Source organism: Salmo salar, chromosome ssa29 (assembly GCF_905237065.1).
Source record: "Salmo salar chromosome ssa29, Ssal_v3.1, whole genome shotgun sequence".
Taxonomy (NCBI): domain Eukaryota; kingdom Metazoa; phylum Chordata; class Actinopteri; order Salmoniformes; family Salmonidae; genus Salmo; species Salmo salar.
Window position 1 is genome coordinate 24,940,721 of NC_059470.1, and position 71,897 is coordinate 25,012,617.

At 43.4% G+C, this 71,897-nt stretch overlaps 3 protein-coding genes across 11 annotated transcripts in view; 2 read left to right on the forward strand and 1 right to left on the reverse strand.

Moving 5' to 3' along the window:
- Positions 1-5,532: 5,532 nt before the first annotated feature.
- On the reverse strand, positions 5,533-8,882 carry LOC106590409 (forkhead box protein H1). The gene is made up of 3 exons (XM_014181402.2): positions 8,070-8,882; positions 7,354-7,458; positions 5,533-6,930 (listed from the first exon to the last, which is right to left on the reverse strand). Exons 1-3 carry the CDS (start codon positions 8,301-8,303, stop codon positions 5,950-5,952), a joined length of 1,320 nt encoding a protein of 439 aa, XP_014036877.1. The 5' UTR covers positions 8,304-8,882; the 3' UTR covers positions 5,533-5,949.
- Positions 8,883-15,447: 6,565 nt separating this feature from the next.
- On the forward strand, positions 15,448-40,789 carry LOC106590404 (protein phosphatase 1 regulatory subunit 16A). 6 transcript variants are annotated; one of them, XM_045710685.1, is made up of 14 exons: positions 15,466-15,568; positions 30,301-30,370; positions 30,666-30,815; positions 30,893-30,962; positions 31,159-32,239; positions 33,167-33,237; positions 34,107-34,252; positions 35,722-35,825; positions 36,045-36,169; positions 36,538-36,663; positions 36,977-37,052; positions 37,256-37,385; positions 37,545-37,707; positions 37,848-40,789. In XM_045710685.1, exons 5-14 carry the CDS (start codon positions 31,999-32,001, stop codon positions 38,337-38,339), a joined length of 1,674 nt encoding a protein of 557 aa, XP_045566641.1. In that variant the 5' UTR covers positions 15,466-15,568; positions 30,301-30,370; positions 30,666-30,815; positions 30,893-30,962; positions 31,159-31,998; the 3' UTR covers positions 38,340-40,789. The 6 variants fall into 6 exon arrangements, with proteins under 6 accessions (XP_014036865.1, XP_045566641.1, XP_045566639.1 ...); XM_045710683.1 differs by having other exon boundaries at positions 30,301-30,815; XM_045710686.1 differs by lacking the exon at positions 15,466-15,568 and having other exon boundaries at positions 27,136-30,815; positions 31,159-31,740; positions 31,935-32,239.
- Positions 40,790-53,386: 12,597 nt separating this feature from the next.
- LOC106590406 (alanine aminotransferase 2-like) overlaps positions 53,387-71,897 on the forward strand; it is a 19,853-nt gene continuing 1,342 nt past the window's right edge. The window contains exons 1-10 of one of the 4 annotated variants that reach the window (XM_014181394.2): positions 53,387-53,761; positions 54,351-54,538; positions 70,081-70,170; positions 70,265-70,370; positions 70,467-70,600; positions 70,733-70,976; positions 71,080-71,159; positions 71,279-71,415; positions 71,582-71,756; positions 71,896-71,897. The exon at positions 71,896-71,897 is cut by the window's right edge and continues 154 nt beyond it. In XM_014181394.2, the coding sequence (XP_014036869.1) occupies positions 54,401-54,538; positions 70,081-70,170; positions 70,265-70,370; positions 70,467-70,600; positions 70,733-70,976; positions 71,080-71,159; positions 71,279-71,415; positions 71,582-71,756; positions 71,896-71,897 (1,106 nt within the window). In that variant the 5' untranslated portion in view covers positions 53,387-53,761; positions 54,351-54,400. Of the gene's footprint in view, positions 53,762-53,953; positions 54,086-54,141; positions 54,173-54,350; positions 54,539-60,255; positions 60,439-70,080; positions 70,171-70,264; positions 70,371-70,466; positions 70,601-70,732; positions 70,977-71,079; positions 71,160-71,278; positions 71,416-71,581; positions 71,757-71,895 lie in introns of those variants that run through there. The other 3 variants (XM_014181393.2, XM_014181395.2, XM_014181396.2) reach the window with 3 other exon arrangements.

A 71,897-nucleotide genomic window follows, 5' to 3' on the forward strand; every position in this document is an offset into this window, starting at 1 on the left:
CAAGGACTGATTTCGACCTGGGACACCAGGTGGGTGCAATTAATTATCAGGTAAAACAGAAAACCAGCAGGCTCCAGACCTCGTAGGGTCAGAGTTGAATACCCCTGCATTATTATACAACTGTAGTTTGGAGAATACATTTATAAAAACTTCCAGTGAACGCTTTCCGTTTATTTATATACAGTACCAGTCAAAAGTTTGGACACACCTACTCATTCCAGGGTTTTTATTTTTTACTATTTTCTACATTGTAGAATAATAGTGAAGACATCAAAACTATGAAATAACACAAATGGAATCATGTAGTAACCAAAAAAGTGTTAAACAAATCAAAATATATTTCATATTACAGATTCTTCAAAGTAGCCAACCCTTGCTATGACAGCTTTGCACACGCTTGGCCCTTGAATGAGGTGTGTCCAAACTTTTGACCGGTACTGTATATTAAAATAAATACTATTTAAAACAGTAATTTATTCCAGGGTTCTGTTACGTGAATTAAGTTATGTTCTTAAACCGAACTTCAATTTAAACTACTCAGCTTGTATATCAGAAGGTGTAAGGTTCCGGTTGAAATAAATAGACTGAGGCCCAGCTAACAATGGTCAGAACGTTTATTTATGAGAGCTCTGAAATCCTTACAATGTACAAAGCCTTTTATATTAACACACACACACACACACACACACACACACACACACACACACACACACACACACACACACACACACACACACACACACAAACTTACATCAGTAGAGAACTCCACCCCGCTCCACCCCGGCTGTATTTTTCCACAGTACACATACATTCCTTATCAACCTTGCCACCTGTCTTCTAATCTCCTGCCAACTAGCCGTTCCCAGGCCGTTGTTTCTCTCCCTAACTTAGGGAGGCATCTTCTCCTGTTCCTTTCCCAAGGTCGTCTTATCAACTCTGACCTGCTCATTTTGAAGTGGTAACAGTGTCTTACTCACACACAATATTGGAATATAGTTTTTAACCCATTATTATAGCCTTATTTCTAATACATTTCTACAGGTTATAGGGTTTCTGAGTGAAATCATTTAGTCAAACCTTTAATCATATAATTTCCATTACAGTTTCCCAAACTCGGTCCTGGGGCCTCCCCCTGAGTGCACATTTTGGTTTTTGCCCTAGCACTACACAGCTGATTCAATTCATTAAAGCTTGATGAGTTGGTTATTTGAATCAATCGTGTAGTGCTAGGGCAAAAAACAAAATGTGCACCCAGGGGACAGACCCAGGACCGAGCTGAATAATTCAAGAGGTTTTACAGTTGAAGTCGGAAGTTTACATACATCTTAGCCAAATACATTTAAACTCAGTTTCACAATTCCTGACATTTAATCCTAGTAATAAATCCCTGTTTTAGGTGAGTTAGGATCCCCACTTTATTTTAAGAATGTGAAATGTCAGAATAATAGTAGAGAGAATGATTTATTTCACCTTTTATTTCTTTCATCATATTCCCAGTGGGTCAGAAGTTTACATACACTCAATTACTATTTGCTAGCGTTGCCTTTAAATTCTTTAACTTGGGTCAAACATTTCGGATAGCCTTCCACAAGCTTCCCACAATAAGTTGGGTGAATTTTGTCCCATTCCTCGCGACAGCTGGTGTAACTGAGTCAGGTTTGTAGCCCTCCTTGTTCGCACACACTTTCTCAGTTCTGCCCAACAATTCTCTATAGGATTGAGCTCAGGGCTTTGTGATGGCCACTCAAATACCTTGACTTTGTTGTCCTTAAGCCATTTTGCCACAACTTTGGAAGTATGCTTGGGGTCATTGTCCATTTGGAAGACCCATTTGCGACCAAGCTTTAACTTCCTGACTGATGTCTTGAGAAGTTGCTTCAAAATAGCTACATAATTTTCCATCCTCATGATGCCATCTATTTTGTGAAGTGCACCAGTCCCTCCTGCAGCAAAGCACCCTGAAAACATGATGCTGCCACTCCCGTGCTTCAAGGTTGGGATGTTGTTCTTCGGCTTGCAAGCCTCCCCCTTTTTCCTCCAAACATAATGGTCATTATGGCCAAACAGTTCTATTTTTGTTTCATCAGACAAGAGGATATTTCTCTAAAAACTACGATCTTTGTCCCAATGTGCAGTTGCAAACCGTAGTCTGGCTTTTTTATGGTGGTTTTGGACCAGTGGCTTCTTCCTTGTTGAGCAGCCTTTCAGGTTATGTGGATATAGATACTTTTGTACCTGTTTCCTCCAGCATCTTCACAAGGTCCTTTGCTGTTGTTCTGGGATTGATTTTCACTTTTCGCACCAAAGTACATTCATCTCTAGGAGACAGAACGCGTCTCCTTCCTGAGCGGTATGACGGCTGCGTGGTCCCATGGTGTTTATACTTGCATACTATTGTTTGTACAGATGAACGTGGTACCTTCAGGCATTTGGAAATTGCTCCCAATGATGAACCAGACTTGTGGAGGTCTACAATTTATTTTCAGAGGTCTTGGCTGATTTCTTTTGATTTTCCCATGATGTCAAGCAAAGAGGCACTGAGTTTGAAGGTAGGCCTTGAAATACATCCAGAGGTACACCTCCAATTGACTCAAATGATGTCAATTAGCCTATCAGAAGCTTCTAAAGCCATGACATAATTTTCTGGAATTTTACAAGCTGTTTAAAGGCACAGTCAACTTAGTGTATGTAAACTTCTGACCCACTGGAATTGTGATACAGTCAATTATAAGTGAAATAATCTGTAAACAATTGTTGGAAAAATTATGACTCCAACCTAAGTCTATGTAAACTTCAACTGTAGCTGTGAGAGCACAGCCCTGACCACATAGACCCAGGGAAAGTAGTTCTCATCCAAACCAAGCAAAATGACCGACCCATCTATGTTTGCTGTTATTGCACTGCCACCCTGTGTTCAGAACACCACATGGGGGTTTCCCAACCCTCTCCTCTGCCTGCCCCCCCCAATATGTTTCACATTTTAGTTAACCCAACACTGCCACACCTGATTCAATTAGTCAAAGCCTTGATGATTAATTGAATCTTGTTTGCCAGTTTAGGGGTAAAACAAAAAGGTGAAATAACTGGGGGGGACCCTGCACCATGACACCCAAATGTTACACAACATAACCTGAGTCATGAAGGGGCCATGAGCTATGGGAATGATTACAATGATTTTCCTCTCAGGCCTCAGTTACACCACCAACCACTGCATGGTGTCTAGGTTTACAGTATCTGTCATTCTAACTCAATTCAAACTTCTAAAATAATAAATCCCAAACCAGCCTCCAATATGAATTCCAGGGAGTTACAGGGTGTTCTGGGAGAGATAAGGAGACCCAGCAGAAGGATTGGCATGTGGGGCTGAGAGGCAGGAGGGTTGGAGTGTGGTGGGGCTGAGCGGCAGGAGGGTTGGGAGTGTGGTGGGGCTGAGAGGCAGGAGGGTTGGGAGTGTGGTGGGGCTGAGCGGCAGGAGGGTTGGAAGTGTGGTGGGGCTGAGAGGCAGGAGGGTTGGGAGTGTGGTGGGGCTGAGCGGCAGGAGGGTTGGGAGTGTGGTGGGGCTGAGCGGCAGGAGGGTTGGGAGTGTGGTGGGTCTGAGAGGCAGGAGGGTTGGGAGTGTGGTGGGGCTGAGAGGCAGGAGGGTTGGGAGTGTGGTGGGGCTGAGCGGCAGGAGGGTTGGGAGTGTGGTGGGGCTGAGCGGCAGGAGGGTTGGGAGTGTGGTGGGGCTGAGAGGCAGGAGGGTTGGGAGTGTGGTGGGGCTGAGAGGCAGGAGGGTGGGAGGGTGGTGGGGCTGAGAGGCAGGAGGGTTGGAGTGTGGTGGGGCTGAGAGGCAGGAGGGTTGGAGTGTGGTGGGGCTGAGAGGTAGGAGGGTTGGAGTGTGGTGGGGCTGAGAGGTAGGAGGGTTGGACTGTGGTGGGGCTGAGAGGTAGGAGGGTTGGACTGTGGTGGGGCTGAGAGTTTTCAGTGTCTATGATGATAAGGGGAGAGGAGGGGGTGCAGGCCCAAGGCAGGCATGCATGGAGAATAGATTGGGAGATAGTGAGCATTGATGTTCCAGCAGCAGGACGTTGGTAGAGTGATGTAAATCAGATGTTAAGGAGTGACGTGGGACCTTACAGCTGGTGCTGTGGACCACGGATCCAAGACAAGAAAATCAAAAAATTCATGGATCACAATTCCTGTGGTAAAAATGTTAGTCACACCCAAAGAGATATCCTAAAACTCTGCCCCCTCCCAGTGAGAGGATATCTGCCTACGCACCAGGAAAGACAACTTGGAGACTCTCTACAAGTATTTCTTCAGTAATAGCCAGTATTGTACACTAATACAGGGATAAAGTCGATTAACATTTAGGGGTGAACCCACATGACATCAATCTTTAGCGGCACCGGACCACCAAGTCTAGGACCAAAAGTCTCCTTAACAGTTTCTACCCCCAAGCCATAAGAATGCTGAACAGCTAATCAAATGGCCACCTGGACTATTTACATTGACTCACCCTTTGTTTTTACACTGCTGCTACTCGCCGTTTATTATCTATGCATAGTCACTTTACAAATGACCTCGACTAACTTGTACATTGACTCGGTACCGGAACCCCCTGTATAGCCTCGTTATAGTTATGTACATTTCTTGTTACTTTATTTGTTTACTTTAGTTTATTTAGTAAATATTGTATTAACTCCATTTGTTGAACTGCATTGTGGGTTAAGGGCTTGTAAGTAAGCATTTCACAGTAAGGTCTACTACACCTGTTGTATTCGGCTCATGTGACAAATAAAATGTGATTTAGACTAGAATAACAGCTACCGTTAACAGTAACCCTTATATAAATAAGCCTTTTAGAGCTGGCTGGGGGGAGTCAAGCTTTTTGTCAGGCAGGCAGACAGTAAGATCACATTGTCTTGTGTTGTAACACTGGGACATCTCTATAGGACAAAGAATACAAGGCATCCGACACTGAACTTTAACTCTGAACCAATTACGCACAGCTCATCTCAAGTCAGGGACAAACACTCAATTTTGGTTGAACCATCTGAACAAACACACCTAACTGGAGTAAGAGGCAGTGATACACTGGGCTCTGATGAGACAAGACGACCAACACAGCACACACACAAAGACAAAGAGCTCCCTCTTCACTTAGGTGAGGCTTAGAAAACCCCACTTCTCTGTTTTCCTAAGGCTCTTGGCACTGGACTAGCACATGTGCAATATTGAAAAGCGCCATGTCTTTTCCTTAATGAATACTATCAAAGCCAACAGTTGAGTGAAAGAAAACATTTTATTTCATACCCTGTGAAGAAAAAGCTGACGTTCCAATAATTGCTTCATGTGCAGTTTTAAATCTTAAATACTGTACAAGCTTTTCAAAAGACAACCATAAAAACAAAAGGGAAGAAAATACTTTTCCTCTGGAAAAAATTCCACTGAAAAAAAACACATTCAATAGTCGAGGTAGGCAACATTGAAGAGAGATTTCTTAAAAGGAAAAATGATTCACATTGACAATACAATCGTGCAAATGCGGGCAGTGCAACATCCCTGTATTAACTGGTTTCATAAGAATGAGGTAGATATTAGTGGTTGTATATTTGAGGTAGATATTAGTGGTTTTATATTTGAGGTAGATATTAGTGGTTGTATATTTGAGGGAGATATTAGTGGTTGTATATTTGAGGGAGATATTAGTGGTTGTATATTTGAAGTAGATATTAGTGGTTGTACATTTGAGGTAGATATTAGTGGTTGTACATTTGAGGTAGATATTAGTGGTTGTACATTTGAGGTAGATATTAGTGGTTGAACATTTGAATTTACAATTTGGTCTTCTGTAAACATTTAATAAATGTATACGGTGGACACTGAGTTAAGTTTGTACTAATAGGGCATTCTTATCCCTGCATTGCACTTACAATATGTTTGGTGCTGGTTTGATTTGAGTCATAGTCAATAATGGGGATACCGTCTGAGAGGGGGTCCACTCTGCAGGGCATACTGACCAGCAGGCTGGTGAGACGACTGATTGGGTGGACCCAGCACATCAAACACACTCTTGTTGGGCGGTACTGACTGGAGCATAGTGTCCAGGTCCATAATGAGGGGAGGGCGCCCACTGGGTAAGAGGGGCCAGTAGGGATGACCTACAAAATGGCTGGATGTGACAGGAGGCCCTCCGTAACCATACAGAGGCATCCCCAGAGGCATCAGAGGGCTTCCGTTAAAACGCATGCTGGGCGGGGCCACAGCATTGGGCGGTGTGTACTTGGCATATGAGGTGGGAAGTTCCCAGGGAGCGGGGCAGCCTCGGCGGGCAGTCTTGTGTGGAGGGGGCCTGCAGTCCTCGTACCCGTCTGATCCCGCCTCGCCCACCTGCTTCCTGCCTTGCGACACACCCCTCCAGTCCTCATCGGATGAAGAGGCGGGGCTGACGGAGCTTGCTGAGGCGCTGCGGGCGGAGGAGGAGTAGCGAGCACATGGAGGAGGGGAGGGGCGAGTGTGAGGCTCAACCCCCCAGCAGTCCCTGCCCCTGTCGGGTTCTCCTGCGTCGCTGGCCGGCCTCAGGCTGTGGAGGAGGGAGTCAATGGCAAAGGACGAGTCCAGCTTGGGCCGGGACAGGTCCTCCTGAGAGGGGGAGAGTTGTCTGGTGGGCATGGGGGGTAGAGTGGTGAAAGAGGGGCCGGGAGGGGGGGTTGTGATGGGTCCTCGGGGTAGAACAATGATTGGTGGTGGTGGGGGGGCCGGGGACTCTGCATCTGGCTTATGTTGGTGCCCATGCAGGATGTAAGGAGCGAGATCCTGGGCGAAGATGGTCTCATCCTGGCGTGACACAGCAGTGTTCTGCCTCTTGAGGAGCTCCAGAGGCACCCGGCTCACCTCCACGGCCCAGAAGTTCCCCTTCCCCTGGGGCTTCCCAGGATCCTTCAGTACCTACAGGGACCAGGAGTGACAGACAGCGGTGAGATCAAAAGTATAGTACAACCTGAAAACCAGTCAGACAGGATCTCCCCAGTTTCACATCTCATAATTTGCTAGAATGATTTGCTTCATCTAATGTTTCATAAAGCACTGCAGTGGCTTTCGAAAGGCTACACAGGTAGTCTAGTGGTTAAGCGCGTTGGGCCAGTAACCGAAAGGTCGCTGGTTCGAATTCCCGAGCCAACTAGGTGAAAAATCTGCCAATATGCCACTGAGCAAGGCACTCAACCCTAATTGCTCCTGTAAGTCGCTCTGGAAAAGAGTGTCTGCTAAATGACTAACATGTAATACGTATACTTGCTTGTAGGTTGTTTGGATTCTAGAATCAAAGTGTATTTGAGCCCACTGATTGACATAACAATAAAGAAGACACACCTTAACAAAGCAGTCATAGGAAGAGAGGTTGTGTCGCACTGAGTCCCGCCAGCCTTTGTAGTTCCCATTAAAAAAAGGGAAAAGTGTACTGATCTCCTTTAGAATCTGGGGAGAGACAATAAGAAAGGAGTCAACTTGCATCAATGGGTGTCTGCATTAAACAGTCAAATTAACAGACTATATTAAAGAGATACTGTATATGAGTGAAAACATGATTGCAGCCTTTTCATAGGCCTATAATCCAAAACTGAACTGAACTGTAGGACTGTTAGCCTACACAGAGAGCTATCATCGACTGTTTCTTATCAACTCAACCAACTCCAGCTGATACATCTCAGTGTCTGGTTTCACTGTATGCTGCTATCCTTAACAAAACAAACCCAGAAAAGCATGGCAGTCACTTGAAGTGGGCCAAGAGGTTACTAGCTTACTCTGTTTAGCGTCAAATGATTGTACTATTCTGTCTGTTTAATGCAATCGAACTTCGTATACCTACCCCTACAAAGACCGTTTTTTAAAACTTGCGATAAGACAGAATCCCCGATTAGAAATTTTTAAAGTATATCAACTTTCTTTGCTGAAACTTAAATAATACATTAAAATAACAATGATTACCAGCCAAAATGTACACAAATAACCATGCGTAATTTGTCCTAAATTGACCAAAATTTACAATTTATTCTAAACTCGCATGTCCGCACACAAACTCACTTTACCTCAGACAACGTAAGCTTCTTCTCTGGAGAGTTTTGGATGACCATGGTAATCATTGCGAGGTAAGAGTAGGGTGGTTTGGGGTAGCGCTGATAGTTTTTTTTCTTTCCACCTTTGCCATTTTTCTTCTGGTCCCAAAATTCCTCCTTGATCGGCCCATCTTTGTTGAGCTCGGGCGACGGCTGGTAGGATGACCCGGGCGGTCCGTGGTGGTTTGGCAGCATCGCTTTATCCATGGGCGCTATGGCCCAGCTGAACTGGGCAGGGGCAAGCTTTTCCAGCCGTGGAGGCTGTTGGACTGGCACCTGGGTCGAGTAGGAAGGCCCGTGTTGGGCTGCAGAGCTCCGCGCTGTGGCAATCAGAGGATGGATCTCGAAGTCAAGTTGATGGTCGTGGTGGCCTCCCAGGCTAGGAGAGCGCAGGTAGGAGAGCGGATGGTGCCAGCAGGCTCTGACCCCCCCCAGTGCTTTGTCATGCTGATCATCCAGGGGGCTGCACTGTCGGGCAGGAGGGGGAGGGAGTCGGTTCGTAACCTCTGGCAGACTGTTGGCTCCAGGCCACCTCTATTTAAAGAGCAAACAATTAACAGCTTCATGTAAATCCCGCTGCGTAATCGAGGAGAGAATGAAGCGCTATCTGCGGGCAGAACGGGGGGGTCTGTGTGTGCGAGAGAGAAAGACAGTAAATCTGTAAATAACCCCTCGGACAAATCAACTGGCAATTTACCACAGCGTTCCTTTTGGCAATGGTGTCCCAAAACTTTTACGCAGCAGGTGCGCACGGGAGTGAGCTTCTTATACCCACACAGATTATCCAAATTGTGTTGCGTTGTATATCAGTCCACTTGAATGTTCCTTTTGAATCATTAGCCCCCCCCCCTTACACAAGGTATTGGGGGTCATACTGAGAAAGGTGTCCACCACAAACACCCATCTCATTTTCTTAATTGTTGAGACTTGCTTACAGTAAGCACAGATTGTGTAGAGGTGTTCCAATGTCACTAGTATATCAGTCGCCAACGTGACCCATATAAAAGAGGTAGGAGACTCCAGAGATTTGAGAATGAAAGTAGAACGTTGGAGTGGGGGGAGGGAACGAACGAGAGTGGCCCACAAGCAGAGAGGGAAAAACAAACCGAGGAATTTTGGGTGAGCCTTTCATTCAATCAACAATTTATGGCAAGCAATATACATAGCACAGCTAATATACAAACATTGAGGGATTAACACCCTCTGCCCACTAAACAGATACACTGAACGAAGATAGATAGATAAATATTAGGCGTACTTCTCAATAATTGTGTTGCTGATTTGTTGTGCCATTGTGACAAATTGTCAAAAGTAATAGATCACATTAGGCTATAGTAACTGCACGGAAAAAATAGGCAGTCCTGTACACCATATTTATTACAAAACAGTATATTATTGTAGCCTATTATAAAATATATATTTATTATCTAAATATATGGCTCTGCGTGTAAAATAGATGTTCTTATTCAAAAGCATATTAAAACTTCTGAGAGTACTCAAACGCAGGGACAGTGCAGGAGCGTACCAGTTTGGGTGTAGGCTATTTGCGCACAGTAGGAAGTCCCTTGAGAATATGCAGTGCGAGTCCAACGTGAAAGAATAGTTTCGGGAATGCGTATCTCTTTTGTGAAAGTTAATGTAGTGCTAATGCCCAAGCTCTTACTTCTCAGCAAGACCGTGAAAACAAGTTGGATTAGCCAGATTTTCATTGGCAGGAAGACTAACCGTCTCGTTTCAGGGATGGCCTACTATTTAGCGTGCGAGGACATGCAATCGACGATTCAATACCATCCATGATCGCCAAGTGGTGGGGATATCATCTCGTTCCGATTTATGCACATGTTTAATTTAAATATAGGCAACGCAGAAGCTGTTAAAGGCCACATTATGATGAAGGCTATCTAACCAAGTGAAAGTTTCAATTAATTAACTGGGCCCATTGAGACAATTAAGCAGACCAATATGGGGAGAAAATTGCACTTTCTAATAAATACATTTTGAATAAATGAATGTATGTATAATATATGAAAGTGTGAAAGGAGTTGTAGCCTAGGCCTGAAGTGGTTTTTTTAATGTCAACCATCATGTCTTCGATCTTACCGTGTAGAAATCGAAAGTCAAATGTTTCAAATTAGAGTGAAGATGATATGGAAAGGTACAGGAGACCATTGTGCATTCATGCTGTCCTCACCTGCCTGGCACATGTTCTAATTGCTCCAATGTGATCTCTCGTTTCCAATTGGTTGTAATCAACCAACGCTTCCTATTATGTTTTTGACACGTTTTCCATGACAAACACAATTTTGAAAGTATTATGAAACCAAAATGTCCTTGGTTCATTTGGTATTTATAGAATAATAATGTGATATAGTTACTAAAGAAGAACTAACATTTTATTCTCTGCTGTTCAGAAACTCGTTAGGACATTTGTGTAGAGACAATGTTCAGGCCAAAATAGATACTTTGGCATTGTGCCCTGATTACTGTTAAAATGAGAAAATGAAGGATAATAGGTGTGTCCAAACTATTACTGCTCTCTGTAGTAGGCCTAAAAGTCAATAAATGCTCAGTGTTTTTGCAGTTACACTGCAGTGCCATGGCAAGTATGAAGATCTCAACAAAATGACAGAAATTATACAGATATATAGTTTGTCCGAAATACTAAAGTTCACTTCATTGTATCTTTTAAGGGTTCATATCTGCAGTTTTTGTGAGGTTTGCTAACAAACATAGAAACTTACATTTTGACAAATATATTGAAGTTGCACACTATTCTTTATTCCAAAGTTGTGCAAAACAGGTAGATTTGAATACATGCTGCAATCACTTCCAGGATGTTGAAGTGACAAAAGGGGTTTTGGTTGGAAGGTGAAAACGGTGTGCCAATGAATAGAGTAGCTTACAGGATTGGAATGGGGTGTACAGATGTCAGGACTAAAGAGAGTAGGTTTAGTCCTGCTGGGAGAGAGGAGTCTCTGTCTTTGTCCCCCTGAAGCTTTCAAATAAGGGACAAATTCCATGTCTGAATCAACTGCAGACATTTTAAAGGTGTTCTCAGTCAGGATGCACAATCCTCTGGTTTGGATAAGACAAAGACAAAGCTTTTGGTGTGAGAAACAGAAATTGAGAGCATTGCACAGCATGGATGATCCACATGAACTAAAACCATGCAATCCCAATATCCTATTTAAGTGATCTTGAATCAGTACACTTCATGAAATAATTGTCATCTTTCTTTTCCCGAGCTTCCTATTACTGATCATATCTAAACAATGGTGCCTCAACAAGTACAATAAAATATAATTTCCCCACCGATCACAGAACAATTTAGAAAACACAGGGATTGCATGATTATATAATTCCCAACGCATCAGTCATTGAGTGAAATACTACAAGAGAAGCTTCACATTTCCTGTGTCCAGTCCTCTGCAGAATGTTACTCCAGTGTTGATCGGGGAGGTCAGTAGTTCAGCAGATTGTCCTCGCCTGGGACTTTTCCCAGGATGCTCTATCAGTCCAACCTACCTCAAGCAGAATAGGCCTACTACATTTTGATTAAGGGCCTACTATATATCAAATAAGTTTTGATTCAGGTCAAATTTACTAGACCATGTTAACTAAATCTCATCAGATGAACATCAGACAATGTTTTGATTCTTATGCAACTATCTGACCAGCGACCACCAAATCACTCCCTTCTCAGATGTATTATCATGCCCTTGCTATGTTCATTCTTACATTTACATTTTAGTCATTTAGCAGACGCTCTTATCCAGAGCAACTTACAGTAGTGAATGCATACATTTCATTTCATCATTTAAAAAAAAAAAAAAATCTGTGCTGGCCCCCCGTGGGAATCAAACCCACAACCCTGGTGTTGCAAACACCATGCTCTACCAACTGAGCTACAGGGAAGGCTGTATTCTCTGATAGGTACAACACCCTCCCTTTTTACAACTGAAAAAGATAACATACTGTACCTACCCCCACATTACCTGCTCACAGACTCTGTCTTACGTCAAGAACATATCTTATCTCTGATAGGGTAGGAGACTTTATATCACTGTATGGTATGTTTCAGGTTCTTTCCATATGATTTCAATCATGTTTAGGTGATAGAGAAGCTCAAAATTGAGACTTTTTGCATACCCCACCCTACCATGAGACATCCATGTCTTCATCACTTTAAAAAGATAAACGTTTTTTTAAATATTGTATTTCTAACCTTTAACATCTTATCTTAAAACGAGTAAACTCTGATTTGTTTCATGTTGCCTAGAAGGCCAGCATCCTGGAGTCACCTCTTCACTGTTGACAATGAGACTGGTGTATTGCAGGTACTATTTAATGAAGCTGCCAGTTGGGGACTTGTGAGGCGTCTGTTTCTCAAACTAGACACTAATGTACTTGTCCTCTTGCTCAGTTGTTCACCGGGGCCTCCCACTCTTTCTATTCTGGTTAGAGCCAGTTTGTGCTGTTCTGTGAAGGGAGTAGTACACAGCGTTGTACGAGATCTTCAGTTTCTTGGCAATTTCTCGCATGGAATAGCCTTAGTTTCTCAGAACAAGAATAGACTGACGAGTTTCAGAAGGAAGTTCTTTGTTTCTGGCCATTTTGAGCCTGTAATTGAACCCACAATGCTCCAGATACTCGACTAGACTAAAGAAGGCCAGTATTATTGCTTCTTTAATCAGAACAACAGTTTTCAGCTGTGTTAACATAATTGCAAAAGGGTTTTCTAATGATCAATTAGCCTTTTAAAATGATAAACTTGGATTAGCTAACACAACATGCCAACACAGGAGTGATGGTTGCTGATAATGGGCCAGTGTACACCTATGTAGATATTCCATAAAAGATCAGCCGATTCCAGCTACAATAGTCATTTACAACATTAACAAGGTCTACACTGTATTTCTGATCAATTTGATGTTATTTTAATGGGCCATAAAATGTGCTTTTCTTTCAAAAGCAAGGACATTTCTAAGTGACCCCAAACTTTTGAACGGTAGTGTATGTTGTAGCTTAGAGACCTTATTTTGCGTCATCAAACGTGTTTGTGTTGTGCCCACCATTGGTTGAAAAACAGCATGCTCTTGAATACACGGTGGGTGTCATGTTTTGGCTGATACATGAACCTAAATGTCAATGAAAACAGACATTTTGACTATCAAATGGTACCACAAAGATGGTTGGAGGTCCACACATCAGAGAATGTTGACTCGGAATATCCATTGTCTTAAAATAAACTGTAAATATTCCATAGAAAACCTATTGAAATTATAGAAATATAGATACTAGAATAGACATTCCCATTCAAGTTGACATTTGATGGTGGGTGGACTGATGGCCAATGGTGGAGAAGTACCCAATTCTCATACTTGAGTAAAAGTAAAGATACCTTAATAGAAAATGACTAAAGTGAAAGTCACCCAGTAAAATACTACTTGAGTAAAAGTCAAAAGGTATTTGATACTTAAGTATCAAAAGTAAATGTAATTGCTAAAATATACTTAAGTATCAAAAGAAAGTAAAAGTATTAATCATTTCACATGGCTTATTTTAAGCAAACCAGACGGCTCAATTTTCTTGGTTTTAACATTTATGGATAGCCAGGGGCACACTCCAACACTCATACATAATTTACAAACGATGCATTTGTGTTTAGTGAGTCCCCCAGAACAGAGGCAGTAGGGATGACCAGGGATGTTCTCTTGATAAGTGTGTGATTTGGACAATTTTCCAGTACTCTTAAGCATTTAAAATGTAACGAGTACTTTTGGGTGTCAGGAAAAGTGTATGGAGTAAAAGTACATTATTTTATTTAGAAATGTAGTGAAGTAAAAGTTTAAAGTTGTCAAATATAAATAGTAACGTACAGATACCCCAAAAAAACGACTTAAGTAGTACTTTAAAGTATTTTTACTTAAGTATTTTACACCTCTGCTGGCGGCCATCTATATGGCAGTAATTGAAACTTAAAAATCGAATTAAATGCCAATTTCAATAGTGTACCAGCTAAATTGCAGTGGTCTTAAGGGATAAGTCCATTCTATTAATTATTTTTCTGTGATTGAAATGACACCAACACTGTATTCAAGAGAATACTGTGTCTCAACCAAGGATTTATATATAATGGTTTATATACATCATTGTTCTCAACCGATGATGGGCATAACACAAACACTTCAGACAATGTAAAATAGGGTCTAATATACAACATCTGAAAATGACAAAATTCAGAGTTCACACTAATTTGATAATTGACGTTGAAAATTAAATAACAATGTTGTGTTTTTTTTCTCAAGAAATTATAAAATAGTTTGACAATCCTATTTCTAAGATTTCAAAATCTATTAAACTCAACCTTTAATCTTCCTCAGTGATTAAGACATGGATGTGTCGTGGTTGCCTGACGACAAAAGGAATTATTCTGCTGCCCTACAGTACATTCAGAAAGTCTTCAGACCCTTTGACTTTTTCCCCATTTTGTTTTGTTACAGCCTTATTCTAAAATTGATTAAATCGTTTTTTCCCCTCATCAATCTACACACAAACCTGTTTTTGCTTTGTTATTATGCGGTATTGTGTGTAGATTGATGAGGAAAATGTTTTATTTAATACATTTTAGAATAAGGTTGTAACGTAACAAAATGTGGAAAAAGTCAAGGGGTCTGAATACTTTCCGAAGCCGCTGTATGTCCGCTACATACTTCATTGAGGAGTAGAAACTAACGTCCCTGGGCGTGGCGTAGCGTTTGCCCGGCGCAAGGAGTTTGAGTAGCCAGGCAAGTCTCATGGTAGTGTGGGGTATGCGAAACGGGTCGACTTTGAGCACCTCTTTCTCCTGAATGTTTTGGCATTCGGTTCCAAAAAGTAACTTTCTGACCTCTACCATGACCAAACATGTTTGGAAGGTTTCGTTCAAATCTAAAGGGGTGCAGTCAGAAAGTGATTGAATTCATACGACCCTTCAACAATTTATTATTTTGGTAGGATATATTTTTGAAGTGTATGTCATTGGGGGAAATGTTCTGCCCTTGATGACAAGTCCATAATTTTTTGTAAACATACATTTAGATGTACATTATATGGGGCATAAGCAGATGCTCTAGGTGGTCTGCAGTATTTTTCAGACAGCTGTTATTTTGAATGAATTTTAGAGGAAAAGGTCAGAAAATGTGAGACTAAGTTTATGTAGGATTTTGTTGTCAAATAGTTTGGTGAGAGTCATTACACATTACAGGTATGTTCCACAGTAAACATTGCACTCGGTTTACAGCATTTCCATTTCTAGAGTTTGCTCTGAGCAATGTTTCCCTCTAGTGGGCACCTTTCGGTGACAGCGCAGCGGTTGTTATGGAAAAGCATTTCCCCGGAGGGTTGGGGACAGAAAACAGCTGATCGGGTTCAGTCGGGCTGCGAACACGGATACGAGTTCGTGCTGCTGTCAGACTGAATTAACTTCACAGGTAAGCAACAAGTCTTTAATATTTTTTTTTTTTAATCTCCAATACATTTGAAAGTTGACATTTCAGTTACCCAAAGCAAACTTTTACCGGGGCTGAATGAGGACGGGTAAGTGAGCTGTGTTAACCAACGTTAGCAGGCTAGCGTGGATGCTAATTAATTGGCATTACAAAATGTTAATGACTAACAGATTGCTGTCACGGATAGAGCGGGCATGCTGGATGTTAGAAGGTTATATGATAAGCGATATTAGAAAAGTGTGACGATAAACAACTACAACTTATTCAGCAGCTAGCTACAGAGTTATGTGACCGGAATATAATATAGTCTATTTTTGAGTGAATTACTCGCATTCAGTGGAACCAGGCAGCTAGCATCCTAGCTAGTTAGCCTGTGTTACCTGGCTGTAGAGTGCTAGTAATCTGCTACCATCTACCCAGTGAAGCAGAATTTGCTTACTATTCAAGGCTTTTAATGTATTGGTCTGTCATCAGACACATCGGTTGAGAACAATGATGTATATAAAATCATTGGTTGAGACACGGCATTCTCTTGAAAACAGGGTGGGTGGCATTTCAATCATAGAAACTTAATTGAATCGCCCGATCCCTTAAGACCACTGCAATTTAGCATTTCCTGTTATTTTTGGTGGACAACTTCTTAGATGATTGTAGACTGTTGTTAACATGTTCAATTCATGAAACAGTTTACTTGCATGTTTCAGTAGGCAATGTTAATAGCTCATGATTCCGTTCCTGCTCAGTGTTATGAATCAATATGGTGCAGAACTATTGTTTTGCTCGCTAGGTACCAGGTAAAGAAGCATAGATAGATGCATACATGTAATGCCTTACTTTCAAATAGAAATGTAAGTCTTTATTCTAAGTTTAGCCACTTATGAGCTGTGTGGTGGATTTTGGCCATGCATTCTTCTGCATGTCTGACTTTTATAAGTTGTATGTTAGTGTTTTTTTGTGTGTCCAGGACCAACAGGATAGCAACCATAGAGTTTATGTTATAAGAATGCCACTGCCTTAAGATGCAAAGTGCCTTTCTCATTCATATGGTGGCAGTCCCTTCACTAAGGTCCGTGTTACATTTTATTTGTTTACTTGCATTTTATTTGTTTTCATTAAGAATATTTCTTGGAAAGTGAGGAAGCAAGCAGGTCACATTTCTTATTGTGCTTAGAGATATCTAAAAGTTACAACTACGGCTGGCACAATTAATCGTATAACAGACAATTATGGACAATGACCGTGGATAAAAAAAAACATCGTCTTAATACATATTAATTTTAGGAGAAGGGGGGGTGGATCAACATTATATTCAAGTAGATATAATTTACCCAATAGCAGTTTTACATTTTTACATGAAGTTGGTCAAGTTCGTAGTCATTTTACGAGCAGAACAGCTTCATTTTAAAAAGTTCCAAGCAGTCAAAACCATTTGTTTTTTTAGACAGGGGTGTCACCAAAGCGGTGTTTTATTCATTAGGTTTCTCGTAGCTATTTGTCAGAGATGCATTACAAGCAACAACAAAAAAATGTAAACAAAAATAACAATTATGACTAACCTTTCCATTTGCATGACAATGAATCATTACCCTAAATTCCACAATCGTCACAGCCCTAGTTACAACTAGTACATGTACTTGAGTAGCGCACACAATGCTGCTGCACTCACAACTGTATGCTATCTCAGAATCTGGAGATCTGAGAACACAATATCCTAGGCCACATTGTGACATGGCACACACACTGGCCTATGTAAACTTCTGCTCTTGCTCAGTGGCTGACTCTTTTGAACGAGTCAGCCACTCTTTTGAAAGAGGGTAAGGTACTTAAGGTCTCTTATCTGAGCAGCACAGTTTTCATACAGAAAGGAAAGCGACCCCTACTTAATCAAAAGTCTTATCCAACTATTGAATAAACAATACAAGCTCCTATTTTCTCTGCCTTAATCAATATAGGCCTAACCATTGGGAACAATGTCCATTCTTCAAAGGAGCCAGATAGTATAGCCTTTACTAACCTGGCTGTCATTGATCCATCTCTAACCTCTATATAGCCTAATGATCTCTCTCTCTTCCTCAGCTTTGTCTTTTTAATTGCACATTAAACCAATTGCACATTGAAGCTGGGGATGGAAAAAAAGCCTTTAGGAATATTGAACAGGAGATTAGACCACTGGGCAGTGGTTCAAGTGGCAGGATCATTCCAGAACACCAACCATTGATTCAGCATTGTTAGCCCACATGAAAGCCACAAGCCATAGACACAGTGTACATGGGGTTGGTTCTTGCCTGGCTACCCAAACTATTTTCTCGCCGAAACGCTACGCCATGCCCAATGATTCTAGATCTGAGTACCTCGCTGATGATTTCTAGAATGGAAAATTGGTCCCAGAAACCGATGGGTTGGGCCAGAGCCAGAACACACGTGGCTATAGCAGGGTTTTGAGAATTCTTCATTGGCTTTGATACTCTGATTGGTTAAAGATGTTCCAATCGCTTTGTTTTGTACAACACCCCTCATTTTGACATCACCACTAATGACTTCAATGATGGCAGTCTCAGAGTGAAGTACTTAGCGAACGCTAGAGCAGCGGAATAATTCAGTTTGAGTCGTCAGGCAAGGTTGGTTCTTTCTGTCCTCTGATGGAACAGAAATAGGATTTAGGCCTAAATCTAGCCTACAGGTATGGTCGACTAGGCCTATATCATTCTGACTCTAGCACTACCAACTTAGGCTATGTTGCTTTATTTAATCTTAACGCCTATAACGCTGCTTTAATCAGATCTCAAACATATTTTGACATTGACTTTGTCTCACCAAATATGTAGGCCTATTGGTTAAGTAATCCCTTTGTTTGACCTATAACAGTCCTTTTGAAAACCTTACTCTGTAGGCCTTAAACTCTAACTCATTTATGCAGAAATGTGTTTTATGATTTGTAGGCAAATTAAGTCATTTGATTTTTCACTTGGGGACTAAACCAGACCAAACACATATGAATGTGTGAGTATTCATAGTGAGGGCCAGTCACTGAGTGATTTGTTCCGCAGAACCACCGGCCCTCCCTGCCCAAGCTGAGTCAATGACTCATTGATGGTGGCTCTCCTGTAAACCGTTTTCAAGCATTTACCGACCAAACTCAAAGTACACCGATGATACATGAAGAACGCAGGTGACCAAACTAGGCCGCCCAGAAGCCTATAACCTGGGTCATTCCACCTCAAAAATCACAAGAAAGAGGATTTCGACACCCACCATCTCAGATTGTTATGAAATTGTTTCTGTTCGAAACCAATAAGATTAGCATTCCTGCAACATTATTTTGGTGAAATATAATTTGATATCCGAGAAATGCGTCATTGCATTTTGGGACACCAGAAGCACATTCATTTCCAATGGAGTGCTGCGTTTGCCTTGAAGCATTGCGCTGCAGGGGCAGTTGCAGTGCGTTCTGTGTAGTGCATGCGTTCTGTGTGGTGCATGCCCAACCTGATAAATAACATTCCTAACTAGCTTTTAATATACTGAAGAAAAACATAAACGCAACATGCAACAATTGAAAATATTTTACTGAGTTACACTTCATAGAAGGAAATAAGTCAATTGAAATAAATTCATTAGGCCCTAATCTATGGATTTCGCATGACTGGGCAGGGGCGCAGCCATGGGTGGTCCTGGGAGGGCATAGGCCCGACCCACTTGGGAGCCAGGTCCAGGTCCAAGCCAGTCAGAATGAGTTTTTACCCACAAAAGGGTTTTATTACAAACAAAAATACTCTTCCCCCCCACCCACACACACACACACACACACACACACACACTATGCGGTTGTGAGACCAGTTTGATGTACTGCCAAATTCTCTAAAACGACGTTGTAGGTGGCTTATGGTAGAGAAATTGACATTAAATTCTCTGACAACTGCTCTGTTGGACATTCTTGCAGTCAGCATGGCAATTGCACACTTCCTCAATTTGAGACATCTGTGGCATTGTGTTGTTTGACACAACTGCACATTTTAGAGTGGCCTTTTATTGTCCCGAGCACAAGGTGCACCTGTGTAATTATAATGCTTTTTTAATCAGCTTCTTGATATGCCGTGCCAGTAGGGTGGATGGATTATCTTGTCAAAGGAGAAATGCTCACTAACAGGGATGCAAACAAATTTGTACACAACATTTGAGAGAAATAAGCTTTTTTTGTGTGTGGAACATTTATGGGATCTTTAATTTCAGCTCATGAGAAATCGGACCAACACTTTACATATTGCATTTATATATTTTTCCTTGTATGGTTAGGATGACATTGTGAAAAGTTCAGTAGGCCGGCCCAGTGGTATGCCCATAAAAAAATGTATGATAAACTGTAATCTGATTGCTGCCAGAGTACAGTTTGTTTTACTATCTATTGAAATATGCCCAGTTGCCTAAATGAACTGAGATAGAGGAGAGAGCGTCCCTCCCAGTCTACCAGTAAATGATCCCTGATTTAATCATCCCTCCTCTATCGACTGTATTAATAGCCACTCAGCCATCACACACACAAAACTTTCAAACAAAGGTGTTTTTTTTCTGCCAACTTCAGCATGCCGCCAACTTTTTGCAGACTTTTCTTTATATATGAAAGGTATTTATGATTGACAGAGCCTCTACATTTATTTCCACCAACCAACCTAGTCATGATTGCGGTAAAGTTTGGCTTAGTATTAACTGTAGCCGAGAGGCAGCATATACAGTGCCTTGCGAAAGTATTCGGCCCCCTTGAACTTATCGACCTTTTGCCCCATTTCAGGCTTCAAACATAAAGATATAAAACTGTAATTTTTGGTGAAGAATCAACAACAAGTGGGACACAATCATGAAGTGGAACGAAATTTATTGGATATTTCAAACTTTTTTTATAAATAAAAAACTGAAATTGGGCGTGCAAAATTATTCAGCCCCCTTAAGTTAATACTTTGTAGTGCCACCTTTTGCTGCGATTACAGCTGTAAGTCGCTTGGGGTATGTCTCAATCAGTTTTGCACATCGAAAGACTGACATTTTTGCCCATTCCTCCTTGCAAAACAGCTCGAGCTCAGTGAGGTTGGATGGAGAGCGTTTGTGAACATCAGTTTTCAGTTCTTTCCACAGATTCTCGATTGGATTCAGGTCTGGACTTTGACTTGGCCATTCTAACACCTGGATATGTTTATTTGTGAACCATTCCATTGTAGATTTTGCTTTATGTTTTGGATCATTGTCTTATTGGAAGACAAATCTCCGTCGCAGGTCTTTTGCAGACTCCATCAGGTTTTCTTCCAGAATGGTCCTGTATTTGGCTCCATCCATCTTCCCATCAATTTTAACCATCTTCCCTGCCCCTGCTGAAGAAAAGCAGGCCCAAACCATGATGCTGCCACCACCATGTTTGACAGTGGGGATGGTGTGTTCAGGGTGATGAGCTGTGTTGCTTCTACGCCAAACATTGTTGCCAAAAAGTTCGATTTTTGGTTTCATCTGACCAGAGCACCTTCTTCCACATGTTTGGTGTGTCTCCCAGGTGGCTAGTGGCAAACTTTAAACAACACTTTTTATGGATATCTTTAAGAAATGGCTTTCTTCTTGCCACTCTTCCATAAAGGCCAGATTTGTGCGGTATACGACTGATTGTTGTCCTATGGACAGAGTCTCCCACCTCAGCTGTAGATCTCTGCAGTTCATCCAGAGTGATCATGGGCCTCTTGGCTGCATCTCTGATCAGTCTTCTCCTTGTATGAGCTGAAAGTTTAGAGGGACGGCCGGGTCTTCATAGATTTGCAGTGGTCTGATACTCCTTCCATTTCAATATTATCGCTTGTACAGTGCTTCTTGGGATGTTTAAAGCTTGGGAAATCTTTTTGTATCCAAATCCGGCTTTAAACTTCTCCACAACAGTATCTCGGACCTGCCTGGTGTGTTCCTTGTTCTTCATGATCCTCTCTGCGCTTTAAACGGACCTCTGAGACTATCACAGAGCAGGTGCATTTATACGGAGACTTGATTACACACAGGTGGATTCTATTTATCATCATTAGTTATTTAGGTCAACATTGGATCATTCAGAGATCCTCACTGAACTTCTGGAGAGAGTTTGCTGCACTGAAAGTAAAGGGGCTGAATAATTTTGCACGGCCAATTTTTCAGTTTTTTATTTGTTAAAAAAGTTTGAAATATCCAATAAATTTCGTTCCACTTCATAATTGTGTCCCACTTGTTGTTGATTCGTCACAAAAAATTACAGTTTTATATCTTTATGTTTGAAGCCTGAAATGTGGCAAAAGGTCAAAGTTCAAGGGGGCCGAATACTTTCGCAAGGCACTGTATACACACGGCGAAGTAGGGTACTCCTGCTACTCCTATGTTAAATTGCCTACTTTACTCATAACCCGACAACGTGGTGTGTGTGTGTGTGTGTGTGTGTGTGTGTATATATACTGCTCAAAAAAATAAAGGGAACACTTAAACAACACAATGTAACTCCAAGTCAATCACACTTCTGTGAAATCAAACTGTCCACTTAGGAAGCAACACTGATTGACAATAAATTTCACATGCTGTTGTGCAAATGCAATAGACAACAGGTGGAAATTATAGGCAATTAGCAAGACACCCCCAATAAAGGAGTGGTTCTGCAGGTGGTGACCACAGACCACTTCTCAGTTCCTATGCTTCCTGGCTGATGTTTTGGTCACTTTTGAATGCTGGCGGTGCTTTCACTCTAGTGGTAGCATGAGACGGAGTCTACAACCCACACAAGTGGCTCAGGTAGTGCAGCTCATCCAGGATGGCACATCAATGCGAGCTGTGGCAAGAAGGTTTGCTGTGTCTGTCAGCGTAGTGTCCAGAGCATGGAGGCGCTACCAGGAGACAGGCCAGTACATCAGGAGACGTGGAGGAGGCCGTAGGAGGGCAACAACCCAGCAGCAGGACCGCTACCTCCGCCTTTGTGCAAGGAGGAGCAGGAGGAGCACTGCCAGAGCCCTGCAAAATTACCTCCAGCAGGCCACAAATGTGCATGTTTCTGACCGTTTGAGCAGACACAGACTCCATGAGGGTGGTATGAGGGCCCGACGTCCACAGGTGGGGGTTGTGCTTACAGCCCAACACTACGCCGTGAAGGACTGAAATCCTGCAGCGCCCGCAAGGTCCCCCTGCTCAAGAAAGCACATATACATGTCCGTCTGAAGTTTGCCAATGAACATATGAATGATTCAGAGGACAACTGGGTGAAAGTGTTGTGGTCAGATGAGACCAAAATGGAGCTCTTTGGCATCAACTCAACTTGCCGTGTTTGGAGGAGGAGGAATGCTGCCTATGATCCCAAGAACACCATCCCCACCGTCAAACATGGAGGTGGAAACATTATGCTTTGGGGGTGTTTTTCTGCTAAGGGGACAGGACAACTTCACCGCATCAAAGGGACGATGGACGGGGCCATGTACCGTCAAATCTTGGGTGAGAACCTCCTTCCCTCAGCCAGGGCATTGAAAATGGGTCGTGGATGGGTGTTCCGGCATGAAAATGACCCAAAACACACGGCCAAGGCAACAAAGGAGTGGCTCAAGAAGAAGCACATTAAGGTCCTGGAGTGGCCTAGCCAGTATCCAGACCTTAATCCCATAGCAAATCTGTGGAGGGAGCTGAAGGTTCGAGTTGCCAAACGTCAGCCTCGAAACCTTAATGACTTGGAGAAGATCGGCAAAGTGGAGTGGGACAAAATCCCTCCTGAGATGTGTGCAAACCTGGTGGCCAACTACAAGAAACGTCTGACCTCTGTGATTGCCAACAAGGGTTTTGCCACCAAGTACTAAGTCATGTTTTGCAGAGGGGTCAAATACTTATTTCCCTCATTAAAATGCAAATAATTTTTGACATGGGTTTTTCTGGATTTTTGTTGTTCAAATAAACCTACCATTAAAATTATAGACTGATCATTTCTTTGTCAGTGGGCAAACGTACAAAATCAGCAGGGGATCAAATACTATACATACATACATACATACATACATACATACATACTGATCATTTCTTTGTCAGTGGGCAAACATACAAAATCAGCAGGGGATCAAATACTATACACACACACACACTCTACCGTTCAAAAGTTTGGGGTCACTTAGCAATGTCCTTGTTTTTGAAAGAAAAGCACTTTTTTTGGTCCATTTAAAATAACATTAAATTGATCAGAAATACAGTATCGACATTGTTGTAAATGGATATTGTAGCTGGAAAAGTCAGATTTTTAGTGGAATATCTACATAGGCGTACAGAAACCCATTATCAGCAACCATCACTCCTGTGTTCTAATGGCACGTTGTGTTAGCTAATCCAAGTTTTATCATTTTAAAAGGCTAATTGATCATTAGAAAACCCTTTTGCAATTTATGTTATCACAGCTGAAAACTGTTCTGATTTTAAAGAAGCAATAAAACTTGCCTTTTAGACTAGTTGAGTGTCTGGAGCATCAGAATTTGTGGGTTCGATTACAGGCTCAAAATGGCTAGAAACAAAGAACTTTCTTCTAAAACTCATCAGTCTATTCTTGTTCTGTGAAATTAAGGCTATTCCATGTGAGAAATTGCCAAGAAACAGAAGATCTCGTACAACCCTGTGTACTACTACCTTCACAGAACAGAGCCAACTGGCTCTAACCAGAATAGAAAGAGTGGGAGGCCCCGGTGCACAACTGAGCAAGAGGACAAGTACATTAGTGTCTAGTTTGTGAAACAGATGCCTCACAAGTCCTCAAATGGCAGCTTCATTAAATAGTACCCGCGAAACACCAGTCTCAACGTCAACAGTGAACATGCGTCTCCGGGATCCTGGCCTTCTAGGCAGAGTTCCTCTGTCCAGCATTTTTGGGTTCTGATTCAAAATATCACTTTTTTATATGACAGCAGTTCCACGTGTTCCTGTGACGGAATATAATTTGTATTTTAGTCTTTTATATTCTTAGCCTACAATAAAGTGTGTGACTGTGATCAGGGTAGGTGTGTCTTGTCTGTTTAATGAACAAAATAACTATTGATGTGCATGGTGCACCTATATGTGACTGACCGCCTCTTATGTAGCAACATTTGAAATTGTGTTGTTTTTTTTTACATTGGATTAAAGTTGAGACTCAGAGCTAGAAAATGGTATATCATACACTACAGTTGAGGAACAATGGGAAAGTAATTCTGCTTTGAATGTTGATAAACTTGTATCCCCACTTTTGAGAAAATGGCCCTTGAATATTTTTGGTACACCTACTGGAAAACTCTTTGTCTACACCCATTCAGAATCGTTCACATCCTCTTAAGCCTTAGCCCCACCCATCTCTTTAAGGGTTCATATGTGAGGCCATGTTGTAAACACACGCTATATCAAATAAAATCTACGTTTATTTGTCACATGCACAGGATACAGAAGGTGTTAACGCTACAGTGAAGTGGTTACTTGCATAGTAGCAATGTCAAAAACCGTAAGTGTCCAATTATTTTTTTTAATACATATTTTATTTATTAGATGATGCTTAGCCGACACACTTGTCTAAATTGATGGGTCATGTGAAGGAAATGCTATAACCCCCCCCCCCCCCCAAACCACATCTAGCTAAGTGGATGTTCACTACATGTTCATGATATACAATAGATGGCTGTAATCACCCCCAGCCACATCTAGCTAAGTGGATGGGGTCACTACATGTTCATGATATACAATAGATGGCCGTAATCACCCCCAGACACACCTGGCTAACTGGATGGGTCATGTAATCATCTGGCTAAGTAGAGTCTTTTGTTCAGATATGTAGGTAGCTAGCTAGCTAGCTAGCTAAACAATGAACCGGCATAATCCCAATTCATACTACTACCAATACAAACATTGTCATAGCTGTAGTATGAATCTGCAGGTAGCTAAAGCTAACAAACTAGGTTCACTGTTAGCTAGCTAGCATTAGGCTATAACTAGCAATGCAAATGGATTTCTGATTCAAATAATATTACTACACAGATCATACACAAACCGTTAGCTAGCGAGCCAGTAAACTTTACCTTGCAATAAAAATGACTTTCTGACTAAATTAGAAACTTATCTGAAAATGTAGCTAGACTCTTACCCGTATACATGGATGAACGCTTCATGGCAGACTGGAACCATTTAACTCTGTTTTGTTTGAAGCTACATGTTGTTTGACCAGCATTGTGCCAAGTCACTCCAGTTCACACTGACATTGGCGTGTGCAGAAAGTAGACCATCACATTGTCCAACTGATCTGTCGATAGCGCCTGCTAAATTCATGGCAACAATGTTGTTGAGAAAAGTAGCAAAACTTTTGTAGTTCTCGATGGCTAATGTTGGACTAAGCTGGCACAGTGGACTAAGCCGGCCGCGACCGGGAGGCCCATGGGGCGGCACACAATTGGCCCAGCGTCGTCCGGGTTAGGGAGGGTTTGGCCGGCAGGGGTATCCTTGTCTCATCGCGCACTAGCAACTCCTGTGGTGGGCCGGGCACAGTGCACGCTGACACGGTCGCTAGGTGTACGGTGTTTCCTCCGACACATTGGTGCGACTGGCTTCTGGGTTGGATGTGCGTTGTGTCAAGAAGCATTGCGGCTTGGTTGGGTTGTGTTTCGGAGGATGCATGGCTTTCGACCTTCGCCTCTCCCTAGTCCGTACAGGAGTTGCAGCGATGAGACAAGACTGTAACTACTACCAATTGGATACCACGAAATTGGGGTGAAAAATATCAATTTTTTTTTTTTAAATGATGCGGTAGAAAGGACTGTCACCACATACTGAACAGCTCACGTTATAGACAGAAGTGTGCTACATGGCAGACCAATCCAAACTCATCTCCCGGCATGTCCAGCCCATATGTTATCTCAGCCAATTATGGCTAGCGGGAAGGTTCCTCTCTTTTTCTGTGGCTAAACCAACTAGGCTTGTAATTTATCTATTTTAATCATATTTATGGATGGAGTACAAGTTTGTTATTAAGGCACAAGAAAGTTCACATGTTCCAGAAGGCATATCTATCCAATTGTGTTTCTTTACATTGTTTGTAACTTATTTTGTATATAATGTTGCTGCTACTGTCTCTTATGACCGAAAATAACTTCTGGACATCAGAACTACGATTACTGACATAATAAATATTTACGTTCAAATGCCTCTCCTGTGAAGTACTGGATGTGTGACATACGCCTAGTTTCCTGGCACGAGTCACATGTAGACTGCACAGACCAGTAACTTAATTCAACTCAAAATATGCTATTCTTTTGAAAATACATTTAGTTAATCTTATGTTTCATCGGACCTGCCTAAACAAATGCATAATGGATTTCTTTGATGGTGTATTTTCAATAGAGTTATTAAAGTAAGCGTCAACCCATATCTTCCTACGACTACTCACACTCCTAAACTTACTGGCATGTGCACGGGAGATATAAAAGACTTCTCCTGGAAAGAATGTTGTAAAAATGGGAATGTATGAATTGGCTTTTTAAAAACATTGGCAGATTTTATTTTATTTTTGTAATTTCTTTTAGTTATATATATATATATATTTTTTTTTTTTTAATTGTACATGAAACAGCGTGAAGTCTCTGACTTGCAGGTAGTCATTTCTGTGGAAGACTGTTAGGGTAAGGTTGACTTGTGAATTACCTTTGGCAAGACCCAAGCTGTGAAGTGTCAGTCAAAATAAGATGACTCAAGAAATCTGACATTTATTTTTGACGTTTTTACTAAAGAGATTTTACATCTAACAAAGATGTTTGGTGCAGTACTTGTCAATGAAAAAATGTGCATGAAAACGAGTCGTCTCTCGTTGAATGACAACAAAGACTTTATTGAAGAATCCCTACTGTTGACCAATCATTGACGAAGGGGCGTAGACTTCAACTCCGAACTTCGGCTTGCCTCCAGAATTTGTTTTGTGTGCCAGAACAGCCAAAGAAACCCTCACCAAAGTCCAAAACAAAAACGTCACAAAATATTGTCATAATATATGCACGAACTCTACCAAACTGTTTCGGCTGGGAAGCATGTGGATGCCTTTACAGAGTAGAGAGGTTCTCTGAGTTGAGGATGCACAGTGGCTGCTATTGTGCTAAACCTCGCTGTGGGCCACTGTGCCAGTCTGTGCTGGGCTAAAGTACACATACTGATCTGCCTCTGTTCCAGACTTACTCGCTGTTCGACTGACTGGCTGTGACTTGGTGTGCTTTATGTTTCGCATTTGAACTGCAACAGACAGGCAAGGAGGTCCTTCCGGCCTAAAACTCGCTCTATAAAGGATATCTTCCATCTGCCTCAACCTTAATGTGTGTACACAAAGGGTCATAAGTTGATCCATATGCGCCTACATGTTTCCTGACCCCAGGCAGAGCCCTGAGTTCATATCAATGTTTGGTTATGTAATTCTGCTATCACTTTCAAAATGACCTTTGAGACATCAGGCACAGTATATTCACAGAAATATGAGCATGATCTCTTTTTATTGTTATCATCAGTTGATCTAGGCCTATTCTACTGGCTATTCAGGGGGAAAGGAGACCCTTTGTGTAGGTTTCATTGCCATTGTTCAAGTGTGATTATATAGGCTAGGTTTCATGGTCACTAATGGTCTTAAGATATAGTGGTGGTGTTTATCTCCTTGGTGATTGACAGCATTACTGGGAGGACTGTCAGTTAAAGACAATGAGATTGGAAGCGGAAATTAGAGGTTTTGGGATTAAGCCATCTTTACGTACAAAGATGTAGCCTACTGCTACGACATCACATATCACTTCTGTCACACTCACACAGACCAGGCTGAACACGCAACTGAACAGGCTCACGACTTTCAGCAGTACAGAGACGCAGAAAGATGAGTGATGACACACACAGACATGCATAGAAAGCTATTATGTCCCTGAGTCCCATGGAGTTGTGTGTTCCAAGTGAGGACGGCCAATGATCTGTGATTCAGAGGACAAACGCATACAGACCAGTAGTTCTCTGTGTGTCTTCTTCACTTCATTTCTTTTGTTACATTCTGATGAGAGAAGTACATTAAAATATAGGCCTATCTATTGGCTACAACTGGTGGTGTTGAATAAGACTATTTTGTTACATGCTGATTTCGGCTCTTTTTATTTTAAGCGTTATGATTTACCTGAAGTGTTTAGTTATTCTGTGCTGATCCTAAAGGGATTGTGGGGATCTTCTTCCCCAAATCTCCTTAAAGCTTGAATCCTTAATGCTGAAATTGTCACGTCCATTTGATATTACAACAACAAAGAACTTACTGAAAACAACAAACACTGTTTTTTCACTGCACGCTTGATAGAAGAGCACAATTGTAAAAAAATATATAGATTTTTATTTATTTTTTTACCATAATGCGTGACGCTCCTCAGCTCGGCAGCAAAAACAACAGTGGGGCAGCACCTACTGCAGATTCCATCTTTAAAGATGGCGTCTGGGATCTTAAGCACAACAAATTCGTAACATATTGTACAAATCGGATTCGTAACATATCATACAAAATGGATGACGTAGTACACAATTGGATGATGTAGTACACAAAAAACGTGGACCCATTTTGACTCGTGAGCACCACTTTCAACACTACTGGCTAAAATTATACAACGTTCTAGAGCATCACTTTAAGAGTCTGTAAATAATGATTATTCTCTTTCTGTGTTTACTGTAGTGGAAACCGGGCACCATCCCTCCGTTTTCTTATTGTGCACTGATTACAAGCTGTTCCGTGGAGTGTGGACACACTAGACAGCGACAGCCTATGTGTCAGCAGCAGCAGGTGTCTGTCTGTTTATGGCTGCTTGGTGTCTCTGTAGCTAGGTCTTGTTTTGGAACAAAGTTCAGTTCTCTGTGATTGGGGATCAAGCAAGGTGTGGCCCTGGCCTCTATATTGCAGTAGGGCCTCATATTTTAATAGGAATACCGGTATACTCTGTGCCACTTTGTTGGTGTGTGTGCGGGTGTGTAGGATAAACATTCTGATTTGAATCCAAGGAAATCCTTACATTGTGGTCTGGGCACTGACAAAGGAAAGGTCATCCTAAATATAGTTTGAAGCCATAGTGACAGAAGTGTCCCTAAAGCAGGTCTATTCATTCAAGACTTGGGAATGACAATTATGGAAAGATTAGGCTGTAGGCCAGTTTGTTTTCCAACTTTTTCAGTGGGGATCACTTTTTTTTTTACCAGAATTTCTGGGTACACCTCCCCCACCCCAAGAATTAATCGCAACCCCTCCCCAAATCTAATGACAACCTTTAAAATTGGTACATTTTGAATTTTACATCAACAAATAAACTTAAATTCATTACATGTTCATTTTTTATCAAAATGAAAAGAAATCAAAACATTTTTCAAATTCTTTCTTGTATATTGTCTCATTAATTTGTTTTAAATGTTGGCGACCTCACTGCAGTTCGTCACAACCCCGACTTTGATTACCACTGCTGTAGGCTGCAGTAAGGTCACAACACAGTGGTCTCTGTAGTTTCACAACACAGTGGTCTCTGTAGTTTCACAACACAGTGGTCTCTGTAGTTTCACAACACAGTGGTCTCTGTAGTTTCACAACACAGTGGTCTCTGTAGTTTCACCATAGGTATACTTGAATGTAGCCAAAAGTGCCATGCCATGTGTTTGTGATGCCATCTTTCCTGTCCATGTTACAAGATATTTGATGTCTTTTCCAGTCCCAGACCTGGTCCCCTCTGTTAGGTCTCTGTGACTGTGGAGTGGTCTCCGTCTGCGCTGGGCCTGCCCGTAAGCAACTGCTCCCTCTATCTCCCTGAGTGCGTCTAGTTGACCTTCCTCTCAGCGACTCACAGGCCAGGCTAAATAATGGATGAGGTGCCTGGAAAGAGCGGCTGGTGTGAGATGTTACTTACCTGGATAAATGGGAAGGGAGGGACAGAGGGCTTAGTGACAGCCAGGAGGGCCACTGCTAGCCTAGCACTTAGCACCCAAACCATTGTCTAGTCACTAGTACTACAGCCTGACTAATTAACACCCTACAGCATCCCTTCCTGATCCGTTCTCTTACACTAACCAACCACAGAGCGTGCTGTGCTGAAGTTGAGGGGGCATACGCAGGGCAGGCAGGGTGTCAATCATTAATGAAAGGCGTCCCATCTCCGGTTTCCCTGGGATGTGGGAGTGAAGAGCGGAGGATAAGGAGCGACATCTTCCAGATAACAGGCTTAGGAGGGTAGGTTGTGTACATTACTGTAACAGGGCTCTCTCTCTCTGAATATCACACTCACACACACTCTCTCCCTCTGTCAGGTAGCCTGGCGGTTAAGAGCGTTGGGCCACTAACCGAAAGGTTGCTGAATCGAATCCCCAAGCTGACAAGGTAAAAATGTCGTTCTGACCCTGAGCAAGGCAGTTAACCCACTGTTCCCCGGGCGCCGATGACGTGGGTGTCAATTATTTCAGCCCCCCGCACCTCTGATTCAGAGGGGTTGGGTTAAATGCAGAAGACACATTTTCAGTTGAATGTATTCAGTTGTACAACTGACTAGGTATCCACATTCCCTTTCTGCTTGCAGGTGTCAGGGGAGGGAGTAGAATGTTCTGTATTCTAAGAAGCACAATGGATTCTTGAGACGCTTTGATGCCTGACTCTTCCTGGTTCCTGAAGCACCACCTGCAGTGGCCTATTACAGGACTAGAAATGATCCAATTCCCATGCATCCCCCACCTCTGTCCAACCCCTGCCCTTACATTCTCTCATACTACTGCACTCTAAAAACAAGCTCTATGCAGTATTAGTCCAAATCTCTGTTTATATTTTATTCTCACATTGAACAATGTGACCTGGTTCCTCTTAGCTGCTGAGTTTGTACTCTAAGTAACCACCTCACTTCAAGGTTTGCACCACAGCTCTCAGTATGGACTCCCGCCCGGGGACTTCTGTGTTGGGTCCACTTCCCAGAGAGTGTAGGCCTAACCATCAATGGTTGCATTGCTGGTACTGACGGGGGCAGAGGCGAAGTAGTGTCACTGTTTTGGTCCCCCTCCCTCCAACCCAAAGGAATACAGGAAGGAACACAGGATTTAAGGACAGAGATGTGGTTCAAAGTAATCTGGATGGATTTGTTCCAGCAGGAGATGTTCCATGAAGATCTAGAGTAAGAACCAGTTGGTTCTCAGCTCTTGAATTTCCATACATAGTCTTTAAAGCATATAGACCCATGGAAGAGAAATTGATTCTCTGTTACTCACACAAAGAATACCGACTTGGACCTTTACACCTTGGAGATGTCTGCCACCTGACCTTCCAGCAGCTTTGATTATTTTTGTGTTCACTTTCATCTGATAACAGCCAGAACCAGATCAGAACAGTGAAACGGGAGGTGTAGGAAGTCTGAGGTGGGCGGTGGTGTGGCATGGCGGAGCACGGTGAGCTGCTCGGTGAGATGGCCACGGTTGGGCGTCTGAGTGCCACGGAGCGCCTGAAGCACGCCCAGAAGCGGCGCGCCCAGCAGCTGAAGGGCTGGGCCCAGATGGACAAGGATGCTGCCCGTGGCGGGGGCAAGGCCGGCCAGAACAAGGGGCGCACGCGCAGGGTGGTCTTCCCCAACAACATCACCCTGCTGGAGGCTGCAGCTCGCAATGACCTGGAGGAAGGTGAGTCAGTCAGCACACCACTATGGGCTGGTTTCCCGGACACAGATAAAGACTAGTCCTAGAATAAAAAACATGCTCAATGGAGAATCACTATTAAAAGCGTGTTTTTTGACCTGGACTAAGCTTAGGCTAATCCATGTCTGGGAAACCAGCCATAGATGTTATCCCACTTTATAAACTGGGTGGGTCCAGCCCTGAATGCTGATTGGCTGAAAGCCGTGGTATATCAGACCATATTCCACGGGTATGACAAAACATGTATTTTTACTGCTCTAATTCTGTTGGTAACCAGTTTATAATAGCAATAAGGCACCTCGGGGGTTTGTGATATATGGCCAATATACCACGGCTAAGGTCTGTGTCCAGGCACTCCGCGTTGTGTCGTGATTAAGAACAGCCTTTAGCTGTGGTATATTGGCCATATACCACACCTCCTAGGGCCTTAAATAACCCTCACTGTTGTTTTTATGGTTGCTGTTCTTCCAAGTTGCCTAGCATGAATTACACAGTACAACTGCTCTATAAACACCAGGGCAATTCCACAATAACAGTGATGCTGAGACTTTGATTTTTCACTTTAAAATGTGTTAAACCAATGATTGTTAACAGAATGACTGTTTGTGCTGTCATTCTGTTACCAAACTTTGCATCGGCACTGTTCCTCAAGTAAATGTGTTTTTGTAAAATGTTCAATGGAAATTGTTAAAAGTTGTACTTGTGTATAGGAAATGATTCATGCATATTTTTTGTGAGACGCGTCAGACTTTTAAACTTATCAGACCAGGCATTTGTTTCCACATATGATTATGGCTAATTATAGTGGTGACTCGTAACGTGCATTACAAGAGCAGAGGCTATCTGAAGTTAGGATTCGTAGCATAGCTTAGTGAGTAACAGCCACGCTGTTGTGATTGTGTTTCTCTGCAGTGAGGGTGCTGCTGAACGGTGGAGTCAGTCCAGATCTGTACAACGAGGACGGACTCACTGCCCTGCACCAGGTGCAAGCACACACACTCACACACACTCAAACATACTCTTAAACACATACTCTCAAACATACACACACACACTCAAACATACTCTTAAACACATTCTCAAACATATATACACACACACACCAGGTACAGACAGTTGTGACCACTCACACCAACAGGTCAGCCTGTGTGTGCATTGTTTTGTGTTTACTTGCTGCTTGGGGTTTTAGGCTGGGTTTCTGTACAGCACTTTGAGATATCAGCTGATGTAAGAAGGGCTATATAAATACATTTGATTTGTCAGCTCTCAGAACTGTAAGTACTGTCTGTTGTGTCTATCTGTCTGTTGTGTCTAACGTCACAGTTTATGTAAACACTGTAGAGCGTTTTCATATTGCTTCTAGGGCTTCTCATGTAACTGCTGCTCTGGACCAAGGCTCTTGCTTACATTCCTAGACCATTGGGGAGGATAAGTTTAGTTATGCTTCCCTTCATAGCACTGCTGTGTTGTTTGGAAAGGTCTACGAACACCACCAAGAAACGACACTGCTTTCTTTATAAGTCCAAATGACACAGACCCTACATATACACGTTAACACACACACACACACACACACACACACACACACACACACACACACACACACACACACACACACACACACACACACACACTGTAAACACGTGTCACTAGAGAGCACAGTGTTCTCTTTATAAGTACTATCTATAATTATTTCTTCCCTTTGGAAAAGATGAATGTGTTTTACTTAGTAAACGGCTGGAGGCCTGGGCCTATGCAAATTCAGTTTACACTGCAGTTGACTTACTGATGGTAGAACACTGTAGGTGAGCATGTATTCATTGGTTTGTCTGTCTGTCTGCTCCCCCTGCAGTGCTGCATTGATGACTTTGTGGAGCTGGTGAAGTGTCTGTTGGACGCCGGGGCCAGTGTGAACGCCTGTGACAGTGAACTGTGGACGCCCCTCCACGCTGCTGCCACCTGTGGACACACAGCCCTGGTGCAGCTCCTGGTGCAGTCGTGAGTCACATTTAGAAACACTTAAACGTGAAACACTCTCTCGTTTTCTGCTGGTCGCAGAAATGTGCACACAGTTACAATGTACTACTTTACTTAGACTTGGAAAAATAAGTTTGAGTAACTAAGTATGAGTTTGGACACGGTCCTCTGGTTGAACTCCCCCAAAATCTATTCTTAGCCTTTCTTCATAGACACTATCATATAAACATACGGTTACAATTCCAGGACATCCTTATCATTTACTACAGTAAATTAACACTGTGTGTCAGTGAATATACTGTACTGCAGCTACATGTGATAGTGATGCATGTGCCACTGGTGTAATGAGTCCTTGTCTCCTGACGTAACGGTCTCCTTGTCTGGTGTACTGAGTCCCTGTCTCCTGACGTAACGGTCTCCTTGTCTGGTGTACTGAGTCCCTGTCTCCTGACGTAACGGTCTCCTTGTCTGGTGTACTGAGTCCCTGTCTCCTGACGTAACGGTCTCCTTGTCTGGTGTACTGAGTCCCTGTCTCCTGACGTAACGGTCTCCTTGTCTGGTGTAATGAGTCCCTGTCTCCTGACGTAACGGTCTCCTTGTCTGGTGTAATGAGTCCCTGTCTCCTGACGTAACGGCCTCCTTGTCTGGTGTACTGAGTCCCTGTCTCCTGACGTAACGGTCTCCTTGTCTGGTGTAATGAGTCCCTGTCTCCTGACGTAACGGTCTCCTTGTCTGGTGTAATGAGTCCCTGTCTCCTGATGTAACGGTCTCCTTGTCTGGTGTACTGAGTCCCTGTCTCCTGACGTAACGGTCTCCTTGTCTGGTGTACTGAGTCCCTGTCTCCTGACGTAATGGTCTCCTTGTCTGGTGTAATGAGTCCCTGTCTCCTGACGTAACGGTCTCCTTGTCTGGTGTACTGAGTCCCTGTATCCTGACGTAACGGTCTCCTTGTCTGGTGTACTGAGTCCCTGTCTCCTGATGTAACGGTCTCCTTGTCTGGTGTACTGAGTCCCTGTCTCCTGACGTAACGGTCTCCTTGTCTGGTGTAATGAGTCCCTGTCTCCTGACGTAACGGTCTCCTTGTCTGGTGTAATGAGTCCCTGTCTCCTGACGTAACGGTCTCCTTGTCTGGTGTACTGAGTCCCTGTCTCCTGACGTAACGGTCTCCTTGTCTGGTGTAATGAGTCCCTGTCTCCTGACGTAACGGTCTCCTTGTCTGGTGTAATGAGTCCCTGTCTCCTGACGTAACGGTCTCCTTGTCTGGTGTACTGAGTCCCTGTCTCCTGACGTAACGGTCTCCTTGTCTGGTGTAATGAGTCCCTGTCTCCTGACGTAACGGTCTCCTTGTCTGGTGTAATGAGTCCCTGTCTCCTGACGTAACGGTCTCCTTGTCTGGTGTACTGAGTCCCTGTCTCCTGACGTAACGGTCTCCTTGTCTGGTGTAATGAGTCCCTGTCTCCTGACGTAACGGTCTCCTTGTCTGTGTCCAGTGGTGCAGAGCTGCTGGCGGTCAACGCTGATGGCAACATGCCCTATGACCTTTGTGAGGACGAGGCCACGCTGGAGCTGCTAGAGATGGTCATGGCAGAGCAGGGTCAGAACCCAACTTCGACATCCTCTCCTTTTCCACAACCTTATCCTCTATTTTCATTCCCAACTACTCCCAATCATTCTCTTACCATGACTACAGCCTTGAGCCTTCATCCTTAGCTACCTAGCCCTTCTCTTCCCAGTTGTGATCCCCACCATGACCCTTACTAAAAATCAGTCCTAGTCAAATGGTCTTGAGTTGACTTCCTGTGTACCTGTGCAGGTATAACCCAGGACCGTATAAACCAGTGTCGTGGGGCTAAGGAGATGGAGATGCTGACGGACCTTCGAGCGCTGGTCCAGAGTGGTGCGGACCTGAACGCTCAGGATGACAACGGGGCCACACTGGTGAGACACTAATCTGTTTAAAAAATTTAAAAAAATGTTTATCTTCCCCTCTAATCAGGGACTGATTTTAGACCTGGGACAACAGGTGGGTACAATTAATTATCAGATAAAACCAGAAGTACTCTGGACCTTGTAGGGTAGGATTTTGAATACCCCCCTGTAAACCTTAAAATACACCTGAAAACACACTTGGCTGGGATTAACTGTTCAAATACATTACTTACAAACGGCACTAAGGTTTACATTACTTACAAATAGCACAGAGGTTTGAACTTCTAGTCTCATATTATAATCCATAGCTTCACCTCACCACTGGTATTAAAGGTTGACCATGTAACAATCTGTCCTCTGTCTCACTTCACATCCAGCTGCACTTAGCGGCAGCTAACGGCTACCTGTTGGTAGGGGAGCTGTTGTTGGAGCACCAGGCCAAAGTGGAGGAGAAGGACACAGACGGCTGGACACCACTCCATGCCGCCTCCTGCTGGGGACAGGTCGGTATTGCCGCACTCAGAACAATTTAGAATGAAGCTACGTCCCCCTTTCTCCACTGTCTTGCTCTGGGCGGCAGGTAGCCTAGCGGTTAAGCGTGTTGGGCCAGTAACAGAAAGGTCCCTGGTTCGAATCCCCAAGCCGACTAGGTGAATAATCTGTTGATGTGCCCTTGAGCAAGGCACTTAACCCTGATTGCTCCTGTTTAGGATAAGAGCGTCCTCTAAATGACTAAAATGTAAAATATGCCATGCTATGCTAAATGGCTGTATTGCCTGACAAACCTGAACATGCTGGTGTGTCTTGTTTCTCCAGGTCCAGATGGTGGAGCTGCTGGTGGCTCATGGGGCCAGTCTCAACACCAAGTCCGTCCTGGAAGAGACGCCGCTGGGTAAGCACACAACTATCAACCCCCTCAGAGACTGTGTAGACGTGAAGGGCAATGACAGAAAAGGATTGGACAGTATAGATTAACTTACTGTTGTCTTGGTTGATAATTGTTGTCCAGACACAGCATAAACGTGTTTCAGAGGGACTGAAATCCTGAATGGGGATGACATGTCCTGACTCTGTTGTGTTTTCTGTCCGTGGCAGATGTGTGTGTGGACGAGGAGGTGAGAGCCAAGCTGATGGAGCTGAAGCACAAACACGACGCCATCATGAAGAGTCGGGACCGACACAAGGGCACCTTGCAGAGACGAGCCTCCAGCACTGGCAGCAGAGGGTGAGGGGGGTGAGGGGGGGACAAGAGAGAGGATTAGTTCAAGGATTGAGGGGAGAGGATGATGGTTTTGTTTAGACACAGGTAAAACCCTCAAACTACGGTCACTCTCCAGCTTGTAGCTGTGTCTACAGTATCTCTCTCTGTCGTCCGTCTGAGCAGTAAGGTGGTGCGGCGTGTTAGCATCAATGAGCGTTCCAGCCTGTACCGGCGGGAGCACCACAAGGAGGCCATGGTGTGGCAGGAGAGAGGCCGGCAAGCCGAGCCGCAGGACGACGACGAGGACAGACAGACGGACAACGAGCTCCACCAGCACGTTGCCATGGTGAGTATTACTCCTGTCATGGCAACAACACCAGGACAAACTGCTACCATGTTCAGTTAACACTGAGAATAGATGATATGGTTCAGAGTTGATAGGTGAATGTGTCATATTAACTACCTCACTTGCGCTGGCTCTCTCAGGCTGCAGGTGCCATGTCGAGGGGGGAGGATGACGAGGGAGGGGAGAGGAAGTTCAATCTGGGGAACGGTGGGATGCCCCTGGCCCTGTCGGCGTCAGTCCCAGGGGAGCAGTGGAGCGGAGGCCGGATGGACCGCAGTGCCTCTTACCAGCTGAGCCCTGCCTTGGGGACCGGGGAGGCAGGGGACAGCATGACCCGGGAGAAATCCCACCAGACACTAGCGGACCTGAAACGCCAGCGGGCCGCAGCCAAGCTCAACAAGTACCCAGCCCCACCCCCACCCCCTCCAGAGGAGATGCCCCCTTCTCCTGCCCCTCTGCAGGAGGTGACCCCGTCCGGAGCCGCCCAGGAGACACCCAGCACAGAGGAGGTGGCCTCCCCCAGCACTGTGTACTTCACCCCAGCCAGTGGGGACCCGCCCCTGCTCAAACTACAAGCCCCAGAGGAGGACACCTCCAACAACACCAAGGAGCCCTGCTGTGGACTCATGTAGGGACAAACACTTCCAAGCACCCACTGCCTGACTGGAATTTAAAGTGGGCGATGTGTAACAATCAAAAATGATTTCAAAACAAAACGCTACGGTGACGACCAGATATACTTTTTAAGGATTCATTGCAGTTGTATTTATTGTAAGTTTATTATTTGGTTCCGTTAAGCACCTACTTCCATCAATTACATGCCATTGAATGTTTGGTCTACTCTCCATTTTGGTCAATGTAGTTTTACATTCCATCTTCTTGCACGGATTTATTTTCAGCAGTCCTTCCTGAAATGTCTAAAACAAGATTTATCTAATGGAGGGAATGTAAAACATTTTCCAATGTATGAGCACTTAACGCTCTTAACGCTCCTCATTGCTCCTCTGTTGATAAGGGCGTGGCCAGAGCCATAGATTTACATACATGGATATTGCTCTGCGTATGTCTATATGGACCTCGTATAGAGATCTTATGTGTCCACCTGGTGGCTTCTAAGAGAACTACAGATTCCAGTATTACTCTTTCAATAGCACGGAGTACTTTCTTTCGTTTAATTCCTTTTTTCCATGTTTGTTTGTGGCAGTTCAATCAAAAGAGAGAGTTTTCTCATATCAAGCATATTATATATGAACTAGCCATATGACTGAATTAGATTTGCTCATTTAAAGCAGAAAGGGGCTAGAGAAGCGTGAATGAACCAAAGCTGATTATTTAACTTTCTTTTTTCAAGCTGATAATCGGACCAATGAATGATCATGTTCTACTCATGATTGACTGAGCATGACGTGAGATGTGCACAGTAAATGGATTTAAGAGAAGGACAGATTAGGATCGAGAGTGATTGTTACAAAATGGTACATAATAATGGCATTTGTTGGTGTTATTTGTTTTCCATACACACTCACACCAGTCTGTCTGTTGACAGGGTACAGAAGTGGGAGTGTTTGTAGATGATGGTTTCTCTTTCTTGTTGGTTTGAATTTGCATCAAATTTACACACGTGTAGACAAGTGCTATTTCCCTGCCTTTCTACTGATCAGCATTCAGCACTGTTCTCTAAATTCTTATTTGTTCGTAAATCAACCTACTGTTCCAGTGCACTAAGAACCTACATTTTCTACGGTGCAATTTGTAAACAAGGGTTTTGTTTTCTAAATGATTGTAAGAGATGATCTAATATTCAAATTAATATAAATTGTGTTTTTGTCATGGTGTTTGTCCCCCCTCAATATAAATTGACTTCTTATAGGCATTTCTATTTAAACTATTTCTATGCTGTGAATAGGGATGTACACAGTGTACAAAACATTAGGAACACGTGCTCTTTCCATGACAGACTGACCAGGTGAATCCAGGTGAAAGCTATGATCCATTATTGATGTCACTTGTTAAATCCACTTCAGTCAGTGTAGATGAAGGGGAGGAGACAGGTTAAAGAAGGATTTTTAAGCCTTGAGACATGGATTGTGTATGTGTCTATTCAGAGGGTGAATGGGCAAGACAATATTTAAGTGCCTTTGAACGGGGTATGGTAGTAAGTGCCAGACGCACCGGTTAGAGTGTGTCAAGAACTGCAACGCTGCTGGGTTTCACGTTCAACAGTTTCCCTTGTGTATCAAGAATGGTCCACCACCCAAAGGACACAATTGTGGAACGCATTGACGTCAACATGGACCAGCATCCCTGTGGAATGCTTTTGACACCCTGTAGAGTCCATGCCCTGACAAATTGAGGCTGTTATGAGGGCGAAAGGGGGTGCAACTCAATATTACGAAGGTGTTCCTAATGTCTTGTACACTCTGTGGATATTAATGACATTTCATTTTTGTGTCAACACAATTTGGGAACCCATCCCTTACAGGATTATTTCACACACAAACTACAATAATTCACAGTGGTAGTTCTTCCGGTGTTCTGTACAGTGTGCACCTCATAAGGAATGAAAAATAAATCAAAACAAATAGTAGATACGGTTATCCAATCAATAATAACCCTAGGGCAGTAAAAAATGAAATATAATACTGAAAAATGTATTATATTTTTGTGTATGGAGTAGATTGACCTCAACCATTCCTTTACAACAAACCATTCCTGCCTAGAAACCAGGATCTTCTACATGGCTGCCTTAATGAAATGAAGGGGGCATCAGAACAACTGACAGACCAGCTTGGTTAGCCTTGTCAATGTGATGGTTTGTCAACAGTAAGTGCCTTCTGTAGGGTTGATTGGCTAAGTGTAAATAGTTTGCATTGCTTGCACAAAGTTTCACATAGACCGTGTGGAATTCTGATTGATGTGAAGTATGGGACTAAATGCCTTTGACTCTCTCCTAAATGTACTACTGAAATGTCTCCTTCCATAATGGAACTCAGTCCTCAATTACACATTTACAATTGTTTGTTTTAATGTAGACCATGATTTGTACGGTTGTTGCCTGTTTAAAAAGTTTAATGTTTTCACAGATTTTTGTATAGAATTTTTTTGGGGGGGATGCGACATGGGCTTAGGAGTACATGTGTGGACATGTCATTTACTTGTATATATTGGGAGTAAGATGGACAGTCGTGCTTGCTCGCCTAATAGATACACTATATATACACAAGTATGTGGACACCTCTTCAAATTAGTGCATTCAACTATTTCAGCCACACCTGTTGCTGACAGGTGTATGAAGTTGAGCACACAGCCATGCAATCTCCATGGACAAAAATTGGCAGTAGAATGGCCTTACTGAAGAGCTCAGTGACTTTCAATGTGGCACCGTCATAAGATGCCACCTTTCCAACTAGTCAGTTTGTCAAATTTCTGCCCTGCTAGAGCTGCCCCGGTCAACTGTAAGTGCTGTTATTGTGAAGTGGAAACGTCATTTAGAAACAATAGGCCACACAAGATCACAGAATTGAACCGCTGAAGTGCGTAGTGCAAACATATCGTCTGTCCTTGGTTGCAATACTTACTACCGAGTTCCAATCTGCCTCTGGAAGCCATGTCAGCACAAGAACTGTTCGTCGGGTTCTTCATGAAATGGGTTTCCATGGCTGAGCAGCTGCACGATCACCATGTGCAATGCTAAGCGTCGGCTGGAGTGGTGTAAAGCTCACCGGCATTGGACTCTGGAGCAGTGGTGAATCACGCTTTACCATCTGGCAATCCTATGGACAAATCTGGGGTTGGCAGATGCCAGGAGAACGCTACCTGCCCCAATGCATAGTGCCAACTGTAAAGTTTGATGGAGGAGGAATAATGGTCTGGGGCTGTTTTTCATGGTTCGGGGTAGGTCCCTTAGTTCTAGTGAAGGGAAATCTTAAAGCTATAGCATGCAATGACATTCTAGATGATTCTGTGCTTCCAACTTTGTGGCAAAAGTTTGGGGAAGGCCCTTTCCTGTTTCAGCAGGACAATGCCCGCGTGCACAAAGCGAGGTCCATACAGAAATGGTTTGTCGAGATCGTTCTGGAAGAAATTGACTGGCCTGCACAGAGCCCTGACCTCAACCCCATCTAACACCTTTGGGATGAATTGGAACGCCGACTGCGAGCCAGGCTAAATTGCCCAACCTAAGTGCCCGACCTCACAAAGGCTCTTGTGGCTGAATGGAAGCAATGTTCCAACATCTAGTGGGAAGCCTTTCCAAAATAGTGGAGGCTGTCAGAGCAGCAAAGGGGGGACCAACTCCATATTAATGCCCATGATTTTGGAATGAGATGTTTGACGAGCAGGTGTCCACATACTTTTGGTGATGTAGTGTGTGTAGATGTAGCATCCTTCATCTGCGACATAACTGTACTTCAAGCCAGCAGGGGGACACTGAGGGAAGAAAACCATGTGTAATTTCTGAATTACCAAATGAGAGTTACAAACTTCACACACCAGTCAGAGTTATACTTAAACTACATCTTTAATAATTAAGAACTTTTGCAAAAGCACTTTGACTTTCAATGATGCGCTATCTCTAATGAACCATTGAAAAGTGTCTACACAAAAGTACAAAGATCTTTTATAGCCAAGATACACCCCTCTCAGCGTACATGACGAACCACAGATACATAGAATGGGTCACAAGGTTAAGATTTGTATGAAAGATATCTATAAAACATAGCAGACAGCAACTGCTGTGTCAACAGTTTTCATTGTATAGACCAGTGTCTGGTCCTCCTACTCCAAACTGGAACCGTCTCTCCCTGGTACGGTATAGAACAGAACCATTAGCTCATGTTCTCTGGAATGCTCTTTTAGGCTTTATTACCCAAAGACATCGTAAATCTCCTCTGTCAGTGCTATCTCATAGAGGCCCATCCTCAGTAGAACACACACACAATAGTTAACAGAATACTCTATTCTGTCGAATATTACAACCATTATAATACAATACAAGCATTATAACATAATCTTGCAATTTTCCACGACACATGCTGCTCAACATTCACACCAGTTTCCTCTCTATTGTACATGAAAGTACCTGCACTGAGTATATGAATGGTTGAAATATTGAAGGTTCCTGGAGTTCATTGTCTATCCTGTCCAGCTGATGTTGATGAACCATAAAAGGGGGACCCTCTTGTTTCTGTGGGATGGGGAATGTGGAAGGACTCCATGCTGTACACACTCAGACTGATCAAGGACCTACAGTAGCTTACCTGTCAATGTATTTCTGATACCTTCATTTTGATCACCTTACAACAAATCTAGAGCCTTTGTAAATATTTTACAATAAATATATTATGTCAAACTTGAGTGTGTGCTTTTCCTTGTATTTTATGTGCTTCTTTCAGGTTTATATAGTGGTGGAATTGTACAGTGACTTGGCACAGAAGATCTTCCGTTCTTTACACCACCTAGGTGTAATTCTGACGTGAGCTCTCGTAGCTTTACACACCACACACTCATACACACACACTGTACTGATTGTGTCAGTGTAAATAAGTTTGTTCTTAACTGACTTGCCTAGTTAAATAAAGGTTAAAAAATGTTTTGGGGAAATGTTACAGCCCAGTCATTTGGCAATGGCATCCTAGTGCCCAGCACATGCCTCTCAGACATCCAGGCAATACCGGTTTCTCCCCTCACCTTTGTTTATGTATTGTCGCTGTGTTGTGAAGACATGGGTGGTGTGAGGCTGCGGGGCGATATTCTACCATATGCTGAAGGACAGATGTATCCTGTATTGCTGACCCCTAGTAATTGACACATTGCCTGCCCTTCAGTCTACCCCTGCCTCAACTACCCTCCCCCTCTCTCTTTCAGTTTATGTGCTGACTGTGGCTTTGACGCAGCTTGTGTGAAAGAAACCCAGTAATGCAAACAGTAAGGGTATATGACAACCAAGGCCTTTGAGCTTTATGCAAATCAGAATATTGGAGGTCTGCAGATGTGCTGTTTGGTATAAGAGGCCTTTATGGAGATTAGGAGTAGTAGTACTGACATACTTTGATGACAGACTGGATGTCATATGACCAACTGTGCACTGTGTGGTACATGAACATCGATGGGGCTGGGGGAATCACATGGTTGAGTGCCCTCCATGTGAGGAGGGATCAAATGTATTTTCCAAGCACCCACAGAGACACACACATATTTTGTCTCCTTGGGCTGTATGTAGTGGAGAACCTGTTGGACTGTATATTCTTAGTGTTTTCTTAGCACTATGTGTTCTTTCTCAGGTGCTTGTGAGGGCACAGATGACAGACCGGTAGGATTCTAGTTGAGGTGGTTTAATGACTGATTCACATAGAGCAGGAACGGCACAGCACAGTGTATGGCTTGACACTTGTGTTAACAAAAAGCGTGTGTGGTTCTGAAAAGGGGGAAATTAAATACAATAGTAAATGGCAGGTATAAGCTTAATACAATCCACAATTACATAACCTATCGTAGCCATATTATTTATAGCTTATCTGCTGCACAGGGCAATACAACCGAACAACATGGCTGTGACTTCACTAATGAATGATCAGAGGAGTGCAACTACACAGCACTACTGAGCAGCACCGTCATCCTCACACAACTGCATGAACTTGAACCTTTATAGCTACATCCACAAGGCTCATTGCTAACAAAATACCCACATAATCTATACAGTATACATCCATACAACCACAGGGCATATAAGACTAGACACTGGTGGACATTATACTATACAATGAAATGCTAAATGTCTGAAACTAGATGACAGAAACAACAGGGTTAGCAAGCTTACAGGTAAAAACGCTAATTAGCACAACAAAGGAGTGCGTTCCACATGAATAGTAAGAAATATGAACTCACAGGAGATGGCTGGAATTTATCACTTGGCTTGTGTACTTTCTCTAGTTACTTCCTTCTCCTCAATTAGAGATCGCCCAGCATGCTCTGCTCCACATCACTGGTGGGCAGAGCTACAGCTCTCCTATGATGAACTAATATTTACTCTCAATAGTCTTTCGTACAGCCGCCCCCAAATTGCGATGTCATTTTGGTTCTGAGAAAGGCTAAGGGCTCTTGAGCGGGATTACGGCAGGAGTACTGTTGTTGTCTTCTCTGTCCGGGAGAGCTGAGAGGACTACCAACCGGGCAACAGGACAGGTGTATGTTCTGTCCTTGATCTTGACCTTGGCAGAGTGAACTTTAATGACACGTCCGATTAGCCAGAGGGCTCTCAGAAGCTGGGGTCCACCAACATTACCACCATATCCCTTTTTAGGTCGTCAGGGATGGCATGCCACTTCTGGCGGGCTTGCAGGCTGGGTAGGTAGGTAGTGCCTGAATGAGCTGGACCAGAAGTGATCTGACAGTGTCTCCATCGATGTCTGCTGAGGAGCTCAGTCTCTGGGTACACCACTTGTGGCAGGGATCCGTCTGGCCACCCCATCAACAGGAGCTTAGGGGTCACGGGGTCCAGGTCTGCCATAATGGAGGACACATAGCCCAAGGGCTTCAATTTCAGGATACCCTCCACTTCCATGAGGACAGTTCTGAGCACTTCTTCGGTCACTGACTGGGCACCCAAAGTAGTGTAGAGGGCAGTCTTAACGGAGCGAATCTCTCTCTCCCAAACTCCTCCGAAGTGCAGTGCTGCAGGGGGGTTGAAGTGGAAGGCAATCTTCTGTTTTTGCAAGCTGCTCTTGCAGGTTGGGAGACAAATCAGTGAAAGCCCCGCGCAGCTCCTTCTCGCCTCCCCGGAAGTTTGTTCCCTGGTCAGAGAACAGCTCAGCCGGTGTCCCTCGGCGGGCGATGACTCTTCTAAGGGCCATCAGAAAGGAGTCGGCATCGATGTTGGTCAGGAGGTCCAAGTATACACCCATCGTATACACCCATCGTGGTGAGACCAGTTAACCTCTTACATCTAGACGTTCCGCTAGCGGAACACCTGCTCCAATATCCAATGATAGGCGTGGCACGAATTACAAATTCCTCAAAAATACAAAAACTTCAATTTTTCAAACATATGACTATTTCACAGCATTTTAAAGATAAGACTCTCCTTTATCTAACCACACTGTCCGATTTCAAAAAGGCTTTACAGCGAAAGCAAAACATTAGATTATGTCAGCAGAGTACCAAGCCAGAAATAATCAGACACCCATTTTTCAAGCTAGCATATAATGTCACAAAAACCCAGAAGACAGCTAAATGCAGCACTAACCTTTGATGATCTTCATCAGATGACACACCTAGGACATTATGTTATACAATACATGCATGTTTTGTTCAATCAAGTTCATATTTATATCAAAAAACAGCTTTTTACATTAGCTAACAATTTACTAAATTACTCACGATAAACGTTCACAAAAAGCATAACAATTATTTTAAGAATTATAGATACATAACTCCTCTATTCACTCGATATGTCCGATTTTAAAATAGCTTTTTGGTGAAAGCACATTTTGCAATATTCTAAGTACATAGCCCAGGCATCACGGGCTAGCTATTTAGACACCCGGCAAGTTTAGCACTCACCAATATCAGATTTACTATTATAAAAGTTTGATTACCTTTTGTTGTCTTCGTCAGAATGCACTCCCAGGACTGCTACTTCAATAACAAATGTTGGTTTGGTCCAAAATAATCCATCGTTAAATCCGAATAGCGGCGTTTTGTTCGTGCGTCCCAGACACTATCCGAATTGTAAAGAAGGGTCGTGCGCATGGCGCAATTCGTGACAAAAAAAATCTAAATATTCCATTACCGTACTTCGAAGCATGTCAACCGCTGTTTAAAATCCATTTTTATGCAATTTTTCTCGTAAAAAAGCGATAATATTCCGACCGGGAATGTCCATTTAGCTAAACAGAGGAATGAAAACAAACCTTTCGGTCGACGCGGGCACGAGCCTGAGTCTCACAGTACTGTAACCAGCCACTACCCAAACGCGCTACTTTGTTTCAGCCAGAGCCTGCAAAGCCACGATTCCGCTTTTTGCCGCCTTCTGAGAATCTATGGCAGCCGTAGGAAGTGTCACGGGACAGCTAAGATCCTCACTCTTCAATAAACAGAGACAAGAAGAACGACACCTTGTCAGACAGGCCACTTCCTGCATGAAATCTTCTCAGGTTTTTGCCTGCCATATGAGTTCTGTTATACTCACAGACACCATTCAAACAGTTTTAGAAACTTTAGGGTGTTTTCTATCCAAAGCCAATAATTATATGCATATTCTAGTTACTGGGCAGGAGTAGTAACCAGATTAAATCGGGTACGTTTTTTATCCAGCCGTGAAAATACTGCCCCCTAGCCATAACAGGTTAAGGGCCCAAAGTAGTCCATGCCCATGGAGTGGATGGCTGGCTTAAAGAGGCGCAGGCGTGCAGCTGGCAGGTCAGCCATCTTGGAGACAGCAGGTCTGGATTTACATCTATGGCATTCTTTGCAGGTATGCTGGAATCGACGGATGGCTTCCCGCCCGCAGAGGATCCAAAGGGTGTAGCGGATCTCTGCAAACACCCTCTCAGGGCCTGGATGGCACAGATGGCTGTCGTGATCTTGGATAAGGAGTCTAGTGGATGGATGACCAGGCTGGAGGACGATGGGAGGAACTGTAGAATGTTCTAGATCTTCGGCACAGCCTAGTCTACCACCAACTCGGATGAGCTCTATGGACTTGTCAAGCTCAGGTGACAAACTAAGTAGGCGACTGCTGGACGAGACAGGCTTACCGGCTTTCAGGAGACACAGCTCATCTGGTAAACTCTCTCACTTGGCTCTCTTGAAGATGACGGTGTCCGCTTTCTGGTAGTCTTCGGCAGTAGGATCACCACCCTGTCTTGGCTGTTGAAGTTACCGAGTCAATGTGCAGGGGTACATGTTAGTCGAGGTAATATGTACAGTACCAGTCAAAAGTTTGGACACACCTACTCAAAAAGGGGTTATTTTCTATTTTCTACATTGTGAAATAATAGTGAAGACATGAAATATGACTATGAAATTACACATGTGGAATCATATTGTAACCAAAAAATTGTTAAAGAAATCAAAATATATTTGATGACAGCCTTGCACACTCTTGGCATTCTCTCAACCAGCTTCACCTGGAATGCTTTTCCAACAGTCTTGAAGGAGTTCCCACATATGCTGAGCACTTATTGGCTGCTTTTCCTTCACTCTGCGATCCAACTCATCCCAAACCATCTCAATTGGATTGAGGTCGGGTGATTATGGAGGCCAGGTCATCTGATGCAGCACTCCATCACTCTCCTTCTTTGTTAAATGGCCCTTACAAAGTCTGGAGGTGTGTTGGGTCATTGTCCTGTTGAAAAACAAATTATAGTCCCACTCAGCTCAAACCAGATGGGATGGCGTATCGCTGCAGAATGCTGTGGTAGCCATGTTGGTTAAGTGTGCCTTGAATTCTAAATACATCACCGACAGTGTCACCAGCAAAGCACCCCCAAGCCATCACACCTCCTCCTCCATGCTTCACGGTGGGAACCACACATGTGGAGATCATCCGTTCACCTACTTCGCGTCTCACAAATACACGGCGGTTAAAACCAAAAATCTCAAATTTGGACTCATCAAACCAAAGGACAGATTTCCACCGGTCTAATGTCCATTGCTCGTGTTTCTTGGCCCAAGCAAGTCTCTTCTTCTTATTGGTGTCCTTTGGTAGTGGTTTCTTTGCAGCAATTTGACCATGAAGGCCAGATTCTCACAGTCTCCTCTGAACAGTTGATGTTGAGATGTGTCTATTACTTGAACTCTGTGAAGCATTTATTTGGCCTGCAATTTCTGAGGCTTGGAGCTCTAATGAACTTATCATCTGCAGCAGAGGTAACTCTGGGTCTTCCTTTCCTGTGGCGGTCCTCATGAGAGTCAGTTTCATCGTAGCGCCTGATGGTTTTTGCGACTGCACTTGAAGAAACTTTAAAAGTTCTTGAAATTGTCCGCATTGACTGACCTTCATGTCTTAAAGTAATGATGGACTGTTGTTTTTCTTTGCTTATTTGAGCTGTTCTTGCCATAATATGGACTTGGTCTTTTACCAAATAGGGCTATCTTCTGTATACCACCCATCGGAAGGACAGAACGTCAGCATCAGGTAAACATCGGGTAAACTAGGCAAGCATCGGGTAAGCTGTTAACAACAGCTGGTGCACAATCTCTAATATGAAGAAAGTCTCAAGGTTCTGCTCGCCTGAGTTAGAATACCTCATGGTAAGCTGTAGATCATACTATTTATTTTTTGTAGCCATCTATTTACCACCACAAATTGATACTGGCACTAAGACCGCACTCAACAAGCTGTATAGGGCCATAAGCAAACAAGAAAATGCACATCCAGAGGCAGTGCTCCTAGTGGCCGGTGATTTAAATGCAGGAAAACTGAAATCAGCTTGACCTAATTTCCACCGGTATGTCACCTGTGCAATTAGAGGTGAAAAAACTCTAGATCACCTTTACTCCACACACAGCGACGCATACAAAGCTCTCCTTTACCCTCCATTTGGGTGAGGATGCTAAGCTACAGGACTGTTTCACTAGCACAGACTGGAATATGCTCCAGGACTCATCCAATGGCATTGAGGAGTTTACCAAATCAGTCACCGGCTTCATTAACAAGTGCATCGACAACGTCATCCCCACAGTGACCGTGCGTACATATCCAAACCAGAAGCCATGGATTACAGGCAAGATCCGCACTGAGCTAAAGGTTAGAGCTGCCGCTTTCAAGGAGCGAGACGCTTATACGAAATCCCACTATGCCCTCCGACGAACCATCAAACATGCAAAATGTCAATACAGGACTAAGATCGAATCATACTGCACCGGCGCTGATGCTAGTCAAATGTGGCAGGGCTTGCAAACAATAACGGATTACAAAGGGAAACCTAACCGCGAGCTTCCCAGTGTTGCGAGCCTACCAGATATGCTAAATGCCTTCTATGCTCGCTTCGAGGCAAGCAACATTGAACCATGCGTGAGAGCACCAGCTGTTCCGGACGACTGTGTGATCACGCTCTCCGTAGCCGATGTGAGTAAGACCTTTAAACAGCTTAACATTAACAAGGCCGCAGAGCCAGACGGATTACCAAGAAGCATACTCAGAGCATGCGATGACCAGCTGACAAGTGTCTTCACTGACATTTTCAACCTCTCCCTGACCCAGTCTGTTAAACCTACATCTTTCAAGCAGACCACCATAGTCCCTGTGCCCAAGAACACCAAGGGAAACTCTCTTGATGAAATCACCCCCTAGTACTTACATCTGTTGCCATGAAATACTTTGAAAGGCTGGTCATGGCTCACATCAATATCATCATCCCAGACACCCTGGACCCACTGCAATTCGCAATCTGCCCCAACAGATCCACAGATGATGCAATCTCTATTGCACTCCACACTGCACTTTCCCACTTGGACAAAAGAAACACCTACTGTACATGAGAATGTTGTTCCTTGACTACAGCTCAGAGTTCAACACCATAGTGCCCTCTAAGTTCCTCACTAAGCTAAGGATCCTGAGACTGAACACCTCCCTCTGCAACTGGATCCTGGACTTCCTGACAGGACACCCCTAGATTGTGAGAGTAGGCAGCAGCACATCCGCCATGCTGATCCTCAACACGGGGGCCCCTCAGGGGTGTGTGCTTAGTCCCCTCCTGTACTCCATGTTCACCCACGACTGCGTGGCCAAGCACGACTCCAACACCATCATTAAATTTGCCGAGACACGATGGTGGTGGGCCTGATCACTAACGATGATGAGACAACCCATAAGGAGGAGGTCAGAGACCTGGCAGTGTGGTGCCAGGACAACAATCTCTCCCTCAACGTCAGCAAGACAAAGGACCTGATCGTGGACTACAGGAAACGGAGGGCCCAGCCCGCCCCCATTCACATCGACAGGGCTGTAGTGGAGTGGGTCGAGAGCTTTAAGTTCTTCGGTTTCCACATCACTAAGGATCTATCATGGTCCAAACATACCAACACAGTCATGAAGAGGGCATGACAATGCCTCTTCCCCCTCAGGAGACAGAAAAGATTTTGCATGGGCCCTCAGATACTCAAAAAGTTTTACAGCTGCACCATTGAGAGCATATTGACTGGCTGCATCACCGCTTGCTATGGAAACTGCTTGGCATCCTAACGCAAGGTGCTACAGAGGGTAGTGCGGACGGCCCAGTACATCGTTGGGGCCGAGCTCCTTGCCATCCAGGACCTCTATACTAGTCTTGTCAGAGGAAGGCCCTAAAAATTGTCAAAGACTAGCCACCCAAGTCATAGACTGTTCTCTCTGCCACCGCACGGCAAGCAGTACCGATGCACCAAGTCTGGAACCAACAGGACCCTGAACAACTTCTACCCCCAAGCAATAAAACTGCTGTATAGGTAGTTAACCAGCTAACCAAATATCTACCCGGACTATATGCATTAACCCTTTTTGCACTAACTCTTTTTGACTCATCACATACGCTGCTGCTACTGTTTACTGTCACTTTATTCCTAGTTATATGTACATATCTACCTCAATGACCTCGTACCCCTGCACATCGACTCGGTATTTGTACCACTGGTATATAGGCAAGTTATCGTTACTCATTGTGTATTTATTACTCCGTGTTTTACTTTTCTATTATTTCTCTATTTTCTTTCTCTGCATTGTTGGGAAGGGCCCATAAGTAAGCGTTTCAATGTTAGTGTCACACCCTGATCTGTTTCACCTGTCTTTGTGATTGTCTCCACCCCACTCCAGGTGTCACCCATCTTCCCCATTATCCCGTGTATTTATACCTGGATTTTCTGTCTGTCTGTGTCAGTTTGTCTTGTTTGTTCAAGTCAACCAGTGTTTTGTGGCTCAGCTCCTGCGTGCCTGTCCTGATCCCGCCTGCCTGACCACTCTGCCTGTCACTGAGCCTGCCTGCTGACTGGTACCTCTGGCCCCCCTCTGGATTACCAATCTCTGCCTTACCCTGCCCTCCGGTACCGTTGCCCCACTTCAGGTTTTCTGACCCCTGCCTGCCTTGACCTGTCTATTGCCTGCCCCTGTTGGAATATTAAACTATTGTTTATTCGACGTGGTCTGCATCTGGGTCTTCCCTTCATACCTGATAGTTAGTCCACACCTTGATTTGATTTTCTCTCCTATGTCCTGGGTGTCAGGATAAAGCTAACCTAACGTAGCAGGCGTAAAGAAATGCCTGACCGAGGTCGCCACATCCAGTTTACAGAGGAAAAGTAAGCTAGGTTGAAAATACTGTATCCCTGAGAACCAGATGTTTCTGGATTCTTCCAATGGGGTACAGCAGAGACAGAACGGCCTCACAGACACACAGGGATATACAGAGAGAACCATTGTGCTTCCACTGACTAGTGCAGAGGTGGGCAAACTTTTTGGCTCGAGGGCTACATCACGATTTTGACATACTGTCAATCTAGTTTTAAATGTTCAAGTGTGGCCTGAAGTGTTTTTTAACTCCCCTCTCGCAGGCTGGATTGAATGCATGCCTAAAAGTGCTGCATGCCTAAAAGTACTCACGTGCTGGATTAGTGGCCACATCCACATCCACTGTAGGAGTGACTGTGAGGGTCTCATACGGAAGACATGGACTAGACTGGACGGTCACAAAGGTTAAGCAAAATAGTGAGTTTATGTCCAGCTCTAAATGAAGGGATGACCTCCAACCGCCTACAGTGTGCTGTCATTTCAGTAGGTCAGACCAGAGCACTTTAAGGCGTCTAGAGAATGTTGTCTGATTTCAACTAACAAACACATGTAACGCAGTACAACAGGTCTGAGCCTGTATCAACTTGTTATAAAGGATATGCCTGATACCAGAGTACCAGTGAAATAATCTATGTAATAATTCTGTAACATGTACATACACACAGTTAGCCTGGAATAGTACCTATGCAATGTAACATTTCACAGGGCATTCTTTTTTAGAAGGACTGTTTAAAACAAACTGGTTTGACAATCAGTCGAAAATGTTCAGGGGAACATTGTCTTGCTGACATATGTGACATGGATAATTGCAAACTTGTGCATTGGAGTAATTTAGGACATGGGAGGAGTTATTTAGGTTAGAATGTGGACATTCAAGGGAATGGTTTGATAATTACATGTGTGTGTGGGGGGGGAGTGCTGTGCCAGGCCTAAGTGCCCTTTCAGGTTCTGTGCAATTCCAGAAAGCAATGTAAAGAGCTCAGGCAAAAATGTCTTTCAACACTCCATGGCAATAATATTAATCCTTCAATGAAATGGTTAATGTTTTTAAACTTTGACCATTGAAAACCTAAATGGAGATAATTATAGATAATAATAATAAAACAGCAAATATTTTGGGTCACAAGTGTTTTTTAAATCCACCCCAGCTATCTCTTCAATGTCTATATATCAAAATGCAGAGTAGGTTGGCCTACTTAAGTATTTAAACTACACTCTTAGAAAAAAGGGTTCTAAAGGGTTCTTCAGCTGTCCTCATAGGAGAACCCTTTGGGTTCCATGTAGAGCACGACCCATATGTTATAGCTGTCTAGTGCCCGCCTGCATATTCGATGACGAGGTAGGCAACCATTGGTTGATGCATCCAATTTAGCCGCCGAGAAAAAATGATAACGCCGATAATAATTGTCATCATTCATTCAATGAACTGCAGCCTCTTAGTGCCATTGAGAATACACTGAGCGCATCCGTTACTGCCATGCTTGCACCATTACTACAGAGAAAACGGATTGATTCTAGCCCAAACCCTTCCAAATCTATGACGCATATTACCGGCGCAAAGTTTTTGTTCTTCTCATCTCACATAGGCAGGACTGCATTTTACATTCACGAACCATGTCACAGGCCGTTCTAAAACCACTCGCAAGCAGCTAACCTTAAATAACCTAGTTCAGTCGTGTTACAGCATTAGCTAGCTAACAACCTGAAAGTTATCATATTTGTGGGAACTTTACCAGTAGTAGGCCAACATTTGGTGTCACCGAAAGAAATGAAAAGGGAGAGCTTATTCAGGTGATGTGCTTTTAAAGTTGCTAGGATCCATATCTCAATCTTTAAAAAATTACTTTTTCTGGTGCTACTAAACCTGCCTAAATGTATTTGTGCTCCTAAATTGAGCAAGTTAAGAGAACATGATGTACACAATAAATGACAATGAGTGGCTTGGGGGGTTTGGATACCAGAAGTCTAAAGGAGGCGTGACAACCTTATAAAACCATCGACTGTTATTTGTAAGAGGTTGTTACATGAGGTTGTTACTTTAGCCGATTAGTGCCTGTCAGTTCCAGCTCTTTCTCTATCTAGTGACAGCTGAAACGCGCGTTTTGGGTGGTTCTGGTAAGCTCTGATAACAAAACAGTTTTATATCCAGCTTAGGTCATTGAACGAAAGACAAGTAGGGAAACAATTATTTCACGCTGGATGGTTGGTGGGCTTTTTGTCTTCGCATTGTGCACGTGTCTTCTGCTGCAACAGTTGGCCTAATGTTGTCTTTGGCTAGCACCTACCCGTATTGTACATCCTGGTGTGGTGCTGCTGTGCATTGGTTGTTTCACACTTCAAACTTACCAACCACTCTTCCTTTTTTCTCTAAATTCCACAGACCATTCGTGGACTATCAGCGGAACATTGTGTGAGCTCCAGAAACCGAACATGACTGAAAATGGACTTGGGCACTGGGAGAGGGTGCTTAACGTGGACACCATGAACCCGAATGTAAAGCGGGTTGAGTATGCTGTCCGTGGTCCAGTTGTGCAACGTGCAGTGCAGATTGAAAAAGAGCTCAAAGAGGTACATTTTCATGTCTACTATTGGATAGAGGTTTGCAATCGGTCCTGCTGCTGCTTTCACAAACAAAGCTTTTGAGCAAGGGGCTGACATTTTCCTTGAGAGGGAGTACAGCCCAGGTGACAGAGCAAATTACCAGATGTCTTCGGTCAATGGAAAGTTGCCCATTAAACTAATGTAGCAGGCATAAAAACATACCAATTAGCCATAAGAAGGTGAGGAAAAGTGGAATCCCACCCACTAACTTACTCTAAGGTTAGCAAAGTACCTCACTTCAACCTGGACTCAGAGCATTTCGTATTCTGTACGTAACATATGTTAGAATTGCAACTCATACATATGTTACGAATTTGCAAAACGTACTATATAGGGAAAGAGGGATACCTAGTCAGTTGAACAACTGAATGCCTTCAACTGAAATGTCTTTCGCATTTAACCCAACCCATCTGAATCAGAGGTGCGGGGGCTGACTTAATTGACATCCACTTCTTCGGCGCCCGGGGAACAGTGGGTTAACTGCTTTGCTCAAGGGCAGAATGACAGATTCTTACCTTGTCAGCTTGGGGATTCGATCCAGCAACCTTTCGGTTACTGGCCCAACGCTCTAACCACTAGACTGGTAGCTAGGTTACAGTGGCTAGGTGGCTAATGCGAACTAAGGTTAGCTAGCTAGCCAGAATTAACATATCATGCGTTTTGCAAATTCGTAACATACTGACATATTGTAATGGGTATGTGTGTGTCACTAATGGAATGTCTCAGATTTACGTAAAGAATAATACAACATGCTTTGAGCCCAGGTTGAACTAAGATGTTTATCTATTTTAATGGCAAAAATATTCAGTGTTCAGGCCAGGGAGATATTAGGCTACTTGTCAATTAGGCTATTCAAATGTTTTACTTTGTCAGAATTACATGGCCAATATTTAATAGAGGAGAATTCTAGCCAATTTTGAGCGCTTGAGAGACTGTTTTAGAACCGGAGAATGCAGCATTGGTTTTATCTCCTGCATACCTGTATCAACTGCGTGTCAGCCATTTGCGGTTATAGCCTACACGAGTCCCGGTGGAAAGTTATTTTTGGACATGACAATAATACCTGCTAATAGTTAACTAATGTTCAAAGATGGCACAGCTGTAAGACCTGTTTGTTTTCGTGCCATGTAAATAGCTTTTTCAGGTTTTTTTGTATACATTGCATACATATAATTTTTTTTCCATTTTCAAATTAAATATACCTTTCTGCAACCCGCCTCACCCAATGTGGTACGGAGCTGCTATTTTTTTAGACCTTATAACTGGAACCTCCATCAGAAGCTAGTCCAGCTAATTAGCTATTTAGCCATTGTTAGCCACTGCTAGCGGTCTTTACCGTTACCTTTAGGTCGGACTTCAGCCACTTTTAGCCCGGATAATACCTGCCAGTGTGCACAGCGCGATATCAGCCCTGAGCTTATCGGACTGCTTTTTTCCCCCACTACGTCACCGGATTCCTGCTGCAAGCTCTGTACCATTACACCGGATCTTTGCAGCTAGCTAGTTGCTACCGAGTGGCTATTGTGGCTAACGCCCTTGTCCAGAAGCATGCACCAGTTATCCTCGAGCTAGGCCCATCTCCCGGCTAGCAAACGAAGTACACCAAGAACAATACCTCTATTGCCGATTGGCCTGGAACCTTTGTCGACACGGAGCCCCGCCGATCCATCACGACTGGTCTGCTGACGTAATTCGGACGATGTGCTCTCAACCGGCCTCTGCGTCGTGGATGTTGGTGATGACCCATCTGCTATCCCCGGCCCGCTAGCTTCCTGAATGCCGGGTCTCCCGCTCGCCTAGCGTAATAATTGACTACCGAACGGCTCCCTGTTTCATCTATTGCTGCTCATTGGACCCTATGATCACTCAGCTACACAGCTGATGCCTGCTGGACTGTACATTGACACAGTACTTCATTTTGTTTATCTGTCGGCCCCAGCCTCGAACTCAGGCCCTGTGTGTAGCTAACTGACCCTTTCTGCCCATTCATCGCCATTTACCCGTTGTTGTTGTCCTAGCTGTTTACCCGTTGTCTCACCCGTTGTTGTCTTAGCTCTCCCAATCAACACCTGTGATTGCTTTATACCTTTCTCTAATGTCAATATGCCTTGTATACTGTTTAGGGCAGCTCTCATTGTTTTATTTTACTGCGAAGCCCCTAGTCCTGCTCAACATGCCTCAGATAGCCCCCTTGTCCCACCCCCCACACATGCGGAGACCGCACCTAGCTTAACTGGCACCTCCAGAGATGCAACCTCTCTCATTGTCACTCAGGCCCTGTGTGTCCCCAGGCGCTCTCATTTGTTGACTTTTGCAACCGTAAAAGCTTTGGGTTCATGCATGTTAACATCAGAAGCCTCCTCCCCAAGTTAGCTTTATTCATTGCTTTAGCACACTCCGCTAACCCTGATGTCCTTGCCGTGTCTGAATCCTGGCTTAGGAAGGCTACCAAAAATTCTGAAATTTTCATCCCCAATTACAACATTTTCCGTCAAGACCGAACTGCTAAAGGGGGCGGAATTGCAATCTACTATAGAGAGCCTGCAGAGTTCTGTCACACTATCCAGGTCTATGCCCAAACAGTTCGACCATCCCTCATCCATCTCTCCAGAAATAAGTCCCTCACTGTTGCCGCTTGTTATAGACCCCCCTCAGCTCCCAGCTGTGCCCTGGACACCATATGTGAATTGATTGCCCTCCATCTATTGTCAGAGTTCATACTGCTAGGTGATCTAAATTGGGATATGCTTAACACCCCGGCCGTCCTACAATCTAAGATGGACGCCCTCAATCTCACACAAATTATCAAGGAACCTACCAGGTACAACCCCAAGTCCGTAAACATGGGCACCCTCATAGATATCATCCTGACCAACTTTCCCTCTATATCCACCTCTGCTGTTTTCAACCAGGATCTCAGCGATCACCGCCTCATGGCCTGCGTCCGTTATGGGTCCGCGGTCAAACGACCATCACTCATCACTGTTAAACGCTTTCTAAAACACTTCTGCGAGCAGGCCTTTGTAATCGACCTGGCCCGGGTATCCTGGAAGGATATTGACCTCATCCCGTCAGTAGAGGATGCCTGGTTGTTCTTTAAAAGTACTTTCCTCACCATCTTAAATAATGTCCCTCTCAACAAATTTGAACTAAGAACAGATATAGCCCTTGGCGTACTGCACTAGCTTCGAATAGTTCCCGCGATATGCAACTTTCAGGGTAGTCAGGAACCAATACACACATTCAGTTAGGAAATCAAAGGCTAGCTTTTTCAAACAGAAATTAGCATCCTGCAGCACTAATTCCCAAAAGTTTTGGGACACTAAAGTCCATGGAGAATAAGAGTATCTCCTCCCAGCTGCCCACTGCACTTAGACTAGGAAACACTGTCACCACTGATAAATCCACGATAATCGAATTTCAATAAGCATTTCTCTACGGCTGGCCATGCTTTTCACCTGGCTACCCCAACCCCGGCCAACAGCTCTGCACCCCCACGCAGCAACTGGCCCAAGCCCCCCCCACTTCTCCTTCACCCAAATCCAGACAGCTGATGTTCTGCAAGAGCTGCAAAATCTGGATCCCTACAAATCAGCTGGGCTAGACGATCTGGACCCTCTCTTCCTAAAATTATCCACCGCCATTGTTGTAACCCCTATTACTAGTCTGTTCTACCTCTTTCGTATCGTCTGAGATTCCTAAAGATTGGGAAGCGGCCGCGGTCATACCCTCTTCAAAGGGGGGTGCAGAGACCCAAACTGTTACAGACCTATATCCATCCTGCCCTGCCTTTCTAAAGTCTTCGAAAGCCAAGTGAACAAACGGATCACTGACCATTTCGAATCCCACCGCACCTTCTTCGCTATGAAATCTGGTTTCCGAGCTGGTCACGGGTGCACCTCAGCCATGCTCAAGGTCCTAAACGATATCGTAACCGCCATCGATAAAAGACAGTACTGTGCAGCTGTCTTCATCGACCTGGCCAAGGCTTTCGACTCTTGTCAATCACCGTATTCGTATCGGCAGATTCAACAGCCTTGGTTTCTCTGACTGCCTCGCCTTGTTCACTAACTACTTCAGATAGAGTTCAGTGTGTCAAATCGGAGGGCCTGTTGTCCAGACCTCTGGCAGTCTCTATGGGGGTGCTACAGGGTTCAATTCTCGGGCCGACTCTTTTCTCTGTATATATCAATAATGCCGCTCTTGCTGCGGGTGATTCTCTGATCCACCTCTACGCAGACGACACCATTCTGTATACTTCTGGCCCTTCTTTGGACACTGTTAATACCTAGGTGTCTGGCTAGACTGTAAACTCTCCTTCCAGACTCACATTAAGCATCTTCAATCCCAAGTTAAATCTAGAATCGCCTTCCTATTTCGCAACAAAGCATCCTTCACTCATGCTGTCAAACATACCCTCGTAAAACTGACTATCCTACTGATCCTTGACTTCAGCGACGTCATTTACAAAATAGCCTCCAATACTCTACTCAGCAAATTGGATGCAGTCTATCACAGTGCCATCCGTTTTGTCACCAAAGCCCAATATACTACTCACCATTGCGACCTGTAGGCTCTCATTGGCTGGTCCTCGCTACATATTCGTCGCCAAACCCACTGGCCCCAGGTCATCTATAAGCCTTTGCTAGGTGAAGCTCCACCTTACCTCAGCTCACTGGTCACCATAGCAACACCCACCAGTAGCACATGCTCCAGCAGGTATATTTCACTTGTCATCCCCAAAGCCAACACCTCCTTTTGCTGCCTTTCCTTCCAGTTCTCTGCTGCCAATGACTGGAACAAATTGCAAAAATCACTGAAGTTGAAGACTTATCTTTCTCTAACTTCAAGCGTCAGCTGTCAAAGCAGCTTTCCGATCGCTGCAGCTGTACACAGTCCATCTGTAAATAGCCTATCCAACCAACTACCTACCTCATCTCCATATTTGTTTTTGTTTTTCTACTCTTTTGCACACCAGTATTTCTACTTGCACATCCTCATCTGCACATATATCACTCCAGTGTAAATTGTAATTACTTTGCCACTATTGGCCTATTTATTGCCTTACCTCCTTACTTAATTTGCACACACTGTATACAGATTTCTGTTGTTATTGACTGTACGTTTGTTTATCCCATGTGTAACTCTGTTATTTTTGTCGCACTGCTTTGCTTTTTCTTGGCCAGGTCGCAGTTGTAAATGAGAACTTGTTCTCAACTGGCCTACCTGGTTAAATAAAGGTAAAATAAAAAAAAGTGAGTTAGCCAATTCAATACATATTCTGTAGTTAGGATGGTTATCTAGTTAGTCTGTTGTAGGCTATATCGTTATTTTAACTGCTGCGCAATGTCTCTCGCTCCTCTGGCAACGGCCCACTGACTACAAACGCGGGCGACGCACACACCATTACTTTTACAGGATGTTTATTGCTGACCAAAAATTTGCTATAATTGGGCAAATAACTGTGTAGTCCTGCGTAAGTAACCTTCTCTTATGTTTGGTTCCATATCATACTAATTTGAGTTGCTCAGATTTACGTATACAATGTTACGTCTAGTCTGAGACCAGGCTGCACACTTACACAACCCTGCATGCTAAACAAGTTGTGACACAGGCAATGTCTGACTCGCAGTCAACCTATTTACAATAACATTTTAAAGCATTGCGTGCACAGACACCATCAAATAGTGTAGCGCTGCATAATGATGGTGAGTTCTGGGCGGCAGGTAGCCTAGCAGTTAAGAGCATTGTGCCAGTAACCAGAAGGTATTTCATTGCTGTTTTGAATCCCCGAGCTGAATAGGTGAAAAATCTCTGTGCCCTCCAGCAAGGCACTTAACCCTACTTGCTCCTGTAAGTCGCTCTGGGTAAGTGTCTGCTAAATGACTTAAATGTGAAAATTTGAGATGGGTGACGCTGATCTATGATAAGTGCTATGCTTTCCTTAGGAGGAAATACAAACACGAGGCAAAGGATAAGTCTTTGTGAGGGGCTGTGATGTTCTCCTGGGCTGCACTGAAACTAATGCTCACTTGCTCTTTTGGAGACGCTGCATTGTTCTCTCAAGGCAGTAGTCTCCTAAAGGATTTCTACAACTAGTGGCGTCACATACGAATACAATGCAATTAACTGAAAGGAGTGGAGATGTCACTCCCTCTTATGGCTTGAGGTGGGAATAAGAACCAAATGTTTCAGAGTAGACATTGGATTGGTTTAGAGTAGATATTGGGTACGTTCGACATCCCTGTCTTTGAATTGGCTCTCTCCCTTGGGCTGGTCTGAATCTGTGTAGAGCAGAGTCATAGAGATCCTATTAAGTTACTTAGACTGAACAAAAATATAAACTTAACATGTAAATTGTTGATCCCATGTTTCATAAACTGAAATAAAATAACCCTGCATTTTTCCATACGCACAAAAAACTTTTGAAAGTTTGTGATTTTTATTTTATTTATTTTTTATTTTTTTTTCTTCCTTTGCCAAGATAATCCATCCACCTGACAGGTGTGGCATATCAAGAAGATGATTAAACAGCATGATCATTACATTACCTTGTGCTGGGGACAATAAAAAGCCACTCTAAAGTAACAGTTGTCACACAATGCCACATATCTCAAGTTTTGATGGAGCGTGCAATTGACATGCTGACTGCAAGAATGCCCACCAGAGCTGTTGCCATTTCTCTACCATAAGCCGCCTCAAACGGAGTTTTAGAGAATTTGGCAGTTTGTCTAACCGGCCTCACAACTGCCGACCACGTGTAACCACGGCAGCCCAGGACCTCCATATCCGGCTTCTTCACCTGCAGGATCGGCTGAGACCACCCACCCGGGCAGCTGATGAAACTGAGGGGTATTTCTGTCTGTAATAAAGCCCATTTGTGGGGAAAAACTAATTCTGATTGGCTGGGCCTGTCTCCCCAGTGGGTAGGCCTGGATCCCAAGTGGGTGGTCCTATGCCCTCCCAGGCCTGCCCCTGCCAGGTCATGCGAAATTTATAGATTAGGGCCTAATTTCAATCGACTGATTTCCTCATTATGAACTAACTCAGTAAAATTGGTAAAATCAATTTTTATGGCATTTTTCTCGTAAAAAAGCGATAATATTCCGACCGGGAATGTCCATTTAGCTAAACAGAGGAAAGAAAACAAAGCTTTCGGTTGACGCGGGCACGAGCCTGAGTCTCACAGTACTGTAACCAGCCACTACCCAAACGCGCTACTTTTTTTCAGCCAGAGCCTGCAAAGCCACGATTCAGCGTTTTGCCGCCTTCTGAGAGCCTATGGCAGCCGTAGGAAGTGTCACGGGACAGCTAAGATCCTCACTCTTCAATAAACAGAGACAAGAAGAACGACACCTTGTCAGACAGGCCACTTCCTGTAGGGTGTAGGAAGTGTCACGGGACAGCTAAGATCCTCACTCTTCAATAAACAGAGACAAGAAGAACGACACCTTGTCAGACAGGCCACTTCCTGCATGAAATCTTCTCAGGTTTTTGCCTGCCATATGAGTTCTGTTATACTCAGACACCATTCAAACAGTTTTAGAAACTTTAGGGTGTTTTCTATCCAAAGCCAATAATTATATGCATATTCTAGTTACTGGGCAGGAGTAGTAACCAGATTAAATCGGGTACGTTTTTTATCCAGCCGTGTCAATACTGCCCCCTAGCCCTAACAGGTTAATTGTTGCATGTTGTGTTTTTTTTAAATATATATATTTTCAGTGTATTGTCACGCCTAATTCTATGAGCAAAGTTCACTGGGCTTTGTGCCACGTCTTAACAGCTGAATACTGTCGAGCAGGTTCCCCTTATGACATTACCCCATCGCTTCATTCTAAGGAGTGTCATAAGGTGCTCAGGTTAGCCAGAAAGTACAGTAGGTTTGAAGTTGAACACAACTGCACCTGTTTTCTCTCCCTCCAGCCATAAAGTATGTGTAATGAGTCAGCTGAGATACTTTGTCAGGGCACTGGCCAGTGACACTTATTGTTAACTCAGCACAACAGATGGGACAAAGATCAGTATGGTTTGAAGTGGAATGGCACAATCAGACAATTTCAATTGAAGGCAAGTATGTATTATGTCATGTTTTGTGTGGACTCAATTAGAGGTCGACCGACTATGATTTTTCAACGCCGATACCGATTATTGGAGGGCCAAAAAAGCCGATACCGATTAACCTGTCTGGGCAAGGTGGGGCGTTTGCGTCCCACCCTAGTCAACAGCCAGTGGAATCGCGTTGCGCGAAATACAAAACCTCATAAATGCTGTAACTTCAATTTCTCAAACATATGACTATTTTACACCATTTTATAGATGCACCTCTCCTGAATCGAACCACGTTGTCCGATTTCAAAAAGGCTTTACAGCAAAAGCAAAACATTAGACTGTTAGGAGAGTACCCTGCCAAAAAAAATAACACTGCCATTTTCAAAGCAACTAGATGCATCACAAATACCCAAAACACAGCTAAATGCAGCACTAACCTTTGACAATCTTCATCAGATGACACTCCTAGGACATCATGTTACACAATACATGCATTTTTTGTTCGATAAAGTTCATATTTATATGTAAAAACAGCATTTTACATTGGCGTGTGACGTTCAGAAAATATTTTCCCTCAAATGCTTCCGGTGAATCAGCGCTACAATTTACAAAATTACTATTCGAAAACATTGTTAAAATGTAATATTGTCATTCAAAGAATTATAGATTAACATCTCGTGAACGCAACCGCATTGCCAGATTTAAAAATAACTTTACTGGGAAATCACACTTTGCAATAAACGACGTGGTATGCTCAGAAAAATAGGCTAGGCGATACATGTTAGCGCCATCTTGGAACCATCTAATATCAAAAATACTATTGTAAATATTCCCTTACCTTTTATCTTCATCAGAAGGCACTTCCAGAAATCCCAGGTCCACAACAAATGTAGTTTTGTTCGAAAGAGTTAATAATTTATGTCCCAATAGTTCCTTCTTGTTAGCGCGTTCCGAAGGCTACTCATAATGTACTGAAGCGCGCGGGACTTGTCGTCACGAATGTGCAAAAAATATATATTTACGTTCGTTCAAACATGTCAAACGTTGTATAACAAATCTTTAGGGCCTTTTTCAACCAGAGCTTCAATAATATTCAAGGCGGACGATTGCATTGTCTCACTAAACGTTTCGGAACAAAAGGTTTCCCGTGGGCGCCCGCATCATAGTAGTAATAGCCCTCCACCTGTGACCAACTTCCCAAGCCTCTCTTTGGGTCGGTTTCTACCATAGAAGACTCTAACCACTTTGTAAAGACTGTCGACATCTAGTGGAAGCCTTAGGAAGTGCTAAATGATTAATAAGTCCCTGTGCGTTTCAATGGCAAAGGTTTGAAGTGATTCCACACATCAGATTTCCAATTCCTGTTAGGATTTGTCTCAGGGTTTTGACTGCCATATGAGTTCTGTTACACTCAGACACCATTCAAACAGTTTTAGAAACTTTAGTGTTTTCTATCCAAATCTACTAATTATATGCATATTCTAGTTACTGGGCAGGGGTAGTAACCAGATTAAATCGGGTTCGTTTTTTTATCCGGCCGTGCAAATACTGCCCCCTATCCCCAACAGGTTAATCGGCAGATTTTTTTTATTTATTAAAAAAAAAAAAATAATAATGGTATTTGTAATAATGACAATTACAGCAATACTGAATGAACACTTATTTTAACTTAATATAATACATCAATAAAATCAATTTGGCCTCAAATAAATAATGAAACATGTTCAATTTGGTTTAAATCATGCAGAAACAAAGTGTTGGAGAAGATAGTAAAAGTGCAATATGTGCCATGTAAGAAAGCTAACGTTTAAGTTCCTTGCTCAGAACATGAGAACATATGAAAGCTGGTGGTTCCTTTTAACATGAGTCTTCAATATTCCCAGGTAAGTTTTAGGTTGTAGTTATTATAGGACTATATCTCTCTATACCATTTGTATTTCATATACTTTTGACTATTGGATGTTCTTATAGGCACTTTAGTATTGCCAGTGTAACAGTATAGCTTCCGTCCCTCTCCTTGCCCCTACCTGGGCTTGAACCAGGAACACATCGACAACAGCCACCCTCGAAGCAGTGTTACCCATGCAGAGCAAGGGGAACAACTACTCCAAGTCTCAGAGCGAGTGACGTTTGAAACGCTATTAGCGCGCACCCCGCTAACTTGCTAGCCATTTCACATCGGTTACACCAGCCTAATCTTGGGAGTTGATAGGCTTGAAGTCATAAACAGCGCAATGCTTGAAGCATTGCTAAGAGCTGCTGGCAAAATGCACCAAAGTGCTGTTTGAATGAATGCTTACGAGCCTGCTGGTGCCTACCACCGCTCAGTCGGACTGCTCTATCAAAGACTTAATTATAATATAATAAACACACAGAAATACGAGCCTTGGGTCATTAATATGGTCGAATCCGGAAACTATCAACTCGAAAACAAATAGTTTTTCTTTCAGTGAAATACGGAATCGTTCCGTATTTTATCTAACGGGTGGCATCCCTAAGTCTAAATATTTCTGTTACATTGAAGGTTGTGCAATGTTATGTCATAATTACATAAAATTCTGGCAAATTAGTTCAACGAGCCAGGCGGCCCAAACTGTTGCATATACCCTGACTCTGCGTGTAATGAACGCAAGAGAAGTGACACAATTTCACCTGGTTAATATTGCCTGCTAACCTGGATTTCTTTTAGCTAAATATGAAGGTTTAAAAATATATACTTCTGTGCATTGATTTTAAGAAAGGCATTGATGTTTATGGTTAGGTACAGTCGTGCAACGATTGTGCTTTTTTCGCAAATGCGCTTTTGTTAAATCATCCCCCGTTTGGCGAAGTTGGCTGTCTTTGTTAGGAAGAAATAGTCTTCACACAGTTCGCAACGAGCCAGGCGGCCCAAACTGCTGCATATACCCTGACTCTGTTGCAAGAGGTGACACATTTTCCCTAGTTAAAATAAATTAATGTTAGCAAGCGATATTAACTAAATATGCTGGTTTAAAAATATATACTTGTGTATTGATTTTAAGAAAGACTTTGATGTTTATGGTTAGGTACACGTTGGAGCAATGACAGTCCTTTTTCGCGAATGCGCACCGCATCGATTATATGCAACGCAGGACAAGCTAGATAACTACACATGGTTGATGATATTACTAGTTTAACTAGTGATTTATGATTGATTGTTTTTTATAAGATAAGTTTAATGTTAGCTAGCAACTTACCTTGGCTTCTTACTGCATTCGCGTAACAGGCAGGCTCCTCGTGGAGTGCAATGTAAAGCAGGTGGTTAGTGTTGGACTAGTTAACCGTAAGGTTGCAAGATTGAATCGCCGAGCTGACAAGGTAGAAATCTGTCGTTCTGCCCCTGAACAAGGCAGTTAACCCACCGTTCCTAGGCCGTCATTGAAAATAAGAATGTGTTTTTAACTGACTCGCCTAGTTTAAATAAAGGTGTAAAAAAAATACAGATTGTTATGAAAACTTGAAATCGGCCCTAATTAATCATACATTCCGATTTAAATCGGTCGACCTCTAGACTCAATACTTCAGACTGGTCAGTCATTTACACCTAGGCTGCATCCAAAAGACCGGCATACAGTAAATGGGTTGGTACTATAGCCTACTTTTCCAGAAGGGGGAAAAAAGATAACTGAGCATGAAACAATGAAATAGAACTCATTAGGTAAATGGTGTAAAGAACATGAGGAACAACTGCTCTTTCTGTGACAGACTGACCAGGTGAAAGCTATGATCCCTTATTGACGTCACTTGTTAAATCCACTTCAATCAGTGTAGATGAAGGGAAGGATACAGGTTAAAGAAGGATGTTTAAGCATTGAGATATGGATTGTGTATGTGCGCCATTCAGAGGGTGAATGGGCAAGACACCTAAAAAAAAATATATATATATATATATAGTTTTTAACGTTCCACTTCTGAGTGGCATGTGATGGCTGAACAGACGGCAATCAGGCTAGATTTAAACAAGCTCCTATGTGAAGAATAAGTGCCATTTGATTACCCTTATACAACACTTACAAAACTTGCTGTCTCCATGTGTCCCAAATCACAATGGCTAGCGTAAATGACACGCGGTGAAGCAGCGACCACAAATGTAATTTATTCTGATTTAATTATGGGAATAACAGGAGTGTTACGACTCTACGACGACAGTCAAACTAGGGGCCGTATCCACAAAGCTTCACATGATAGGCCTGTGCCTATATACTTATAACTAGACTAGTAAATAAGCATGTCTTTCTATCGATTGTTATTTCAAGTTATTCCTTTTGGAGGATAAATTCGTCATGCCTAGAAGTTGGGCAATTGAAGGCATCAAAGGCTTATGTTAACTTAGAACACAATGTAATGAGACTTTTCAAATGTTGTATGCAACATTATCGGCAAGTGGCTTGATGCCCACTGTGCCAAAGCAATTTAGTTGTGAAACGGGAGTGACGAGTGTGTTGACATAACGGTAATTGTCCATTGCGCTTTTAATAACATCAGAATTTATTTAAAAAATGCATGCCTACACAATGGCAAATAATTAAGGGTAGGCAAAGTGATTTAATATCAGGCAAATTATATCTCACATTTTACCATCACAACATTTGATTGTACGGTCACATTCACTCCCACTGGGCACACACGGTTGAATCAAGGTTTCCACGTAATTTCAATAAAATGACTGACTTCACGTCGTGACTCGGTTGTCTGAAGCGTGCTATAGCGTTCACCGGCGTTGGCCATGCCTCATCGCGATTAGTTGTTCCCCGTAATTTGCAACCATGCAATGAGCGTCATTGTATTTCCTTTGGATACCTGTTGTTTTACTAGCTGAGAAACTTGAGTTGATTTTACTCCTGGCTCCGTTTTTTTTCTGGGCAGTGTCTCTTTTAACAGGATTCCTAGGACCTTTTCTGACATGCTTTGTGGATACATTTTACATTTACATTTTAGTCATTTAGCAGACGCTCTTATCCAGAGCGACTTACAGTAGTGAATGCATACATTTCATTTCATGCATTTTTTTTTTTTTTGTACTGGCCCCCGTGGGAATCGAACCCACAACCCTGGCGTTGCACACACCATGCTCTACCAACATACAGGGACGACCTGTATGGTAATTACACTAAACAAAAATATAAACGCACAGGTGAAGTGTTGGTCCCAGGTTTCATGAGCTGAAATGTTCCATATCAACAAAAAGCATACATTTGTTTACATCCCTGTTAGTGAGCATTTCTCCTTTGCCAAAATAATCCATCCACCTGACAGGCGTGGCATATCAAGAAGCTGATTACACGGCATGATCATTACACAGGTGTACCTTGTGGTCGGAACAAAAGGACACTTTAAAATGTGCAGTTTTGTCACAACACAATGCCACAATGTTTTGAGGGACCATGTAATTGGCATGTTGACTGCAGGAATGTCCACCAGAGCTGTTGCCAGAGATTTTAATGGGAATTTCCTTACCATAAGCCACCTCCGTCATTTTAGAGAATTTATCAGAACGTCCAACCAGCCTCACAACCACAGACCACGTGTAACCATGTCACCCATGGCTGCACCCCTGCCCAGTCATTTGAAATCCGTAGATTAGGGCCTAATGAATTTATTTCAATTTACTGATGTCCTTATGAACTGTAACTCAGTAAAATCGTTAAGTTTTATATTTTTGTTCATTTATAGAATGAGGTGATTCAATTGGTTAAGATAATGGTGATGACTCAAGTAAAACGATTCCATGCTGACTGTCAGCCAGGCCTAGTCTAAACAGAACCAGTAGTGGTCTCTCTTGCCTTCTTTGATTGGCAGAAGTCATGAGACGCCCCCTAATATTGACCAATAGGAGGACATCGGGGAGGTCTCCTGTAGTTTTAGGTTTCAGTTAGGGGGACAAACAGAGTGGCTGTTTAGCTACAGCAAGGAGAGTAGTGTCATCTATAGTCCATTGCTTTAGATCGCTGAACAGAAGACGCAGCACTGAGACATACAGTAAATGCAGCATAGACATAGGCTGTCTTTAATGTTCTGTAGTGTGTAGCCTAAATGACACCGCGGGGACAACAAGTTAAATGAAAGTTAAACCCCGCTAATCGAGTTGCTGCACAGTAGAAACATGGGTGGCTTATTCAGGGGCTTATCACATTATGCTGTTTAATGACTACTAGGCCTACCGCATCTACACAAAATAACATGTCAATGTCATGTTACACACTTTCCACAATCTGGGACTTGTCCCTGTTTTCTTGGAAAATCAAGCTGTAGCATTGCAAATTTCCATCAGTATCACGAGTTTGAATGAAATTATGATTATGAGAACTGGAGGGAAATGGAGTGCCCTTGAGCAGGGACAGAATGCGAAGGAGAGAAAAGAGCGGGAAAGAAAGGCATTGGCACAACAGCCTTATTGTTGACTCAGATCGTTCCCCTCCTCCCCAGTCCTCCACACGGTTTGAGTATCACAGCTGTCCTGTCCCTCTATTTGATAGCCTGTTGGCTTCTGGAATGATATAAAGTCCAATGGTTGAAATAAGCAGGGATTTTAAACCAAGTTTAGAGTTGTCATATTAGTTGGCACACGTTTTGCTGTTTTGAGGTTGTTGTGCACTAAATCTGACTTTGTTGTACAGTGCATTCGGAAAGTATTCAGACCCCTTGACTTCCCCCCCAAAAAATTACGTTACAGCCTTTAATCTATTTTAGAATAATTGTTCCCCCTCCCGATTGGAGTGCTGCAGAGATGGGAGAACCTTCCAGAAGGACAACCATCTCAGCAGAGGAACTCTGGAGCTCTGTCGGAGTGACCATCGGGTTCTTGGTCACCTCCCTGACCAAGGCCCTTCTCCCCTGATTGCTCAGTATGGCCGGGTGGCCAGCTCTAGGAATAGTCTTGGTGGTTCCAAACTTCTTCCATTTAAGAATGATGGAGGCCACTTGGTCCTTGGACCTTCAATGCTGCAAAAAATGTTTTGGTATCCTTCCCCAGACCTGTGCCTCAACACAATCCTGTCTCTGAGCTCTATGGACAATTCCTTTGACCTCATGGTTTTCACCGTCAACTGTGGGACCTTTATCTAGACAGGTGTCTGCCTTTCCAAATCAAGTCCAATCAATTGAATTTACCGCAGGTGGACTCTAATCAAGTTGTAGAAACATCTCAAGGATCATCAATGGAAACAGGATGCACCTGAGATTGAGATCAATTTCAAGTCTCATAGCAAATGGTCTGAATACTTACGTAAATAAGGTATTTCATTTTTTTTTATATATATATACTTTTGCAAAAATTCTAAACCTGTTTTCCCTTTGTCATTGTGGCTAGATTGATGAAAAACAACGATTTTAATCAATTTTAGAATAAGGCTGTAATGTGGAAAAAGTCAAGGGGTCTGAATACTTTCTGAATGCACTGTGGATAACCATATCTGTGTAACTATGTTTATCTGCAGGGAGTTAAGAAGCCCTTCACTGAGGTCATTAAAGCCAACATCGGTGATGCACATGCCATGGGCCAGAAACCAATCACATTTTTCAGACAGGTCTGTTAATTGTTGTTCTAAACCTGTGGTACATTTTTATATCCAAGTGCCTCATTATTACAAAATATGACTTGATCTGCTTTGTTCCTGTCAGGTTATAGCGCTGTGCGTGTACCCGGATCTCCTAGAAGACAAGTTTCCAGAGGACGCTAAAAACCGAGCACGGCGCATCCTTCAGGCCTGTGGAGGGGGTAGTTTAGGTGAAACACCACTAGTTCTACTGTAGGCAGGCAGTGTGTACAAGCTGAATGACAAACATTGGATAAATATCCATTGAACTTGTATTTTTACTCCAGGTGCATACAGTGCTAGTTCAGGCATTGAGGTCATACGACAAGATGTTGCTAAATACATTGAGAGGCGGGACGGTGGAATTCCCAGTAACCCTGACAACATCTACCTCTCTTCTGGGGCCAGTGATGCCATAGTGGTAAGAATGATGACAACCTTATTTTAATTTCCGGTCAATGGCAATTGGATCTACAGTACATGACTCTCCCCTTTCAGTCCTTTCTACCTCCCTCACATCTCCTCCCTCACATCTCCTCCCTCTGTCCTGTAGACCATGCTGAAGTTGTTGACGTCAGGCGAGGGGAAGACCCGTACAGGGGTGATGATCTCCATCCCTCAGTACCCCCTCTACTCTGCTGCTCTGGCTGAGCTGGCGGCTGTCCAGATCAGCTACTGCCTGGACGAGGACAAGTGCTGGAGCCTGGACGTTAATGAGCTGAGGAGGGCTGTGAAGGCAGGGAGGGAGCACTGTAACCCCCGCGCCATCTGCATTATCAACCCTGGCAACCCCACAGGTATGTGGAAAAGTTTCCGTTCCAAAACATTAGTGATCTGTGAGTCCTTTTTAATTTATACCTAATGTCTGTTCTGATTAGTGGACTCCCTTCACTGTGATAGGTCAAGTCCAGAGCAGGCAGTGCATTGAAGATGTGATCCGATTCGCTGCTGAGGAGCACCTTTTCCTGATGGCTGATGAGGTAATTTAATAATTAATACAATCTCTTGTTTCTGGTTTGACCTTTCTCCCCCTTCTCTAAGGTGTTTCTTCTAGACTAGTTACTCAATATGTATGACTCCCTCCCTCTGTTCCTGCTAGGTGTACCAGGATAATGTGTACGCGGAGGGTTGCCAGTTCCACTCCTTTAAGAAGGTTCTGTTTGAGATGGGACCAGAGTACTCCAGTGTTGTGGAGCTAGCCTCCTTCCATTCCACCTCCAAATGCTACATGGGAGAGTAAGTCTTTAGCTACACACCCACACATTCTCAGGTGGTGACTGACTGCACTACTTTGCTCTTTTAGAAAAAACGAACCTTTGATACGTTGGCTGTGAATGACGTGTTCTCCAATTTTCTGCAAGGGATAAGTTAATGTTGATGTTTGTCACTGACTGTCCTGCAGGTGTGGTTTCAGGGGAGGGTACATGGAGGTGATTAACATGGACCCTGAGGTGAAGTTGCAGCTGACTAAGCTGGTGTCTGTGCAGCTGTGCCCCTCCGTCCCTGGGCAGGCCCTGCTGGACCTGGTAGTCAACCCCCCCCAGCCTGACGAACCTTCCTACGACACCTTCATCAAGGTCAGCATACACATGATGTGGATGTTCAGTTAGGATAAATGTTGCATTAAGCTTATTACAGTGTAACAAGTGCTGTTCAGTTTTTTTATTTGTATGTACTTTGTCACAACTTGTTGGTATTAACCTGACCTGTTTACAGGA

Excerpts from the sequence above, each read along its gene's own strand:
- LOC106590409 (XM_014181402.2), bottom strand. The coding sequence starts at position 8,303 with ATGGATAAAGCGATGCTGCCAAACCACCACGGACCGCCCGGGTCATCC. Across the intron at positions 7,459-8,069 it reads AGAAGCTTACGTTGTCTGAG|ATTCTAAAGGAGATCAGTAC; the intron begins GTAAAGTGAGTT and ends GTCTCTCCCCAG. Across the intron at positions 6,931-7,353 it reads CCTATGACTGCTTTGTTAAG|GTACTGAAGGATCCTGGGAA; the intron begins GTGTGTCTTCTT and ends TGGTCCCTGTAG.
- LOC106590404 (XM_014181390.2), top strand. The coding sequence starts at position 31,999 with ATGGCGGAGCACGGTGAGCTGCTCGGTGAGATGGCCACGGTTGGGCGT. Across the intron at positions 36,170-36,537 it reads ATGACAACGGGGCCACACTG|CTGCACTTAGCGGCAGCTAA; the intron begins GTGAGACACTAA and ends CTTCACATCCAG. Across the intron at positions 37,386-37,544 it reads TCCAGCACTGGCAGCAGAGG|TAAGGTGGTGCGGCGTGTTA; the intron begins GTGAGGGGGGTG and ends CCGTCTGAGCAG.